The sequence below is a fragment of the Gorilla gorilla genome, chromosome 11 (genome assembly GCF_029281585.2).
Source record: "Gorilla gorilla gorilla isolate KB3781 chromosome 11, NHGRI_mGorGor1-v2.1_pri, whole genome shotgun sequence".
NCBI classification, from domain to species: domain Eukaryota; kingdom Metazoa; phylum Chordata; class Mammalia; order Primates; family Hominidae; genus Gorilla; species Gorilla gorilla.
In genome coordinates this window covers 83,792,902-83,864,990 of record NC_073235.2, presented here as the reverse complement: position 1 = coordinate 83,864,990, position 72,089 = coordinate 83,792,902, and the positions used below count along the sequence as shown (strand labels likewise).

Genomic DNA, 72,089 nt, shown 5'->3' with positions numbered 1-72,089 from the left:
AATCTAGTATATTTCAAGAGCAGTTTGGTCCTATAGATGAGTCTGGAGTCCTGAATTCCAAATGTTAAATGACTTGCTATTTCTCTTGTTCCCTTTCTGTTTTTTTTTTTTTTTTCAATCCCAAAGCAGATGTCGTCTCTCAGCTCTGCCCTGATGTGCAATTTTATAGTTTTCCTGGGTCTCTAACTGGTGCTATAATAAATTCAGAGTAATTGTTACACACCTTTAACAGCTTCAAAACACATTTAAGGTATTTTCTTATTAATTAACTTTCTCCTCATATCAGCAAAAGCAGTTTGCTTTAGAAAGTTCCTTGGTAACAGTAGTCTAGTTTCTTGCCGTCACTCAGAAACTTGAGAAGATTCTTTTGATGTTGGTCTCTCAGTTTAGGATGAAACTAGTGGAAAGAAGATAGTGAAAGAGTAAGCGGAATTGAGTCCATTTTCTCTATTTACTCACCTACTCTAACTCACCATTTTATTGTTACTTCTGATTTATCTTCTTGTCATCAATGGAATTTTCTTATTATGTCTTGGCTATACATGTTGAGAATTAATTTGGCCTTGAGTGTGTTTTGCTGTGTCAGCATTTCCATAATTATCTCTGCCATTAGCCATCTCCCAGATGATCACTAAAATTATATATCATGGGATTTAACTACAGACCAGACCATGATGTTTTTTAATCTTCTCTAGAATTCCTTCCAAATAATTAAGAAACTAATCATCTTAGCTCCATTTTTCCTTTGTTTCTAGTTGGGCCTGTTCTCAAGTGCCTCTCTTTGAACAGAATAGAAGATTGTTTATCTTAAACATTTCAGGCTGCTTTGCTTCCTAGAGAAGAGGAGCACAGCTTGCATTTCTCCATAGCCCCATTCGAAGAGGCAACTTGTGCCAGTCTCATTAGTAATTTTCAGGTGTTCTGACATACTGACACACTGATCTATTATCTGCCACATAGTACATTTAGTGGATATCTAATTTTGTGGGTACTGTAAACCCCATGGTATCATTCCTTGATTCTTGCTCAGTAATCATATTTATTAGTGCCCACATTGCAGGTAACTCAGATGAAGGCAATTCTTGGTAGATATGTAAATGAAATACACCAGGAAGTCTAACTTCCAGCTCTGGTTCAAAATCTCTAAATATGAATTGGGTGAGTCTTGTCATTCTTTAGATGCCATCTGTAAAGAAGAGGGCTTGAGGTACGTGACTTTAGCTTGATAGGCTTAGAGCCTCTGTGGCGGCACTGGCCACTCAGTATGCCCACATATTCCCGTGGGCACATGTTCATCTGGCCACGTTTGTCTCTGTATTCCTTCTTGTTGGCTCTTTTACTTATTGTCTTCAGTCATGCCTGTTCCTCTTTCTCCCTCTAAAGTTCCAGCAGGCAAAAGGAGGCATGATAGGGATTTGCCGCTTCTTGATGAGAATTATGCTCTTCTAGCTTCCTCAGAGAGTAGACTTGTAAAAGATCTTCCAGGAAAGTAGTTGCCCAGCCAACTCTTATTTCCATATCATGTCTTTCTGGAATATTTTTTTCTTAATTGTTTGGTTATTTATTGCTCCTAGGTCTTCCCCGCCATAATGTACTCCCCATGAAAAGAGTCATCTGTGTGCCTTGCTCACTGTTTCAGCCCGAGAACCTAGACTTTGTCAGACAAAATAATATTTGTTGTTGTTTATATCAAGTTATACACTCAATGTACTAAATTAATTGAACCAAAGTCTTAAGAAAATCTGGCTTTTGAGGAAAGTATGCCCCAGAGACATCAGAACTATTTAGAAATAGCAGCAGTTCAGAAAACACTTACTGTAGTCACATTAAATTGTCCCCGGTGTGATATAAGGCAGAAAATCAGAAAGAAAGAAACAATTCCTAGACAGGAGTGTCTAGTAAACCTCTAAATAGTTCACAGCTGTGTGGCATGTGGTGCAACTGGATAAACAAACTTAACAAGCACATTTGGATTGGAGAATTCTTCTGGCTATAATTGTACTTTACATCACTTTCTGTGGTCAGGCACAAGGTAAAAATTTTAGGGGTTTTATTCTTAATGACCATGCCATGTTAGGTTATGGAAATTCCTCATTAATTTGGGTTCTGTAAATATAGCCTTCATATCTAAAACTGTTTTGTTTTTAAAGTAGAAGCTGTTTTTGAGAAGAATATTAAATGAAAGAGAGGGAATATAAATGAAATTTTAAAAAATCAGAATTCATGACTTAAGGACTATTTCTACATTGTAATTAGTAATTTAACAGACTTTTTCAATTTCAGTAATTAATTCTGCCTCTGAATTCAACTGGTATTTTGAAACCACAATTGCTTATTTATTAACTAAAAAGTCGTTTGAGGCCATTACGCAAGGGAATACAAATTTAAAAGATGAAAAGGATTGACAAAAGCTTAATTATTATACCCCTTTTACATAAACCTAAAATTTAAGGTATGACTCACCAAAAGACTACGTTTCAGTGAAGCTTTGCTTTTCTATATGAAAAATTATCCTGAAATACTTATAAAATGAATGTTAAAGTGAAATTGTTTTGAGGCTTGCTAGTTGATCTAAAATATGTCACAAATTATGACTTTGCTATTGTATACGCTTAGCAAATTCTCTTGATACAAGCTGAGAAGACATGCAAACCACAATTTTATAAAAGAGGAAACTGAGACAACAAAGATTAAGTAATTTTCTTAAGATCACGTGACCAGTAGCTGGAGGAGCTGGAAATTAGATACAGATCCAGCGACCTCAGAGCCTGGGTTATTGCTTGCCCCATGGAGTCTTTTTGGGTCACTTTTGGCAAATCCAAAAGTGATCATCTAGAACTTCTCTGGACTCCTTCTCATGCAAATCTTCCTGACACCTGACACAGTGTGGCACAATGTGCATCAGATGGATAAGCAAAGGAATTGTTACGCTTCTCAAAGCCTATCCTGACTCAGGGTAGGTCAGGCAAGAAAAACAATTTATCTGTCATGTGTAGACACTATTTCAAGTGGCCCGTAAATGGCTCTAGGGCATTGAAAGAGGGATCTAAATGAAAAAAAACATTACTCTTTGTGTGACAAAAAAGATAAGAAATACTCAATGGTGGAATCACACTGAAGAATCTCTATCCCCCAAGATCCAATTAAAGTCCCACCTCCTCAACAAAGCCTTTCCTGTTAGACTATGTCATTGTTTTCTTCTCTAGTTTCAAATTATATTTATGGTCTGTTAGTGTTCCTTTGTAACGTTTTGTCATACATAAGCTTGTTTAACTTTTTCAAGTGTTTATGAATTGTCTGCTGAAAAAACCAAGCTTCTTGAGGAACGTACTCTGTCTTATCTTCATCTGTATCATCCTAGTATTTGCTTAGTTGTTGGTTTATTGAAAACCACCCAAAGGAAGTTTGAATTGAACTGAAATTATAAAATAATATGAGTAGTAAACGATTATGAAAGGCTTTGTAGGGACCGTCATGGTAGAGTTCATGAGCTATACTGTTTCCTTTTATGAGTACAACTGAAGAAGAACCAAAGTTGGAGCCTGTATCAGTCAAGGTCAGGGCAGGAAACAGAAGGCTTTCTCACAGAAGTGATGGGAGACATTTTAATGAAGAGAACATTTACGGAGGGTGGCAGGATTGTGGAAACCAGCAAAGAATGGTGAAGCAGCTCAGGGTAGCACCTGTGAAAAGCTTTTACCCCCTCAAGACCTGCAGGAGTGAAGGTATGACAGTGTTACAGCCAGACGACAGTTAGGTAGCAGGAAATGGACCAACTAACAGAGCTAAGATTGTTCAATGTACTCAATATCAAAACTTGCCAGCAGTGGTAGTAGGGTTAGAGACACACATCTATCTGTTTGTCTCTCTGTCTGTGTGTCTCTCTCCACTTCTGCTCTCTGATATCTACCTGGTCCCTGTCATTGAATGAAACCAACTGGAAGTAAAAGTGCAAGGAAGATCAGATGGTGCGGTCTATATAAGTCCTCCTGCTGGGTATAGAGCAACGTGGAGATGCAATTACATAATTTGTTCCACATACAGCTAAGGTTTTTTACATAATTTGTTCTACATACAGCTAAGGTTTTTCTGAAAATCACCTTATATTATTCTATTGATTTTACATTTTATTAAGTTGCTATATTTTAAACCATCAGCCTAACAATAGTAAAAATTAGAAGTTAATCTTATTTTAATATATGATTATTAATATTTGCATTTACTTCTTAGAAATCACAACTACATATTTAGATTTTAAAAAAATATATGGGAAAATACATAAAATATTCTCAAGAAAAAAATGCTGTTTATGAGACATGTAGAAGTGTAATAGTACACTCATGGGCAGACTTATTAGCATTGTTAACACCCCCAAACTAGCAGGAAACCACAATAACTTTGAGAAAGAGGCTGAAGACACATACCCCCTGCTATAAATAAAAAATAAATTTTTGAAATGCTCCGCAGGATCAATGGTCCTTAACTTTTTTTTATTTTATTTTATTTTTTTTAGCACTCCTTGTTCACATGCTAAACCAGGTACCGATTTTGACATCATAGATGCAGTGCAGATGTAACCACACTGTGCCTCCCCAAAAGCCAAATTTCCCACTTTAATTTTTTTTTGTTTTTTTTTTGAGACAGAGCCTCGCTCTGTTGCCCAGGCTGGAGTGCAGTGGCGTGATCTCGGCTCACTGCAAGCTCTGCCGCCCAGGTTCACGCCATTCTCCTGCCTCAGCCGCCCGAGTAGCTGGGACTGCAGGCGTCTGCCACAATACCTGGCTAATTTTTTGTATTTTTAGTAGAGACGGGGTTTCATCCTGTTAGCCAGGATGGTCTCGATCTCCTGACCTCGTGATCCGCCTGCCTCGGCCTCCCAAAGTGCTGGGATTACAGGTGTGAGCCACCGTGCCCAGCCCCATTTTAATTTTCTATTACAAGAATTCAACCATTTTTACTCTCATGTAAAGATTGGCTACAATGATGTTAACTTTCACTTTCATTTTGGTATCTGATTAGCTGGTATAATGCCCTTTATTTGAATAAAGAAGACTGGAGGAGGAGGAGACTTGGGAAAAATATTCAAGGGCTCAGTTTTGACCAGTTGAAACAGAGACATGTTCAACCTTCCAGTGGGTAATAGAGTTTAAGGCTCACAGGAGAGATGTGGCCTGGAGATATAAATAGGAAGTTGTTGCTATGGACATGAGCCTGGATGAGATCATCAGGGAGGAAGTAGGTTGGGCACTGATTATTGAAAAGCTCTTCATGAATTACAAACCAGGTTCAGATGGGGGCTTTTAAGATATTAAAATGTAATTTTATACTGTAATGATTTAAAAAAGTGATAGTGAATTACAGGAGAGATCCATGATAAAGCATCCAGAAAGAGACTCAAGTATATATATGAATCAATATATAATTTTAATATTTCTAACTGGTAGAGGAGGTATAAGCTTATTCAACAGATAATGTCTGTTTTCTTTGGATACTACTATTTTTAAAACTAGTTGTTATTTTGACTATTTCAACAAATGAAGCTGAACAGTTAAAAGCCTGAAAAATGTTAGATCTTATATTTATATAGAATTTATTTTGATATAATTTATAAAGAGCAAAGTTAGCATACAAGTAAAAATTATTTTTATAATCCTGGGATGAGGAACACATTACAAGCATGGTATATAATATAGGAACCATATTAAAAAGTTTATAAACAATAAATAATGCAATAAAACAAAGTGAAAATAAAATGGCACACCCGGGGAAATATTTTCAACAAAACTGAGAAACTGTTGTTTCCTTAGTGTAATATTTGAAGATGTTTTATAAACTGTTATTAAGCAGGTGAATACCCACAGGAGCATACTGATTATGTCAAATAATTTTTTTTAATCATGAAAAAATATAAGTGGCAAATAACTTGCGAAACAATGTTTGGTATATTTAATTATAAAAAGAAACAACAGTGAAATACAATTTTTCCTATCATTAGACAGGGAAAGGTATAGATCAAATCTTATACTATTACTGAAGTTCACTTTGGTGATATAAATCAAAAGCCCTTATACTGGCTTGAGCAGATATTGTTTTGCGAAGATGGTAGCAATATATAACCCATGCCACATGTTTTTCTTACAACGTGACATCAACACTCCTCCATTGAGAGATGGGATCCATGTCCCCTCCCTTTGAACCTAGGTGACCTTTATAACTGCTTCTACTCATAGAATGTAGCAGAAGTCTAAGTAATAAAATGCAATATAGCTTAATCTACGGTGCACATACATAGCCCCCCTCTCTGTATCTATTTGCTCTTGATGCCCAGCCATCTTGTGAAGAAGTTGGCCTCCAATTGATGGCTAGGATTAACCTCTAGACATACGAGAGTGACCCTTCAGATAATTCTAGCTCCTTGACTTCTAGTCCTCTCGTTGCAATCCAGATATCACGAAACAGTGTCCCTGCTGAAAAATTGCAAAATGGTGTTTTGTTCTTCCACTCTTCCTACATTCCCCTTCCTATTACTGAACAAATTAGCAAATGCCCTTCTTGTTCTTAAGGGATGAATATAGACATAGGAATAGTAATTTACTTGAATGAATGTGCATAGACACATACTATCCTGAAAATGAATGAGTCATATTATTACACATTGAAAAGGTCATGGATAATATTATTATGCCTGTTTTTACACATGGGGAAAAGCATCCTAGAAAGTCTAAATGGATTACCCAGTAACCATCGGAAATTATCTGAGAACAAAACTAGATATACCCCAAAATTTATGATCTTTGCACTGTGCAGAGTAGCATCAGGAAACATTTCAAATTTCTATTGCACTATAGTAGGTACTAGGTAAAGAGGATTGTATAGTCATATTTCCCTAGACATTTTAGTCTTTGTAAATTAATACTCAGTTACTTATGAAGGGCAAAAAATTTGATATGAAGATAACACTGAATTTCACAAGTAGATTATTAGTGAAATGATATGACAAATAAATGAAGCTAAAAGGATTTACTTTAAATCTGAATGTTTTATTTATGTACCAAGATAATTCATTTATTTAGATAACTATATATTTTTAATACATTGTACTTATTTTCAACAGTCTAAAATATAACCAGAAGGGGTTTATATTTTACACCTTAATTGTGTAGGACCTGTCCAAGGTATAATTGCGAATTCAGTAAAACTTATTTTCAGAACTCACTCATATTACCTGGCCTTCAAATTTCATTACCTGGACACGTGGACATGTGTCTCTTTTCCTTATAGAAAGGTTAATTCTGGCCACAAAGCTATGTTAGTTAAAGTAAATTGCCTAGCAATTCTATCTCATTGGCCCAGAAGTAATTAACATTTTTGACAATCACAATTTTAAATGAGCTACCCTGTCTTACAGTGATTGACTGATTTTTCATCTTGTTGTTTCAGAATGCTGCATAAAAATAAGTTACTAAGACTTTTTATAAACATTTTGGTACAATTTGCAAAATATCTTAAACCTTTAATTTAGGTTACATAGAAATGGGCCATTGATTAGGCAAATGTCTAAGAAACTATCAGCTGTAGCACACATTCTATGAAGGGAAGAATACTGAAGGTCAGAGAATATCATTACCTGAGGGTCAAAACCTAAAAAGCAATAGAGCCAGAATTAGGAATCAGGTTTCCTAAACCTTAGTTGACTTCTTTTTTCCCACTGCTATATTCCACTGTATGGTGATGCTGCAGCTGCCTAGACAGGCCAAAGAAAATGAGCATCTACTTTCAGTCCTCTAGGACAGGTTACCTGCTGTCTGTGAAATACTCAGAACCTAGTGGTTGCTGGATTCTATATAATTAACAAGACAGTTCTAAATGTGGGCTAAGGATGTGTCTCATGCTATATAGATTGCATCCAAAGCTGTTGTTTAAGTAATCGAGTGGTTATGGCAATCTTCCCAAATCATTGCAAATTATTAAGCAGTATGTGGCACAATTGGGACCAGGAAGGCTCAGGTGTAACAAATGATTGTCCTTTGAGAGAGACATTTCTTCACAATAGAAAAGTAATTCACTAGAGAAATACAAGAATCTCCAACTGGAGCAATTAAGCATATTGAAAAATGTTATATAAATATAGTCATTTGCTTCTTGTAAGAATTAAAGCTGAAACCAAAGATCAGTTTCCCAATATCCAAAGGATGCAAATTAACTTAAAATAGAATTTTTCCTTGACACATTATTTATATTTTTATCAAAACAGCATTTTTTTCTGTAGGGAATTTTAAGTTTCCATTTTAAATGTATTTATTTAATTCAGAGTTTTATTCTTACATAAAATATATAAGAAAAGCAGCAGAACTCAAAGAAAAACTTAGGAGGCAGGATATTATTGGTGTTTTAGATAAATATGATAGAAAATAAGAAGTTAAAAATCCAGGTAATTCATAAAACAGAAGAATTTTAACAAATAAACATAGCACCAGGAATAAGTTTGTAGTTACTGCACCAAAGACAATAAGCCGAAGACTAGAATATCTTGAATTTGAGTCTACCTGGCCCTAGACTTACCTTGATGCCTCATACCTTAAATAAATCTGATGGCAATTTTCTTTTTCTTTCTTTTCCTTTTCTTAAAACTCACATACATTGTGTCTGTCATCTTCTTTTAGATTATAAACACATTTGTGAAGCTTTTATCCCTTTTGGGCACATATTAATTTGTTTTTAATACTGTTTTTTCTGAGTAATCATTATAAATGAATATAGTAAAACTTCAAGCTACTTTTTTTGGTTTATTGTTTTGTGGGGTTTTTTTATATTAGTGAGTAGATTTCATTCAAAAACATTTTTGTTAACATTTGTTGGGCAAGGTTTGAGGAAACAGTACAATTGAAGTGGATCGCAAAATGAATATTAATTTAAGTCTCCAAAAGAAGCTGGACTAGACAAAAAGTTTGCATATTTTATGCCCCTGTTAAAAAAAAAAAACCTAACTCTAACATCTGTGAGTCATGATTGGGCATTCAATTAAGGCAAATAAATAAGTCAAACTTTTGCATGGATTCCATTAATCACATTTGCTATTACATCAGTTAAATTGAGGTTATTTATTTCACCATTTCATAAATAATATCTCATCATGGACTTGTTTGTGGGTAAAAATAGGACATTGCATTTACATCTTTCTGAAGAAACAGATGCAGGAAGGGGTACATGCCTAGGAGGCTCTCTGCTCATCACTTACACTTAATGCATTGGGCCAGGAGAAAGCAGTTGTTTTGAAATGTACGAACCTTCTTTTTAATTTCAGTATAGCTTTTTTGTGGAAAATACTATAGAGTTGAGAAAAATTAATTATGGTACAACTCTTAGGAAGATTTTTGAAAACTGGGCAACTTAATTTAGTACATAATGTAAAATTGCCATAAAATGAAATGACATAACTCATATATGAATACAGAATAAGAACAAATCAAAGATTTATTCAACTCACTAATGAGGGAACAACCAAGATGATAAAATTGCTTCAAAGAGTATTTGGGGAACTGAATGCTTATAGAAAATGATGAAAGAAAGTCAGAATAAAATTGCTGGATTAAATACACAACAGCATAATAATCTATAGTCAATAAAACAATAATATTTGGTTTTAATTTTTTTTTAGCCAAGAAGTGTTCATTTGCATCTCTTCAAAATAAAAATCTACAAAGTAAGATGAAACTTCACAGTCTAGGCTTTAATTAGGAGTTAATAATCAAACAACCAAAGTTCCATTCCCCTAGATGATTAATCCTTGAGTCATCTCCTGGACGATATTCCAGTATGACATTGAAAGGACATGCAGACTTCTTTTTGCCTTAGTCCTAAGTTTTTGATAATTTTTCCTAACACAATATACAGAATGATGACATTATATGTCTGAAATAGTCTATAAAGATGATGTTTATCAAAAGAACCAGACATACAAATTCATTGGTTGAGTTATATGTAGTAGCCACTGAGCCATTAATTTCTGTTTTTCAAAAAGATAAACCTATATAAAATTATTCTAAGGAAATTCAAGCAAAGAATCTTACTTTCTGGTTGGAGGTAAAAGTGTATTTAAAGGTTTTGAATCATAAAAAAAAATCTTAGTATGTTCAGAAAATACAGAGATTTAATGTGAGTAGGGTTTAAAGAGTGCATGTATGATTCTAGGAAATTAGGCTAGAAATGTAAAGTTTTGCAGGTCCTAAAAAGAAATGTGGGCTGTTTTGTAAAGGTAATGGGAGCCCATGGAGGTTCTCAAAGCGGGAAGGACATCATCAGCCTTGTTTTCAGGAAGATTCAAGTTCTTTTCACACACAACATCATGTCTTGCCTTTTTAAAATTTATTTTCTCTTCTAGCTTATCTGTGGTATTAATAACTTGATTTTATTTGTATAAAATGTTGGTGTGTTGAGAGCTGGGAGAAGGTGCAGTAAGATTTTCCTCTGTACATAGGCTACTTAAAGGCTTAATATGGTTGAAAAAGAAGTTGAAAACATCTCTTCTTTGACAGTGTAACACCATCCCTTATCAATAACTATAACTATGACCATTAGGGTGGGGTGGGTGGATGGAGATAATGAGAGAATTTTTAAAATTAATATATAATTCACACGATACAATTCACTATTTTAAAGTGCACAATTCAGTTATTATTCATATATTCACAAGACTGTGCACCTATTATCATTATCTATTTCTAAAATATTTTCATCAGCTCAGTAAGAAATCCCAAACCTATCAGCAGTCCCTTCCCACTTCCCCCCTCCAGTGCCTGGCAACCATTGATTAATTTTCTGTCTCTATATAGATTTGCGATTTTGAGATGTGTTATACACATGGAATAATATGTGGCCTTTTGCATCTGGTTTCTTTCACTTAGCACAATGTTTTGAAGGTTCACCTACACTATAACATAAGTCAGTACTTTCTTCATTCTTATGGGTGAATAATATTTCATTGTGTGAATATGTCACATTTTGCATAAGAATTCATTAGGTTATGAACATTTAGGTTGCTTCCATCATTTGACTATTATAAACAGAGTTGCTATAAACATTTGTGTACATGTTTTTATAAGGATATATGTTTTCAATTTTCTTAGAATGGAATTCCTGGGTCAATTGATAATTTCATGTTTAACTTAACAATCAAACTGTTTTCCAAAGTGGCTGAATAATTTTACATTCCCACCAGCTAAAGTATGAGGGTTCTAGTTTATCCACATCTTTGACATTACTTGTTATTGCCCTACTTCCTGATGACCACCCTGCCAGTGGATGTGAAATGTTATCTCATAGTTTTGATTTGTTTTTCCCTGAAAGCTAATGATGTTGAGCTTCTTTTACTGTGCTTCTTAGCCATTTGAAGATCTTCTTTGGAGAAATGTCTATTCAAATCTTTTCCCTTTTTTTATTAGTGTGGTTTTGTTTCTTTTATTTAAATAGTTGCATGTAATAGTTTTATATATTGGATGCTAGAATATATCTGGTAGATGATTTGCAAATATTTCTCCCATTCTGTGAATTGCCTTTTCATTTTTTTGACGGTGTATGTAAAACACGAATATTTTCATTGTTGATGAAGTCCAATTTATCTATTTATTCTTTATAAAGTTGCTTGTGCTTTACTTGTCATTCATAAGAAAACATTGCCTAATTCAAGGTCATGAAGATATACACATATGTTTAATTCCAAGGGTCATAGTTTTAGCTCTTATAGTTAGCCATTAATATGATTCATTTTGAGTTAATTTTTTTTTAACTAGGAAATGAAGAAAGGGTCCAATTTCTATCATTTGCAACTGGATATTCAGTTGTCGCAGCCAAATTTCTTGAAAGACTATCCTTTCTGCATTAAGTTGTCATGGCATCCATGTAAAAAATCAACTGACTATACATATCTGGCTTTTATTTTGATTCTACTGATGTATGTATGTATATCTTCATACCAGTCCCATATAATCTTGATTAATGTAGTTTTAGGATAAACTTTGCAACTGGGACATGTGTGACCTCTAGCTTAGTTCTTTTTTCAAAATTGTTTTAGCTATTCTGCTTCCTTTATATTTTCATTGGAATTTTAGCGTCAGCCTGTCAAGTTCTGGAAAAAAGGCAGCAGGGATTTTGATGGGTTATATTGAATCTGTAGATCACTTTGAAGAGTAGTGTCATCTTAACAATATTAGGTCTTCCAATCCATAAATATGAAAAATCTATTTTATTTAAGTCTTTTAAAATTTCATTCAGTGATGTTTTATAGTTTTCAGTGTGTAAGCCTTGTTTTTTAAGTATTAAATATTTTATTTTTTGACGCTATTGTAAATGGAATTGGTTTTTGGGTTTCATTTTTCATATTGTTTATTGCTAGCGTATAGATATATAACTGATTATTATGTATTAATCTCGTATTTTGTCATCTTGCCAACTTGTTTATTATCTTTAATGGTTTTCTCAGTGGATGAATTTTGGTTTTATATGCACAAGATCATGTCATCTGCAAATAAGAGGGTTTTGCTTCCTTTCCAATATGGATGCTTTTTATTTCTTATTCTTACCTAATTGCCCTGGCTATAACGTCTCAGTACAATATTGAATAGAAGTGGTAAGAACAGATATTCTTATCTTGTTTCTGATTTTAGGAGGAAACCTTTCTGTCTTTTATTATTAAGTATAATGTTAGCTGCGGGGTTTTAAATAAATAGATATACTTCATCAGATTGAGGAAGTTCTCCTTTACTTTTTAGTTGGTTCAGTGTTTTATCAGAAAAGAATGTTGGATTTTGTCAAAATGCTTTTTCTGTGTCTATTGAGGTAATCATGAGGTTTTGCCTTTTATTCTATTAATACAGTATATTATACTGATTGATTTTCAGGTGCTAAATTGACCTTACATTCTGGGACAAATTACACATTGCTATAGTGTAAAATATTTTTTCTATGTTGCTGAATTTGGTTTGATAGTATTTTGTTGAGGATTTTTTTTTGATAAATATTTGTGAAGAATATTAGTTTGTAGTTGTTTTTTTGTGTGTGTTGTCCTTGCCTGGTTTTGGTATCAGGGCAAAACTGATCTCCTACAATGAGTTTGGTTGCATTCCTTCTTTTACATTTTTTGAAAGAATTTGCAAAGGATTGGTGTTTTTTAATGGTTTGGTAGATTTCGTCAGCAAAGTAATCTGATCCTAGGTGTTTTTGTGGGAGGTTTTTAATTACCGATTCAATCTCTTTACTTGTTATAGATGTATTCATATTGTCTACTTCTTTTTTACAAATAGAGAATACCAATAGATAGATATTATTTTTTAAATGAACTGAATAGATACTCTGGAATTGAAAAGTATAATAATTGAAATGAAAAATCTACCGGAAGGGGTCAACACCAGATTTGAGTAGGCAGAAGAAAGAATCAGTGAACTTAAAGACAGGCCAACTGAGATTATTCTGTCTGAAGGATAGAATAAAAAACAATGAATAAAAATTAATATAACCCCAGAAACCTGTGAAATATCATCAAGTATACCAACATATGCATAAAGATAGTCCCAGCCAGAAAGGCAAAAAAAAAAAAAAAAAAAAGAGAAGAAAAAAAAGGCTGAAATTTATCCAAATCTAATAAAAGACATTAATCTACACATCCAAGGAGCTCATTAAACTCTAAAGAGATACATACCTCGACACATTATAATCAAACTTTCAAAAGAAAAAGACGAAGAGGGATTCTTCAAAGAAGCAAGAAGGCCATGACTCATCTCATACAAGGAATCCTCTACAAGATTAACAGATGATTTCTCATAAGAAATCATGGAGGTCAGAAGGCAGAGAGATGATATATTCAAAATGCTGAAAGAAAAGACTGCTAACCAAGTATTCTACATCCAGTAAAATGTTCCTTCAAGATGAGGCATTCTCATATTTTCCTGTATTACTTTAAACATTTTTTAAAATTCTGTGAACATATTTAAAATAGCATAAAATTTTTGTCTAATTATTCCAATATTTAGGGTTCCTAAGGGGCATTTGTTATTGAAGGCTCTATAAAAAATATGCATAGGCCAAATTTCTTGTTTCTTCAAGTGTCTCATAAGTTTTTGTTAAAATTTGGCATTTTCAATAATGTGAGAACTCTGGAAATCAGAATCTTCCTCTTCTCCAGCAAATTCCCCAGGGTTTATTGCTGTTGTTTTTGTTTATTTAATAAATTCTGTAAGTCTGTGTTCCTTTTCATGTGTGGTCACTGAAATCTGTATTCAGTTAGGATAATGATTAGCCAGTAATTGAACAGAGATTTTCTTCAATGCCTAGAACCAATGAGTCTCCTTATCTCTGGCAAGGGGCTCTGTGTGAATGTTGGAATATGCCATCATCATTCAGCCAGGCAATTGAGAACACTGACTGGGCCTTCACTTCCTGCTTGTGTGAGCCCCAAGGTGAGAGCTTAGGGCCTTTCTGAGTTTTTTTCTGAGAATGTATGACCATGGTTTTATGGATTAGAAGGACTTATCAAAGCCCCTATGGACTTCTGATTCTCTCACTTCCCCATTTTTTTAAAGCATTTTGGTTAGCTTGTTGTTCATTCCAACTGTTATTCATGACTATGCATCCACGGTGTTAACAATTCCTGTGTTTTCTACAGAATCTCCAGAGAAAAGACTATTCTCTGTACAAGAGAAGAGCCTGGTGGAGCTATGAATCAGGTGAAATAAAGATAATCTTGCAAATAGTCATCCCTAGAGAATTACCTGACAAGTCAAATAATGACAGATCTTTGAGAATGGGATTTTGAAGGTGCTCCAATTGTCTTTTTCCCCCTCCAGTGGCTGCCATGCTGTTGGTTTTCACTCTGAATATGGATGGCTAGTTTTCAAGGTTACCATTGAGATCAGCAGTGGGGATGGGAATAGAACAAGTTTAAAATGCCACAAAGCTCACTGTTGCTACCATGATTCTGCTGTTTTGCTCCAATAAATACTTCCCAAGTTTCTGAAAGGGCTTCATTAATTTCCAGAGTTTGGAAAACATAAATTTGGACCATTTTTGCCAGTTTTCTCATTGCTTTTACGGAAGAGAGAATTTTCAGAGGTCCTGAATCTGCCGTTTCGCTAGTGTCACCTTATGAGAGCTTTTTAAGAGAAAAAAAAAAGGTAAGGAGTAAGGAAGAGTATGGGAATAAATACACGAGTAAGAAAAACTGGAATCTACCAAAAAACTTGTAGTTGTATAAATGTCACTTCTCTGTACAAAAAGCTATAATTGCTTTTTAATCCCAACTCTACTAGCACATCAAGACCTGAATGTTGCTTGCAACTTTATTGTTCTGTGTTCCCTGTTTCTTTTTTTAATTTTTTATTTTAGAGATGAGGCCTCACTCTGTTGCCCAGGCTGGAGTGCAGTGGCGTAATCACAGTTCACTACAGCCTCAAACTTCTGGGCTCAAGTGATCCTCCCACCCTAGCCTCCTGAGTAGCTGGGACTACAGGTACATCCAATTCCACCCAGCTAATTTAAAAACTTTTTTTTCTTTTTTTTTTTTGTAGAGATGAGGTCTTGCTTTGTTGCCCAGGCTGGTCTCAAACTCCTGGCTTCAAGAGATCCTCCTGCCTTGGCCTCCCAAAATACTGGGATTACAGGCATAAGCCACAATGCCTGTCGTATTTTTTCCTATTTCTTATAGTGCAGCCACCCTTCCAATTGTGCCAGCCTCTTACCATGTCTCTACTTCCCTGTCCTACCTTCCCTCCATACCCATGCTGCAGTTTATTGCTACAGCCTAAGACAGTAGCTGGAGACTGTCACACTGGTGACACTACCACACGCCCAAGTAGGAGGAATGTATGGGCCTGAAGGAACATCAGTGACAGGGCCAAAGCTCTGATGGATTATTATCCTGCCACCACTTTGGGTTGCTGATTTCCTGCTCAAAGATATATCATTTTTTCCTATAACGACAGGGTAAAAAGTTGTTCCCCGTTTGTTTAGACCACATAGAAACCAGGGTGGTCAGTAGAATTGAATAAAAGGATAGGTTTGAAGAGAAGGGGGCAAAGTTAAATGTGGTTTAATAGTTTCTGCATTGTTGCTGAATCTGAGCCTGGTGACAAATGCAAACTAGAAATTCCCCCTCTTAGTTGCCAGACTTACAAGCTGATTACATATAATTCTGTTCCAGTTGATAGTTTTACAAAACAGGATATAGTAACCCACATAATTTTGACTAATTTGATTGTTTCCAGAGTCCTGAGTTTAAAAAGAAATTATTGCCTTTTTAATAAAAAAGCAATATCAAAACCATTTGCAATAATTTTATTTCATATTATTTATTTTTGAGACGGAATCTCACTGTCGCCTGGGCTGGAATGCAGTGAGGCGATTTCAGCTCACTGCAACCTCTGCCTCCCCAGTTCAAGTGATTCTCCTGCCTCAGCCTCCTGAGTAGCTGAGACTACAGGCAAGTGCCACCACATCCAGCTAGACGGGGTTTCGCCATGTTGGCCAGGCTGGTCTCCAGCTCCTGACCTCAGGTGATCCGCCCACCTCAGCCTCCCAAAGTGCTGGGATTACAGGCGTGAGCCACTGTGCCTGGCCCATTTGCTATAATTTTAGCACCCAATCAATGATTCCCATTGCATTGGGTTTAGTTGAGGACTATCATACTGACCTTCAATCTTAATCATTTAGATATCATATGGTAGCCATGTTTTACTAAGTTGTCCTTGTGGCAGGGATTTTTAAAAATTTCTTTTGAAAGGTGAGTAAATATTCAGTTAATATCTAATAGGAAGACCCTCTGATTTCACTGCAGAAATAAGACATTTACATGTAAACAATTTGAGTCTTGTAGAAAATTCTAACCACTCATTCAATGTTTTAATTCAAAGATTATATAAATAATGTTTTCTTTAACAACAATACTAAAAAATTAAATACTCAAAATAAATGAAAACAAATTTTTGCTTTTAAAATGCAAAAATATAAGGAAGTGTGAAATTGTGACTTCATTAATAATGAAAATGAACTACATAGAAATGTCATGATAAACAGAATTTAATAAGAAATGCAAATTTGGCAATTTCTAAAAATGATAACATAAAGAAGTATAAACAGACATAAAGCAAAGAAGCATAAAGAAGAAGATACCATAAAGAAATACATATCTGAAGAATTCCATGCGTTTTGATGTGTTATTAGATCTTATTTTCCACATAGTATGCGAAATATTCATAAATACTTTTTTTTCTTTTCCCTTAAGAAATAGAAAATTGTTGGACGCAATTTGTTAATTTAGTTGCATTTTTTCCTTGTGCCTGATTAATCTTGCATACCCCAAAAGGGGAACATTTGGGTTTAATTTTTATGCTAAATTGATAATAACTTTAAAAAATTACTGGTATTATTTGAACATAGGTTTTAATCTCTTGATTAAAAAAGACATTAAAAGAGATCTATAGCAGTCTAAAGACTTAGGTAAACAAATATTCTACTGGGTCACAGCATTGTATATGCTTAGGAAATGTCCTTGATCCAGTAAATCGAGAAGGTTATTTTTGAGGAAGTGTCTTGGAGTTATTAATACTTTCTCCCCCAATTATCATCAATATTTTAAGCCACCCTGAATGCAAGTGTGGCCATCTTTTATGAATGTGATGTAGCTGTACAAAATTTAAACTGAACTGAACTAGTCAGTGTCTCTCCTGATTCCTGAAAAAAGTAATGAACAGCTGGAAACCAAGCTGCAATGCAACTCTACCAATTAAAGAATTAAGATTTTAAAACAAATGATTTTTTTGTAGAAAACATTTTTCCACATAATAGCTCTAATTTTATCTGCTACCTACTCAAACTGAGCAGAAAGACAAATGTTTCCTCAGAGAGCATGCTAGCCGAAATATCAGTAGGTCATTTGACCATGTGACATCCCCAGAGGCAGTTCCGAGCTGAGTGCACAACTGCCTGTGGAGCTCACCAAAAGGCCAGATGTTGCTACTAGAATGTTCCAAAGCTTGGCATCTGGGGTCTTGGCAAGCCCCAGAGATAGCCTTGGGTCCTGTGCCTATTGCTAAAATAGGAAATGAAAGAAAGTTCCACAGCAGAAGGTCTAACTAATTCTGAAGCGATATACAGTAATGAAAGTAATTCAAAGTAACACTAGCTTATGGTAAATAATTGGCTTGTCTATATTGATTAAATATATAGTTAATGTTAAAATAGTTTCAACGCTTGGGAGAATAATTTTTCATTGACTTTAAGCATGCTCTAAGCTAATTGTATCAATCAATCAAATTATTTGCCAGTAACTGAGAATGCATAGCACATCCTTCAGTAATGAAAAACAACAGAAGAAAGGCAGCCACATTCCTACTGCCCTCAGATCTCACAGTTTTAGAGTGTTTTCCCTATTCTTTATCCTATTTCCATAAAATTAAGGTTCGAAAGGTAGACGTCATGATATGGCTGTTAGAATATGAAAATGGAATTTTATAGATCTGATTTTGTAAAGTTATTGTTTTTTGGGGGGCTACAAATTACAGGTTTAAAGATAGTTTCTGAAAAGTAACACAGTAAAAACAAGAACTTTGAAAATTCATACCTTTAACTCAGTAGTGCCACTTCTTAGGAGTCTGTCCAAACAAATTAATCAAATATGGACAAATGTTTATTTATAAGAATGTTCATCGTGAAGGTAATAGCTAAATACTGATACAAATTTCCAATAATAGGGGATCTTATACACAATATTCTGTATCATTAAAATAATTTTAAGACTTTTTAACGGCATAGAATGTTATATTTAAAGCAGAAGTCAAACTTTATAAAAAATAGTACCTCAATTTGGGAAAAAATATTCACATACTCAACACTGGAAAAAATATAAAAGTAATAGCAGTTGTTATGTCTGGATGGGGGTTTATGGGTAATTTTTATTTTCCTCTATATTTGTTAGCATTTGAAATATATTTTATAAGGATTATAAAATAAACATTGTAAAACATTATTCAAATTGGCATTAAAACAAAGTGCTTTATTACAGTAGAATGTATATGGTTTGAAAAGGTTGAAAATCAACTACAACTTCCTTAAACATGAAACTGAGAATTCTGGTTATTCTTAAAAATTGCACCCATGCATTGGGAATCCTTCTTTGTCTTTACTAAGGATACACCAACAAATTCAAAGAAGAATCCTGATACCATTGCTCTGGTTAAAAAAAAAAAAAAAAAGTATGTGAAAATTCTGTTTTTAAACATTTCAGGAGTATTTTTAAGTGCTGCATTAAGAAACCATTTCAAAACAGGCAACAATTTCATGATAATAAGTGACTTATCGTGTCATAAAATTGGTTTATTCCAATTTATTCCAAACATTAGACTGTAAGTTACATCATTTATCATTTCCTTCCCAAGATCTTTACTCTATACCATTTTCCTCTGTTTAACACTAAAAATTATTCACAACATTCTTATTGGGTTTCTGTTTTATAGTAAGAGGTTTTCAGGATTCTTTGTTTTATATTAGCTATTTATTTTTCTGTATTGATCCTAAAGAATATTTGTCATATCAACGTATTAGATTATATGTTTCTAAACATACCTGGAATTCGAATGCTTTAAGTATTTAATATCAATATCTGTAAATTTTCATACAAACATTATGCTTAGTTACAAACATAAACCTCTTTTGCTTGTAATGCCCGTTGGCAGCTAGCTTGGTATTTCAGTGACTTGGGGTTTAATTTTCACTAAGCAGATTTTTAAAAATTCCAAACAAATGCATCGTAATCTATGTTAGATGCTCATTTAGCAATATCTCTGAGAGGTGGGACTAACTTTCCACTGTGGCATCAAGAGAACAATCCGTTAAATCTGGTTCTCTCTCTTTCTAAGGATGGCGGCATGAACTCAGCTGGGCCCCATGGTCCTCAGCCCAGCCCTCGGCAGAAGCAGTGAATTCAGCCATAACTACAGCAGAGTCTGATCATTCTCCTGATGAAATTACACTGATCTAATTTGCACGCTGTGAAGACATTTGGCACTGGCTGGATCTGAGCCTTGACATCTTCATTGGAACTAAAAGTACACTAAGAACTGACATTATGTTTCACATTCTTTTCTGCCAGGCTGTGGCATTTCGTCCTCTTTAAAGGCATTATTTCAAGAACATTTAATTTGGCTTTGATATGCCTGCCATTTTGCTGGGTGGAACATACTGTGCCAGAAAAGCTCAGCTGTAATAAAGTTTGGCACCAACAGCTCACCATATACCTGCACCATCCTGTGCAATTTAATTGGCATTCAGTGGGTTGATAAATGGATTGGCTTAATGAGACAATATACTTGACATATGCAGGACTCTCCTGAGGAATAGGATTCATTTTTTCACTTCACACATCAACATGTTACAGATACCAACACAGTCACCTCCAGCAGTTGCACTGTAGCCAATGGGCGCCTTCCATTGTGTTGACCAATAATATTACCTTCCAGCTATCTCACTCCTTCCTCTTTTAGCACCAAAGTATGTCTTAAATTTCATTGTCTTTTATATTTTCTCAGATATAAGGCATAAGATAGGTTCCATGTTTAATTTACATAAATCTGTATTATCTCAGCAGATTATACAGCTTTTTTTGGTGTCTAAACAGATTAGTTTTACCTACTGTAAAATGACATAACTATAAAATACATGTAATAATGAATTCTAGGTATAACTACTGGCATATGCAATCATGTAATTGAGAAGGTGGGTGACATTCTATCTTCAGAAATGTTGGCTTCAAGAATAAATTAATTAAAACAAAAAAGAAACACCATTTTCACTCCTCAGATTAGCTAAGATGAAAAAGAACCATAATGCTGGGTGTTGGCAGGGGATCCAGGAAATAAATGCCTCATGCTCTGCTGGTGGGATTCTAAATTAATACAACTTTTTTGCAAGGCCATTGGCAATATGTATCAAAAACCTTAAGAATGGGTATAGCCTTTCACTAAGCACTTTCACTTCTCAAAATATACCCCAAGCAAATAAAGACATGCCAAAGATTAATATTTGACAATGATCATCACATTAAGTATAATAGAAAAAATTAAAACAATCTAGATATCTTAAAAAAGAGATTGAATAAAATGTGGAATACCTATAGTCTAGAATACTATACTGCTATTAAAATGATGTAGTAGAAATATTTATAATGAAAAAATGTTCTTGATGACTTTTATGCTGAAAAAGTATTATAAAACACTAGGTTCATTATTGGTCATTAAAAAAATTACATATAAAACACATTTATACCCATACTAAAAAAAAGTCAAAGGACAAATACCAACATAGTAATAAATGCATGCCTCTGGAGATAGGGATTATTATCTGTTTTTTTTTTCTTTATGCTTATCTGTATTTTTTAATCAAATAAGTTATTTAAAAGACTTAGATAAGATGGCATTTTAAACTTATCAAGAAATTTCTTTCTGACCAAAATTTGATTTGGGAAAATTCTTTACTGTGTCATAAGTCAAATTATGCCTGTATAATTCAATTCTTTTTATGGTTCCAGGTCATTTAAGTATTCAGTAGAGTAGCTGTCCAGATAGATAAACCATCTTAGACAAATGAAGTCTCTTTTAGCCTTCAGCTCCTGGAATTTGTCAGTTCTCCAGTAATAGTTTAGTAGTAGCAAGCAGCAGATTTTTAGAATACTATTGACATTCAAAAGACTTCTAGTTTTTGCCTCCTAGTCACGATTCTTATGCAACGAAAACTGCCTTGCCTATTCTATTTTTTTTAACAAGGGTGAAGATTTCTAGAAATAGAAAAATCTTATATGAAGATCCAGACATGTAAAGGTTATTAATTTAGGTTTGTGAAGGACCCATGGGAACCACTGTGTGCCTGGCAATAGGGATAACAGGGTCCCTGACTTCAAGTCTGACCATGCAAATAGTAAAGGAAAGATAATTGGGCTGGAATGAAAGTGCTTTAAAAGGGAGATCAGCTCAGGGTAGCCAAAGTGCTCCATAATGACCAATTGGAGGGCAAGCAGGCAGGATGCAGCACCACGTTAGCAGCATCCAGGACAGCTGTCTGCTCGCTGCCTCCTGTGCAATGCGCCTCAACAGTACCTGCCTCTGGCTTCCTTCCTGTCCCTGAGGTGGGGAGGGTGTCCACAAGCCACCGCTCCTCATTTCAACTGGATGCCAGTTTGATACTCTCCATCCTGTTCCAAAGGAAGTTCCAACATGCAAATAAGCCCAAGGAAATGAAAAAATGAAACGGTGTGTGACAGTTTCTAATTACTGCATAAAAGCAACATATGGAAACTTCATTGTCCATTTCATCCATCCACATGTACCATCAAGTCAGACTTCTTTTACTCAATCACTCTCTTGAGCATTTGGACCTAATTGACTTCAATGAGAAGTTTAAAAAAAAGTTTTGGATAGAATAATAATATTTTTAATTTTTTTCATCTTAATCATTGGGAGATTTTCATAACCTTGCTCTATTTTCTGTGTGAGTTTTTCATTGTATTCTCATTAAGTGTATTCCCTAGGGTTGTTCACAACCTGAATTGAAATTGTCCATTCTTCAAAAGTTTAAATTAACTATCCCTAAGTACCTCTTAGAAATGCTCGAGTGGGTCCCTAATCACATATTAGGGGAGGCAGGAGGACCGGTTCGGCACTGTCATCTGCTCAGATGTTCAGGTGGCATATGTACAGGAGGCAGAAAAAGAAAACTCAGACAGACACTGTTTGCTGACCAAAAAAACCCAGCAAAATACATTTCAAAAATCCAAAAGTTAGTTAAGCAATGCGTTAAGGTAGAAAAGAAAACTGGATTGAGGGTCAAGAGACCTGGAGTTGGCTCCCTCCTTTGCCACCACTATACTGCGTCACCTTAAGCATGTTCTTCGCTCCCTTCGTTCTCTGCTTTAAAATAGGATGTAGTCTATAAGCCCTAAGGTTCCTTTTCTCTTACCTACATTCTTGTACTATATAGAATAATTTAAGTACTGTTTGTTTTCTATACAGGACTAGACACTGCTTGCCAAAGGATACTTGCATTTATATACTAACCTTGGAGTAAAGTTTAAAAGTTGAGGCTAGACCAAAGAAGCAAGACATACATCAAGTGCCCGTTTGCTAAAAGAAAAACCTTCCAATTTCTCTTCTCATCCCCCCCGGCCACAGAAGCAGAGTCAGTTAATGAATCAGAAAAAAGCTGGTTACCAGATGTCCTGGCTTATTAACACGCACATTGCATTCTGTAATGGCATTCACTGAGCAAGCTGTGTGGAACCGAGAGATGGCAAAGGAAAAGTTCTCCTCTCAGATGAGCTTCAAAATATGTGTGTGCTTTGGTAAATTTCACGAGTGGTTGCTGCAGAGTTTCGTTTAAGCCTCTGTCAGGCATTGCATCTAGAGGGAGCTTGCGTGGGTTACAGAGTCCCTCTCCAAGGCCATGGGATGTCACACCCTCTCAGCCCTTTCTCATTTCTCTATTCTGTGCAGAACTGTCGACATGAACTCTTATATGTGGAAGAGAAAGACAACAATAATAAATTTAGGAGCAATGCAAAGGAAAAGCCAATTCTGTTTGATTGGTTTTCACCACGACTAATTTTAAAGCCACCCATTGTTCAGCTCTGCAGTCTAATTTTATGTTAATATCCTGAAAGTTGTCAAATCTTGGCAAAACCCATGCATAAATTACACAGAAAGTAGCTCACAGGAGGGGGAAAAGAAATGACTGTCATGGTTAGGCAAACCCATTAATAGTCTGACAAGCAATAACCCAGGAGCTCTGGTCAACTGCTGCAGACATCTGTGAAACTTTCACAATTAATATCATTTTCCCCCTTTTTTTCCTTTTTGTGGGAAGAGGTATCAGCTGTGAAATAGCATGCAACTGACTGTTCATTATCAGCTTTGCCGGTAAAGGTTGGGTTTATCGTCTCCCTTGGTTGACCACTGCCCTGCTTTTCAAAAACAGCCACTGTTTTTGAAGGAATGCCATGTTTTTAGTGTACAGGGATTGATAGTCTTTAGAAAATGGGTACCAATTTTGTGTGGCTACTTACACGATAAAAAATATATATATATATAACTTTTTTTTTTTTTTTTTTTTGAGACAGAGTCTCACTCAGTCACCCAGTCACCCAGGCTGGAGTGCAGTGCTGTGATCATGGCTCACTGCAACCTCCACCTCCCAGGCTCCAGCCATTCTCCTGTCTCAACCTCCTGAATAGCTGAGATTACAGGCACTTGCCATCACACCCAGCTAATTTTTGTATTTTTAGAAAAGACAGGGTTTCACCATGTTGGCCAGGCTGGTCTTGAACTCCTGACCTCAGGTGATCTGCCCACCTTGGCCTCCCAAAGTGCTGGGATTATAGGCATGAGCCACCATGCCTGGCAAAATAATATGTTTTGGTCTCTGTTTCATTTCTGATATTTCTTTCTCTGAGGCTGGGAAGAAACAAAAATGGAGAAACCTAAAACATCTCTTCAAACCTGCAGTCTAGGCTCCAGGCTTGCTGGTAGGTCATCTCATTATGCCTTTTCCTACCTTTTTCTGTGTCAGTTAAGTACACTTTATTTTTTCTGTGGGCAAGGTTCAGGGCAAAATATATGTACCAATCTGAGTAGTCAGTGTCTATGCCCTACTGGTGGTTAAAATATTTTGAGTATCAGTCTTGTTTATATGTATTATATATTTACAGTGTACACACATACATAATCTATTGCTTATTTTCCCAGGGAATATTTCTGGTAGAATTATCTGAGTTTCCAGATAAGCTTAGAAAGGCAACTCCATCTTTTCCTACAGCTGTTACAGCTGAGGCATTCAGCATAGTGCCAGACACTCAGTGGATACTCAAAAAAAATTTGTTCAATGAATGAATGGGTAGATAAATAAATGAATGTCAGTAGGGCATACTCCTAATTTTGGCCTTGCTATTGTAGCTCCATTTATTGGTTTTATGCAGAACTTCTTTGCCACTAAAAATCATGGCCTGTGTGTAGGGCTTTCTCAGAGAGTGCTGTAGAAGACTTGCTGTTTTTAAGCCATAAGCAATCGGAAATGCCTTACAGAATCATTTAGTAAACATTTTTCTGAGCTCCTGCCTTTTGCCAGGCCTGGTGCTTGGAGGAGAAGACAAGAAGATGAGTGAAGTATGGTTTTTGCTATCACAGAGCTCATGGAATGTTTAGAGAGGTTTCTGTGTGGGAAGGTGAGTCCAAAAAAACAAGACACGTGCTATAATACGGGTATCAATAGACTTCAGGGAGCAGCACACTGTACAGTATTGCAGGGAAAGATGTCATGGTAAAGAGACATTGGGCTGCGTCTTGATTAAAAAAACAAAAACAAAACAAAGCCTGGCACAGAGAGTGAATTAAAGCTTTCAAAGCTCAGGATCTGCATGTGTAGAGAAATAGAGTAATAAAAAGGTATAAAATTTTAGGGAATAATGAGATGGTCAGTGGCTGGAAGCAGAGGGCCTGGGAGGGTGTGGCAGGAGATGAGGCTGGAGAGGTGAGCTAGGGTATGATAAGAAGTGGCTTTGGTGCCTAGGTGACTATGGAGTTTATCCTCCAGGAAACTAGGGACAAGTTGAAGCCTTTAAGGAGAGAAATAACTGTTGGTATTGCCTAGGATGGCCATTTGTAGGGTAGGGGCAGGAGTGGGGAGGGAAGGGGTGCTCAATCATTATAGGAAGGCCAGTGGGAATGTTATTTCAATAGCCTCATAAAGAGGCGACGAGAAAGGACAAGAAGCAACAGTCTAAAGATAGATGTCTCGGAAGCAGGTCTGTCAAGATTTGGTGACTGATTGCATGTGGGGGTAAAACAGATATGATACAGGATGACTTCTAGCTTTGTGTAAGTGGTGAAGCCTTTAATCAAGACAAAAACACAGAGAAGCAGCTGGCTAGGGTAGGAGTAGGAGTGAAGAGACTGCAAGGACATAGGAGGCAGCAACATAGACATTTTCTAGAAATCAGTCTTTGGAGAATAAGCAGTAGCTCTTCACCAGATCACTCCCAACAATCATCAATAATGCCAATAAATCAAACCAGAGCAAAACAAACCAACTCTAACAGATGCTTATCAAGGGGAAATGCAGTTGGAAAGACTTCTTTGTGAGGAATAATCATGAGGAAAAACAATGAAAATGTACAAATGATAAATTTGTCATATGAACTCAAATAAAAAGACCTCATTAACAGGAAGCTCTTTAAAGCCTCAAGGTTCTGAAGTTTCTCAAATGCCTGCTGAATGAAATGCTCAAGCTGACCTATTTCTTCTTCCTTCACTAAATATTATAGTAGCATTTACCAAATGAAAATTATATTCATAATATTCAAAAACCCTCAAACAATCATAGTCTTCAATTTGGCAACACATGTGGATTACTTTCCAGCCCTGTCAGGACAGAACAGATTCTGGACAAATCAAGAAAGAAGGAAGTGCTGGTACAATCACACAGACGAATGCCAGTTGTCTGAAAAAACAAGTTTGCTGTCATCTTGGGACATATCATTTTTAGAAACAATGACCCATTTGGCAGCCTCACACACATTCCCATCTCTGAAAGCTTTCCAGCATTCCAGGCCTTACTTTATTTAGGTTTGGGATTTTTTGGGAATAAATCTTTGGTGAAGCAAGTGCAGAATCTTAATTCCATTCAGTATTACTCATTCCATTCACACCACTTTTTTTTCCTCATTGTGTCTTCTGTTACCGACCCTTGTTTCCCTGCCTCAAAGACCTTGTCTGGACACCTCATATCAAATGGCAGCAGTGTGGAATGTCTAATTATTTCACTGTTGAACTTGAACAGCTGTCTGAGATGGTCTATTTAACCATGCTGGTCCTCTGGTTTTTGAAAACAGCCTTTGTTATATGAAGGATGTGGTTTTCCTCATTAGAAAATGTTTGCTTTTGGCCCAGTCAACATCTGAAAGGCCCTGAGTTAGATTTATTCAAAATTTCACGTTCTACTTTTTCAGTTTCAATTAAATTTTTATTGACTAGATGAGGTTTCTAAAGGGTAGAGAATTAGGTGTCCCAGGACCCAGAAAATTTTCCGCCTATTTCCAAGCATCTGACAGTATCAGTCTTCATCGAATTTTGAGACTTCAAATAGTTTTCCTAGCATAGAATGGGCTTTTCTAAAATATGTGAATTCTCTGAGCCAAAACATAAGTTCCTAGAGAATTTCTAGTCTGCACACCTAGGTTGAGAAAGATTCTGGGAAGCAAAACATTTTCCCTTTGAAAAGGGAGTTCAGACTAAGTTTCAGGGAGGAAGTGGGGTCACAAAAGAGTGGTAGGCAAGTGTAAGAACAGCCCTTTGTCAGGGAGCTGGAGGGAGGGTGGTGGAGCCCTGGGAAGCAAAGGGACCCTGTTTTTAGTGAAGGCCTCTGACTTCTGAACTCATGATCTCTTCATTCTTTATGGGGTTTGCTTCGCTGTCAATTGCCCTTTGTTCATATGTGCCTGTTAACCTGACTTCCATTGTAGGGTGATGGTCTTTTTCCCTCCCCATCTTTGGATCTTCATATACAAACAGTTTTAATGATTCCATCATGTCCTTTGTGGAAACAGCCTAATAGGCTGTTATATTTTTTCATTTCACTCATGTTCACAGCTTCTGTTCTCATTAGGTTAATATGAAATGAACGTAGTAATTTCCAACATGATTATAACAAGAACTAAGAATATGTATATTGTTCTTCATCTTATAAATCATTTTCACAATGTATCTCATTTATTAAGCTATAGTCCTTGAGTAATTGTTAATTTGAGATCATTAGGCCTAACAAACTTTTTAAATGCATCAATTCTTCCTCAAAAGGTAGTTTGCAGATATTTACATAGGCTAAACAAAAATAGTAAAATGTTAAAAGTTTTTCCCAATAATTAAAAAAGATAAGTGTTTATGACTTCTTCCTAATCTCAAATATCCTTTAGGAGCAAGTTAGAATCAAATTTTCTGCTTTCAGATTATATGTTTGACTCAAAATGAAGCAACAATTTGCTTATGTTTATTCAGTTAAGAAGAATTAAGTTCAATTTCTAGTACTCATAAAAATTTAGAAAAAATTTTCATGGAAGATATTTTACAACCACATTGGCTAATATGTATTCTTAAGTTTATGGATACTTTCAATAAGCTGACAACATAATTGTATGAGAAAATACATTCTTTTGAAAAGTTATAACATTTAAAATAAAGAAATATAAAAGGTACTATATGAGAATGGGTATCGCTTTTTCTCTTTAGGATGAATGGGCTAATTTATAACTTGTCAAGGGTCAGTAAGGCCAAATGCTCTAAGCAATATAGAGAAAAAGCCACATCATGGAATTGCTAAAGGGTACAAAGCGGTCATTGATTTATAAAGCAGACAATCTTCTGGTTTCCTCTTTATATTATGAACATTCCTCTATAACCCTTTTATTCCTGGGTCAATTAAACCAGTAAAAGTGGTTGGCTTGTAGGGCCAGCCTGTGGCCCACATTTGGGCCCACGATCAGCATTTTAGCAGTTCAAGGATATATGTCTGTGCTCACATATAACTCCTTGCCTTCCCCACCAAGAGGGAAGAAGGGCCTGAAACTGCTAGGTGCCTTCTAGTATCCATTCTTCTCTTCTTCCTCAGGAACAAATTTTCATTTGGCATAGGAATGCAAACAACCTAAGGATTACATTTTTCTTCCTTCCTTACAGTTAGGTGTGTCCAAATTACTAACTCCTGGTCCATGAGAAGAAACAGTCTTTTGGTAGCCTGCTTAAAGTCAGCTGACTCAGCAGGGATACTTAACTTTTGTCCCTTCTTCCTGATGTTTGGACTGCAGATGTGATGAATGGGGCTCTGGTTGCCATCTGGAATTATGAGGTAAACTTGAGAATGGAATGAGAGACAAAAAATGAGAAGGATGGTGCGGATTTCTGATGCCTTTGTTTTTGTCATTCCAGCCTGGACCACCTAACTCCAGATGACTTGTATGCGAGAGACAGAGAAACTTTTATCTTTTTAAAGTCACTATTAGTATGGGTTTTCTATTACATGAATCTAATTCAAGGTGATAGAAGAGGGAATTTTATTTCAGTTTTTCAGGTTTGCTATTCGTGGGAAGAGCTGTATGACCTTCAGGGCTTCTCTTTAGAAACTGTAAGAGTGGTAGACCTTAGTGGGCCTGGACCACATGTGACAGGGCATAATGATAATAATGGTACTATTACCATTTAGTGAAAGCTTTATGCCAGTCACTGTTCAAGGTTCTTTTTTTACAGGCTTTTAACTTAATTACCATACCTACACCACACTTCAGTGTGTGTGTGTGTGTGTGTGTATATTTTTATATATATGCACATACAGCCACATGCCACTTAACAATGGGGCTCTGTTCTGAGAAATGTGTTGTTAGGGTGATCTTGTCATTGTGTGAACATCACAGAGTGTACTCACACAAACCCAGGTGTGATAGCCTACTATACACATAAGTTATATGGTATAGTCTATTGCTCCTAGGTTACAAACCTATACAGCATGTTACTATACTGAATACTGTAGGCAGCTGTAACACAATGGTAAGTATTTGTGTATCTAAACATACCTAAACATAGAAAAGGTACAGTAAAAACATGGTATAAAAGATTAAAAATAGTACATCTACATAGGACACACCATGAATGGAGCTTGCAGAACCATAAGTTGCTCTGGGGTTAGTGAGTAATGAGTGAATATGAAGGCCTAGGATATTATTGTACATTACTGTAGAATTTATAAACACTCTACACTTAGACTATAATACATTAACAATTTTTTCTTTCTTCAATGATAAATTAGCCTTAGCTTACTCTTTTTTACTCTATACGTTTTTAATTTTTAAAAAACTCTTTGACTCTTTTGTAATAACACTTAGCTTAAAGCACAAACACATTGTATGAGTATACAAAAATATATTCTTTCTTTATGTCTTTATTCTATAAGCTTTTTTCTATTTTTGGAAATTTTTAATTTTTAAAAATTTTTTGAACTTTTTTGTTAAAAATGAAGATACAAACACACATATTAGCCTAGGCCTACACACGGTCAGGATCATCAATATCACTGTATATATATCAGAAATATATCACTGTATCTTCCATGTCCACATCTTGTCCCATTAGTAGGTCTTCAGGGGCAATAACAGGCATGGAGCTGTCATCTTCTATGATGACAATGCCTTCTTCTGTAATACTTCCTGAGGGAACTGCCTGAGGCTGTTTTATAGTAGACTTTTTTTATAGGTAGAAGGAATACACTCCAAAATCATGGTAAAAGTATAGTAAATACGTAAACCAGTCACATAGTCATTTATTATCATTACCAAGCATTATGTACTGTGCATACTTGTATATGCTATACTTTTACATGACTGGCAGCACAGTAGGTTTGTTTACACCAGCATCACTGCAAACATGAGTAATGTGTTACACTATATTAGAATGACTACAACATCACCAAGCAGAAGGAATTTTTCAGCTTTATTATAATCTTATGGGACCACTGCCATATATGCAGTCTGTCGTTAACTGAAATGTCATGATGTGACACATGACTCTGTGTGTGTGTGTCTGTGTTTGTGTCTGTGTGTGTGTGTATAAAAACAACCCTGCAAAGTAGGTAGTGTTATTATCCCTGTTATATAAACAGGGAAACTGAGAAGCTTAGGGAGTTACTTTCAAGTGGCAGCGCTGGGAATTAAAGTTCAAAGTCTTTGGTCTTAACCATGAGGCCATGCTCTCTCCCAGTGAAGGGAGAAACGAGCCATCTCCTAATCATTTTCTCTCCTGAGAATGCAATGTTTTCATTTTTTATTACGTTACTATCAATACCCGTTTTATATAAGAAGGACACTCCACAGAGTAGAATGTATATGTATTGATTCCTAGTCTTATCTTAATAGATTTAATCATAGAGCCTTAGAGAAGAACCAGCTTATCAAAATGGCTCCACAGACTTATCATTGCTAGCCTTAGTAGGGGCGAGGGGAGAGTATAGGCCAAATGGGCGGTGCTCAGTAACCCACCATATCATATCACTGTGGAACACCACCCAACAACAAAGCATTTGTCTCCCAGAATTCTATTCAGAATCTGCTTGAGTACAGCAGTAACAGCACATACTTATCATGAAGCAACCCTGGAAAGCTGTTTAAAAGTCCCTGAAAGATAATATTTATTCAGGTCTATTTTGTCTTCCAATTGTAAAATGTTAAGAGGTCACACACTTATTATTTTGCTTAGAAGAATTAATAATGCCATGGGAAATGAAAGCTTCACCTCAATTCCTGTTTTGCTTTTGGTGGTTGTTGCTATTATTTGTTTTGTATGGAACACCAACAAAACATACATAGAAAAATGGACCACTTAAATGTGTATCAGTCAGGATACTGTAGGTCATGTACAGAAAAAAAATATCCAAATGTCAGAGGCCCATAACACTCAATGTTTATTTTTCTACTCTTACTTCCTGTCCATTATGGATCAACCTGGGGCTTGGATTTATGTCATCTTTACTGCAGTACCTAGGAGGCTGATAAAGAAGCCTTTTCTAGGATGTTGCTACTTTCATGGCAGCGGAAAGTAAATGATGGTGAAACACTAACTGACTTAAAACTGCTGATCAAAACTGATACATGTCACTTCTATTTATCTTTCTCTAAACAAAGCCAGATGCATCGCTAAAACTAATATCAATAGGGTGGGGACATATGCTTCCACACAACGGGCAAGGAGGGACCGTGAATATTTTGACACTAAACGTAGTAATCTTCGACAGTCTTAGATGATAAAATATGTAGATTACTCTAGCCATACTGTGGTATTTGTAGTTTCTCCATTGACCATGTGTTCTCTCACATTTGCACCTGATATTTGTAATTTTTTTCTGCCTGAAGCTCTTTCTCTCCCTTCTTCACACAGCTAGTACTTATACAACTTCCAAGTCTCAGACTAGATAATAGATCTTAGAACTCTTGCTTGACTCACTAATCCTATTCTATTCCTGAGTATTTCCATAGTTAACAGTTTTCAAATAGATCTTAACATCTCCACAAATATTTCTTGTTTTATTTTTTGTTTTGTATTGTATTTTTCTTTTCCATTCCTTTTTTGCTTCACCACTCAAAGGTAAGTGCATTGAGAGCAAAGAGTGTATCTGGTTCACCTAACATAAAACCTGGCACATATTAATTAATCAACCAATTAATATTGTTAAATGAACATTATCTTGACAGCTTCATGCAATCAATTTCTGTTGTGTTGTGAGGAAATATGGCATGGAAAAATAAAGACTACTAAATATTATTTGCTAGTCAAATAAGTGAATCATCTTGGATATCCAACCAGTTGGGACCTCAGTTGACTCCAGCATCACCCGACTTCTAACTGCAGTGATATGAAAGATTCTCAAGGGAGAGTGTAGAAAAGGCAGGGACCACTGGTAGGAATTTGGACTTGCGATTGATCATTTGGGGATGGTTGGGTAATGCTTCATATAAGCAACCCGGCCTTTTTAGGTTAAAGAAAATAAGGATCCTGGGCTTATAGCTTGATAAATTATAATTACTACTTTTTCTGCTTCTCTTCTTCACTTGTTGCTAGCTCTTCATTAATATACAAGTATGTTTTGGCTAAATGATGCAATTCAGATAAAAACATTAATTTATTCGGACTAAGGTGCAGCAGTGTCACTTAAAAAACATGTATGTATGCATACACACATATTTGTGCTGGAACTGGCAGCTATCATGAACAATGCATCCTTGTGTATAATTAGCATGCTTCAAAGATCACTATAGGCAAGAAGACATCAAAGAAAATAAGAAAGAAAGGTACTAGAATCATTGTGGGCAGAATATTTCTTAACTTTTTAACAGATAGCTAGAACAAAAAGTTTCTGGTGAGATAGAAAAGTCTATGTCGTTAGCAGTATTTCGACATACTCCTTATCACCTGATCCACCTGATCTGTGTTTTTGTACCCTGGTTTCGCATCAGAATCACTTGGTAAGCAGGCGTTTAAAAAGTGCTAATGACAGGGTCGGGCGCGGTGGCTCACGCCTGTAATCCCAGCATCTCGGGAGGCCAAGGCAGGCGGATCACGAGGTCAGGAGATCGAGACCATCCTGGCTAAAATGGTGAAACCCCGTCTCTACTAAAAATACAAAAAATTAGCCGGGTGTGGTGGCACGTGCCTGTAGTCCCAGCTACTTGGGAGGCTGAGGCAGGAGAATCGCTTGAACCCAGGAGGCGGAGGTTGCAGTGAGCCGAGATCGCGCCACTGCACTCCAGCCTGGGTGACAGAGCAAGATTCTGTCTCAAAAAAAAAAAAAAAAAAAAAAAAAAAAAGTACTAATCACCACACTCTATTAGGCTGGGACAATGGTATTTATAAAAAATTCCTTGGGTGTGTATAATGTTTAGCCAGGCAGGAGAATAGCTAGTCTAAAAATCAGGCACTGTAGCTCAATCATTTTTTTTTTAAGTGAACTTGTATCAGGTAACAAGAGGATCTAAACTTTATTTTGCCCCAGATGCATATAAAGTAAAACCAGACAAAATGCTTATGTTCCATGAAGTTTTCAGATATCCACCTTAAAATGTCTGCTGACGGCAACCGGGTTTAATTCCAAGAGACTAACCACTTCTGGCAACTGGATTGCAAAAGGGAGAAGGGATATAAGAAGGCAGTCTTTTGAAATAGATCAAGGCTGATATCTTTGCCTGGAAAAAGGATGATCCCTGCCTCATCGTCATGGGCGCATAGTGAGAACAGCATTGACAACATCCCGAGTATGTAGGGAATGCTTTATGTGGATTTGGAAAACATAAATCGTGAAAAAAGAATTTTAAAGCCTTTGCTACAGCTTTATTGGCATTATTAGACAGGGGTATGTGTTGTAAAGTATTTCCTTCCAATTTCCACGTATATTATGTAATATAAACTGCATGGAGATAAGTATTTGCCCTGATATTTTTCTTTGCTCAACAATGTAACTCTTCTCTTTTTCAACAATTCTCTGTATGATATTTCATCACAATGCCTAGTATCCATATATTTCAAAAATCCAAGTGTTTGATGGAACTTTTCATTCTGTAATCTATTTAGTCAGATAATACCTGCCAGGGTCAAAAATGTAAGTGCTACTTTAATCACTATAGCAATTACTATGGCAATTTTTACTATATAATAATTACACAGTAATAATTAATAATTAATATTAAAAATATCAGGGCAAATACTTATCTCCCTGCAGTTTATATTACATAATATATTAATATATTAATAATTACTGTGGCAATTACTACATTGCCACAATTTAAAAAAATTATTTTTGTTCTTTCAGTTTTGAATCTGGTGGATTTCAGACACAGTTGGAAGCTATTTTTGGCGAGCAAGTTTTCCTGGGAAGATATAATAACCCTGATGTTGAAGTCTTGTGGCTGATATGGGGGCATATCTATTTCAACATTAGCAGCATTACTGTCTGTCCAAGTTACCCATTTCCACTTTTAAGATACTGCAATAAATAGGCTTGTTTGCCTACTCCTCTTGAAGGCAGCAGGTTGAGTTAGATTGGGAAGATGGCATGAAGGTGGAAGGGGCAGACACTGTTGAATTCTTTGTATCTCTGTAAATTTCTATAGGGATTTCAAATTCTGCTTCCAGTTCCCAAAGTTTAGAGATCAATGCCATTATTAAAAACTACCATTAACAGCACTTTGGGAGGCCGAGGCGGGCGGATCACGAGGTCAGGAGATCGAGACCATCCTGGGTAACACAGTGAAACCCTGTCTCTACTAAAAATACAAAAAATTAGCCAGGTGTTGTGGCAGACACCTGTAGTCCCAGCTACTGGGGAGGCTGAGGGAGGAGAATGGCGTGAACCCAGGAGGCGGAGCTTGCAGTGAGCTGAGATGGCGCCACTGCACTCCAGCCTGGGAGACAGAGCGAGACTCCATCTCAAAACAAACAAACAAACAAACAAACAAAAAACAACTACCATTAACAGCATAGAGACTTTACCTGGAGTCTTCTGTTTAGGCTTCATTTGTTCAAAGTAACACTTTCCTTAGATTGTTTTCTTATATCATTTTAGAAGTTCTAATTATTTCTTTCCAAGAAAAAGCTTGTTTTTTGGAGGGTTAACACTAGAATTTTGTGATTCTGTATTTCTTCAGTAATGACAGCAAAAAAAGAACTTTATGGAAGAATAATAGGGAAGCTTATGGGAATTGAGGGATAGCTAGTGAACCAGGTTTGGAACAAGTAGGTAATTTGTCTTCCAGTTGCCAAAAATAAGGAAATGAAACTTTACCATTTCTTCTGTCTTTGCAACACTCTGATCAAGATTCAAAACTCGGGAAGAGAGAGTAATTGACTGGATTTAGTTCTAGGCCTAATGCAATCTATAGAAAAGAATAGGAGGGAAAGCACCTAGCTTATAACCCCACCAGCACTGCACACAATGGGGAAAAGATATTTTCCCAAAGGAAATAGCATACTGATAAGAATGGAGAATGGCTGCTGGATGGCTAAGAAGCAGTAAATGCCCCCGTCTGTATTTTTGCTTTTGTGGGATAGATGACAAGACTTCTGCCTCTCAGCAGGAACATACACTGAAGAAATAGAAATAACAAATCTTATTAAACTTGCAGCTGAAGAACATGGTGTTTTTATGTTAAAAATAAAAACAAAAAACAAAACAAAACAAAATAAATCAAAACACAAAACCTACCTCTGAGTTGGAGTAATTTCCTTAATTTTAATATCACAAACATTTTCTTTCCATCATTCTTTTCATCATGTGATTCTGGAACAGAGCTTGGCAAAGCGTGAGTCTAAAGGTACTTCCAGTTTGCTTGGCCGGTTAGGCTATGGTCCTTTGCAGTATCATTCATGTCACTTATTTACAGTGGTCCCTCTTATCTGCGGTTTCACTTTCCGCAGTTTCAGTTACCTGCGGTCAACTGTGGTCCAAAAATATTAAATGAAAAATTGCAGAAATAAACAGTTTATAAAGTTTAAATTGTTCACTATTCTAAGTAGTGTGAGGAAATTTCATGCTGTTCCACTCCGTCTTGCCCAGGACATGAATTGTCCGTTTATCCAGTGTGTTTATGCTGTAGATACTTCCTACCCTTTAGTCACTTAGTAGCTGCCTTGGTTATCATATCAGCTGTCTCAGTATCACAGTGCTTGTGTTCAAGTGGCTAATTACACATAATAATGGCCCCCAACTCAAGAATCATAATGCTATCATTTTGTTATAATTGTTACATTTTATTATGGTTGTTATTCTCTACTGTGCCTAATTTATAAATTAAACTTTATCATAGATATGTATATATAGGAAAATATAAATATATAAGGTTTGGTATTATTTGTGGTTTCAGGCATCTACTATTGTGTTCTGGAACGTATCTCCTGTGGATAAAGGGGGACTATTGTACCTCTATTTTTAAGCCATGGTGATATAGTTTTGTTTGTTTTTACTCTACTTCTGTGACAGATTAATGATGATGTAGTTTTGAAGGCTGAGTAGACTTCAATTGAGTGGACAATAGACAAGACTGGGTTTGGAAAACCCCTCTAGCTCCAGAATATCAGTGCAGTTGGAGCATGGAGTGACGCTTAAGGGATCTTGGGTTTCAAACTGAGATGTGATGAAAGAGGCTAAAAGCACAAGTAAAGAGCAAATCGGAAAAACATGACAGACTCACAAGATCTTATGGTCATCATAGAATCACATTGATTTAGGATAGCAAATACTTGGCTCATAAACTCATCTGATCTCATCTTATACTCAAGATGCATCACCAATCAAGACACTGTAACTGATGAGCTGCAGAAGAAATTTACCCGTGGCTCTGTCCCTTTCAAGCCATCTATTTATAGCACTCTTCTAATCATCTTTTTAAAACTTCAAATTGGATCTCTAAAACTTCTGACAGTCTTGCTCCAAAAACATTTTTCCCCCAACCCATACCCTGAACACTCATTGTTTCATGACTTTGTGCATACAGTTTCCTTTTCTTGAATATTCTTTACCTTCTTGCTCATTGGTGAACTCCTTCCTATCCTTCAAAACATTTTGTCCCTTTCTTACACACGTTTCTGATTCCACCAGGCTAATTATTCTAGCCCTCTGTACTTCTAGAACACTGCATTTATCTCTCTTACAAGATAACTTTCCTGGAATTTTAATGTTTATATAAACCGTAATTACTTTTGCACCAACCTAATATGTCTGTGTTTTTCGTTAGACTTTATGCCACTTCAAAGTAGAAATACAGCTTCTTCTTCTTTTTATTTGCTCTAACTTAACCCCAGTTTTGACCCCATTGTAGATGCTCAGTAAATCATTATTGGTTGAGTAAATGAATGTCAACCAAGTTTTGTGGTCATCCTGTCATAACACTGAGAAATAAAGGGACTTTTGACTCAATGTTGTATTTTCTGTATTAATTAAAAGTTTATGTTTTGGGACTTGGATGTAGTGTATGATCTACCTTCACTTGAAATATTAAATTGAAGTTTATAGTTTTGCTTGTTTCGTCTTACTTTAGCCTAATTTGTGCATTGCTCCTTATAAATGTAAATTAATTAAAGTCTTACGCTATTTAGGGGAGCTGAGATTAATCAAAACCCCTGTACTCTAAAAAGAATATCCATATTTATTATTTGAATTATATTTAATTCTGTTTATTTTAACATTTTTCTGCATACACTTTTGAATCTCTTTGACTAGATGTCCATTTTCAACCTCATCTCATCATGCAATATTCACAGGAGTGTTTGGTTTAAAAATGCACAAAGGTATCTTATTAAATAATGTCACAAACATGAAGTTCATTATTATGCAAATGCCATCCTTGGAACAGATTTGTTAATTGCAACTCATTTGCATAATTAATGAACTCCCAAATGAATTATGCCTTTGCAGATTTGTGCAGCATTGTTTTAAAATAAATTATAAAATACATGTCAAAGGAAGAGTGCTTTCTGGGTTCCCACAGCATTGTTTGAAAATTAATTACCAAATGCTTGTCAAATTAAAATGAGTTTGTAGTTTTTACAATGTTATTTTAAAATTAATCACAAAATAAAATGTCACTGCATTAAAGTAAACAACTTGTTATTTTTCTCTAAAAAGAACCACAGAAAACAGCATTTTAACTTCAATTACATTGTTTGGTATAGTGATTCTAGTGTTTTATTCATTTCATCTTTACACTGTGACTTAACAAAGTTGCTAGTTGTTAGCATTTTAATGTTTGATAAATTGAGATTTAATTTAATTTTATTATGTAGCTTATTTTATACGGTTGATGATTAATACATTGCATATGAACTCAGTATGGGTTTGTTCATGATAAATTAGAATTTAAAAAAAACTTCAAGGTCATTTAAATCTGTTGTTATAGCAGTATTCTTAAGGTTTATTTTATTTGAAGTTTTGACTGCTGCCAGTTAAAATGATTAAAAGCATATAGTTTGAATCATTCTGCCTCTTCTGACTAATATAGTAGCATAATTCCTTTCTTTGATACAGAAAAGGCTTTTGCCCCTCACACTACTTTCTTCACACCATGGAAATTCTCTGTTCTTGCACAGAAGCCACAGCTACTCCCCAGTCCTAGACTCCCCCGCCCACAGGGACTGTCTATCCCCCAGGAAATCAGATGGAAAACCATTAGACCTAAAAAGTGATTTGGCCAAAATAACTTCCAAAACAATAGACTCGGTAGAGAAATTTCAGGAATTAAGGTTGCTTACCAAATACCTTTTCAAAATATCAAAATATAATAATAATAATAATAATGAATCATTATCCCCACCTAGTAGTATGAGAACATCTAATAGTGAGACACCCACTCCCATAAGAAAAGAAGTCCATTTTTTTTTTTTAACAATAGTATCCCTTCTGCTCACCTCTCCCTCTCCCCATCCTCCAAACCAAACCAATTGTCTGTGGTTTATATTCCATTTTGTCAGTTCTTGACCATGGAATGCAAATCCATGGGGGAAGGTCTTTGTTTGACATGATTGCAACTATGCAAACTGACCCCAACTAGACAATAATTCTTAAGTAAAATGATAAAACATTTTGCCTCTTAAAAAAACCCTGTATATAGCTGCCTTTCTAAACCCCTATGAGCAATTTCATGTTGCCCTTTCTATAAACTGATATGCATAGCAGCCCTTTTTGAAGAGGCAATATTTCTTCCACTTCATACCTTGTGTGTGAATAAATCCAAGTGGTTCATGCAGATACATGGATTTGACGTTGTGCCATTTTCTATTTCAGTCTGGCACAGATATTACTCAAAGACTTAAAACATCTTTTACAATCAAATTAAAAAAAAAACCCTACTATTGTTTAAGCTTTGATGCCACCCTGTACTTATTCCTTTGTTTAAATTCTTTAGGATATTCCAACTTGACATTCTCTTCTGAAATTCTAAATCATTATGCTCATAAGTATAGGAGAATAAAACATCCAACACAGACAAACTGCCCTCATGACAAAAAAATTTTTAGTGGGCCAATAACTACATATGAAAGTCTAAGTTATTTTGTACAGATGCACCATCTTTCATTAGGAACACCATTTACTTTGAGAGGGCTCCCATTGAATTAAAACAGAAGTGTTCTAAATGAGAGAATTTGATCCACAACTTATTTTCTCTAACAAGCTACAGCCTGCGAAGCATTCCAGTCTTTGGAAAAATTTCACATTAGTGAGAACAAGAGTGAATAAAGCCACAGTTTTTGTTGATTGAACATAAACCTTTTGTGAATCCTTGTAAGGGTCACTGGTCTACTCTTGATATAGTCTTCATGGCTACTTTCATTCCAAACTGTTTTCATTTCTGTGTTTTACTATACAAATTTCAGAAACATGGGTACAATGGACAACCTATAAAATAGATCAGCATCCAAATTTTCTTTAATAAAATCATGGCTTTGTTTTTCCTTCCAAAGGGATTCTCTTTCCTTCTTTTCTGCTTATTTTAAAATATTTAACTAAAAAATAAAAATTCTATCTATTCAAGGTATAAAATATAATGATAGATGTATATGGTATAACAATAACCACAATAAAATTAATCAACACATTCATTACCACCCGTAGTTACCATTTGTGTATGGTGGGAGATGAGGACACTTAAAATCTGCTCTCTTATCAAATTTCAAGTAAACAACATAGTATTATTAATTATAGTCACCATGGATAAAAAATGTGGTATATATAATGGAATATTATTTGGCCATAAAAATAAGAAAATTCTCCCATTAGTAACCACATAGGTGAAACTGGAGGACATTATGCTAAGTGAAATAAGCCAGAAACAGAGAGACAAATACTGCATCATTTCACTCATATTTTGAATTTAAACACATCAAACTCTTTAAACCAGAGAATACTACTGTGGCTGCCAGGGGTCTGAGGGTGGGGGAAATGGGGAAATGTTGGTCAAGGGAACAAAGTTTCAGTTATAAGATGAGTAAGTCTGAGGATCTGATGTGCAAAATCTTGGTATTTTAACTGAGTTTCAATGTCAGTTTGCATAGAATGTCATATAAACTGGATTTAAGAATATAGTTTGCTTTCAACTTCCTTTGGAGATCTTTTCAGTTCCTTCCAAAAAATATGCTATTGTTTTTTCTGGAGCTTTTTCCAAGTAGCTTTGTTGTCTAGATCAAGATCAAAGACCATAAAACCCAAATCTACCCATCCTTTATTTAGAAAAATCTATCAAAGAGAAGTAAGTTTAATGGTACTTTGTAAACCAAAGCAACCCTTGAGGTTGCAATATCTAAAATGTCGATCTCCTATGATTTCTCTTTCATTTATTGAAAATCCATTGTTATCTTATTTTTAATGATGGTATTCTAGGCATTTCATATACTATTCCAAATTTGTAAGTTAAATATATATTTTAAGCTACAAGCAGAAAAACTTTTATTTCTCCCAAAACAAGTGCTAAAAGCTGTTTTTGTATTATCACTGGGCATAAATAATCACTTTCTTCAGAAATAGTTTTGGAAAAAAAAAATCCTTCCTGGAAAAGATTCTCCTACACTGAGTCTTTATACAATATTGAATGTGTTTAAGTTACTAGAAACTTTTGTCTCTACAGTAAAGGGAAATTTCTAAAATTGTTCATTTCTAAAATTGCTCAGTATTATATGGCAAAACAATTAAACTGCATTCTTTAACTTTTTTAGTTAGATATATAGGTAATGTAGATACATAGCCAGAAACAATAACGCATTTTGTGGCTTTGACAGTAACACAGAATTTCATTTTATTTGCTAATTTTTTGATTTGTGAATACCTATTCTCCTTTCTGAACATTAACTGTGACTGAAAGATTCATAGGCTTATTGAATATTCATGCAAATAATTTGAGATCTTTCTTCCCTAGAGTTCAAGTTGAAATACATTGTTGATGTATGTCCACTGTGACATACTGTGACATTGTTTTGCAATTATTTTTAATTAGAAATAAAATATTAATCTATTTGAGTTTGTGTATAGAATGTATTTGGAGGGAGGAGAGAACTCAGAGAGGTATACAGTGATAGAATTTTAATTAATTTATTTTAAAGAGAAGTCACTTTAACTTGAAGGTCAGCCCCGTTTGTGATTTACAGAAGGGAATTCACAATGACTACAACTTACAGAGAAAACTGAAATCACTTATGGTTAGGTTCCTCTTATTAATCCAAAATGAATAAAGGGCTTGTTTTCCTCAAGGCTCAAGAAGTGAGAAGCTGAAATAGTGAACTGTTCTTTGGATCTCAGATTTCTGCTATTAGAGCTATTACTTTGTGCTAAGTTTCAGTGAAAAGCTTCTAAATCTTCTGAAGAAATAATTGTGGTGGCTGGGTTCATGTCATGCAATTTCAGGTTCCCTTCTGAGCAGAGGTCCAATTCTTGAAATTTAAAGAATTTGTCAAGACTTCTCTGCCAAAACTATTAGATGACTAATATTAAGGAAAAAGAATCACTTCTATCTTAATGCCATTTTAGATATGTGATTATTTGGAACCCCGTCTTGTCAAAGTTTTGCCCTCTTAAATCATTGAACAGCCTCAAGAACATCACTAATTTAGGCTACGTGTACACTATATTCTCTATCCACGAATTTGACAGTAACAGTTGATTTATATATTCTGATTCTTAAAAGTTTGTTAGTTTTTTCAATTTGGTGCTCTCTACTAAAACGGTGTGGGTTCAGGGATGGGGGAAGAAAATGTCAAATCACTTCTCCCTAGAGAAACCAATAACCCAAACTGCTCCAAACTCTAAACTTGTATTTGATCCTTTTTTGATTGCTGGTGTTAGGATTTCCTACCTTGTGGTTGTAATGGTTCACTGTCAAGTTCTGACTTTCTTGGAGACCACTTGGATATTACCCTAGTAGCTCATACTTTATTAATCTTAAAAAGTGAAAAAATATTCAGTTGAGTTCAACTGAAGTTCAGTTCAACAATAGAACCCCTATTCTGGTCCAGCTACTGTACCAAGCACTGACACTACCCAGATGAATAACACATAGTTGACGTCCTCAAGGACCTGACAATCTGTGGGGGAGACAAACAACTGAAATGGGCAATTGTCATCTGAAGCAGGAGGTTTAATAATGATGATGTGTGGAAAGAAAGCCTCCTAGCACAACTTGTAGAAAAATGAGTTGGAGATGCCCAGAAAGTGTTCCCAATTGTTCCAGCATCCTTGAAATTTACCCTGCAAAATACGTGGAAGTCATCCGACCCATCTGACTATCTGATGCCATACAAAAGGATCATAGCAGAAAGCTAATGTAAGACTGGTGATTGTCTTGTGCCAAAACCCAACACCCTGCTCCATAGGTAAATGTGGAAACAAATGTTACTCTAGTTCAGTAAAGACAAACATAGCCAAACTTTTCCACTGATCAAACTCGTTTACATGATCCTATGTGTTTTATACTTAGAGATCCCCAAATAATTCCAAGTAGCAGTTTTATGGAGATTTACTATAGATTTCATCACTGAAGTGGTTTTCACCCTGTTTGCTCATCATTTCCATTTCTACTCTGATTAAATATTGAAATTCATTATCCTTTTATAAAATCAAGTCAAAGCAGACATATACACTATTAGTTTTTGACTGAATCTCCATGAGAAGGACACTATAATGGTCACATCATAAAACAATGAATAGCTAAAATATATCACGATTGCTTCTTAGGAATAAGTGCCTAAGAGCTTTGTGTACTTAATTTCAATTGTAATAATTCTAATTGATCATTACTATTCTGCCCATTTTACCAGGAAAATAATCTGGTCTCAGAAAGCTAAGAACCTTAGCCAAAGTCATCAGCAAGTAAGTTATGCAAGCAGTATTGTGTCCTTGGATCTATACTTGTAACCACTGTGCTGTTGATTAGACAAAATAGCCATACCAAGCTGCTAAAGAAACTATTATGTTGTGTTTGCTTCCCAGAGCTCTTCTTAGCTTTAGTATTTTTTAATGATTTAAGTAGTAGAATGACATATCTAAATATAAAAGAAATTAAAATCCCTGTATTAACATAATGTGACTAGACATATTGTATGTCATATGCCTCTGATATTCATAACTTCACAAAAGGGGCTAGGTATCTATTGTCATTCAGTTCCAGTCTTGGCATATTTTTCCAGTGAAGGGGCAGAGATCTCTCCACTCTAGTGTTCTATGCTAAACTTTCATTTTTTTTTTTTTTTTGTGAGCCCAGACCAGAGTCCCACAGACAGCATGAATGATGATTCATTCATGTACTCAGCAGATACCTATTAAGCAACTATTTGGCATGGAGACTGTACCAGTGAACAGATCATTCTTACCCTCCTGAGTTTATAGTCCAGTAGAGAAGACAGATACAAACATGTACGTGGACATCAGTGTTTTAATGGCAAAGTACATACAACCATGGCTGGGTTGGCTTTCCTGGAATGGTGACGTAAAAGCTGAGCTCTCCAGTCTCAGTAGGAGTTAGCTAGATGAAGGTGAGAAAGATGTAGGAAAAGGGTAGAAACTATATTGAGAAAACTGAACATTTGAAGCTTCAAGGATGGAAAACCGTGATGTTACTACGGTCTGAAGTAGTCTGGTATGGTTGGCACTAGGACATCCAACCAAGAGAAGAAACCGGAGAGGTAATCATAATCCTAATAGCTGATATTCTTCTGGAATCTATCTATTTTAAAATGTACTACCTCATAAAATATTCATAACCACCCTAAGAGGGAGATATTATTATTACCTCAATTTTTCAGATGAAATAACTTGATCATGGTCTTATCCAGTGAGTAAGCGGCAGAGCTTTGAATCAAAGAGATCCAGTTCCAAAGCTCACATCCTCCATCAGCAACCACCGCTGCCTTCAGATCATGATGGGCCTTGTAAGACATAATAAGAACTCTAGTGTTTATCCCATAGGTCAGAATTCTCAAAGTATGTTCCCCACCCAAGACCTACTGAATTAGAAACTCTGGGGCAATGCCGAATAATTCATGAGTTCAAAAACCCTTCAAGTAATTCTGATGTTCAATCAAGTTTGAGAAACTGTGATCAGGGCAATGAGAAATCCTGTAACATTTTAAAGCAGAGAGAAATATGACTTAACCAGATGAGGTTTTCTGAAAGCTGATCATTCTTTCCACAGGTGATCCCTTCAGAATGAAGACTCAAGCATCTTCATTGCTGCTCTGCACCCACAGTTACACACTGACTCCCCTTGAGTTATGGAGAATGAAGTTAAGAGTAAAGGCCATCCAAAGTGGTAGGACTAATGAGCAACGCAGCCTTCTATTAGGGAGCCCTAACCTGACTGCTAAATTGAAAGAGATAAAAATATCCTTTGTAATCTGATTGCAAGAAAGTGCCCCTAATTGGATGGTTGTGACTTAGATAAATTTTAATTTATTAGGCTTGCTTAGTTTTATGGGCAAAAAGTGTGCATTTATAACAGTTGTTGAAATTTATCTTTCTCTTTGAATGAGGTATATTTTTCACTAGGAATAGTTGCAGTAATAATAATGACTAATATATGTACATATACTTCTTAATTTCAAAATATATTCCATGTATCAGAGTCACATAAAATTTTCACTTTTCTAGAAAGGGGCCAAATCATAAAATGAATAAAAATATAGTAACTCTACCTTATTCACTGTCAACTAAAGAAAGATTGCCACAGAATAGTAATCTTTAATTTGTAATCATTTTGTTTCTTTTCAACTAAATTACCCTCATTTCATTAACTTGTAGTAAAGTCTTCTTGCCCTACCAGTTTTTTAAAAATATTTTAATGACCTTTAATAATACTTTTAAGTATCATATTTATACTACTATAATTATATACTGAAATTTCAATTACCCTAGAAACCAGAAATTGTGAAAAACTTTTCTAAAAAGTAATGGTTTAAAAGTTGATTAAAATCACCAATATGAAAATGATTAATAGTGTACATTTTATTGAGGATACATTTGAAAATCTAACAGAGCCAATGACTAGTTTTTCATTTAACTTGACCTTGAAATACTCTTAAGGATACAAAATAAAAAGGACTTTGTCTGATGCCTGCCTCTGCCCCAAGGTGTAAGCAAAGAGAGACTTCCAATTTAGTCATATGGCCAGGGTTCAACATTTCAACATGCTGTACTTTATTTTTAATTCCAGGGAGAAAATATAGGCTTTAAAAAATGTATACAATTTTATATTAATGTCTTCTTGTGTTTTGTATTTAATGAGTCAATATCTCTTTAAGCTAACCTAACAATTTGAAAAAAAGGAATTTTCATTCTCATTAGCCGATAGATATATACGATAAGCCAAAGAGAAGTGACCACTCAAGGCCACACATTTGCTTTCTTCTACCTGGAGTACTCCCCACTCTCTCTCTCCTTCCCCCCACCCTCCCTTCCTACTAGCTCTTCATGACTCAGTCTTAACACCATTTTTTCAGGTGACCCTTTCCAGACTACTGAAACCTATCATCCCTTTCCCACCAAACCAGGATAGATTCCTTTAAGCTCCCATAGTTATCTGTCCCTCTTTATCTGTCCAACTTTTGTAATCGTTGGAATTAAAATAGTAAAAAATAGTAATTGAATGTCTGCATCTCTTCTAAGAGTGTAAATTCTAATAGAATAGGAAGAGACACTTCTGACTTGTTCCTCATTATATCTTCAGCAAGTAGTATTGTGCTTTGCATAGAAGGGTTTCAGTAGATACTAGTGGAGGGAGGGTGAGAAGCGGGGAGGAAAGAGGGTAGGAGGGAAGGAAAGAAGAAAAGAAGGAAGGATGTTGCAAGATAAGAGCTCCATCAGAAAAAAAAAAGCACATATTTGTGTTCTAAGCTAAACTTTCATGTGACTAAATACCACTGTATTTGGCTACATGAACTCAAAATATGCTGGCTTAACCAACATCTCCATAATTAGGTGAATTATTATATGTTTATTAATGATAAGTGAATGGAGCCATAGTTATTCACTTAAACACAAAGTGAAGTGACTAAAATATATTTTGGAAATCATCACATGAATAAGGATATTTCTGAAGGAGGAGACACATGGCATATACCTCAGAATGGCCAGTGAAAAACCACTTAGTTGTGGGAGAAATGGTCTAATCCATCCACACCACTGAGAGGGATCATTTCCAAGTGGAGGCCTCTCTGATCTGGCTGTGGCTCCTGAAGGAGACATGCCTAAGATAAAGTGAAATGGGGATTGTGGAGAAGACACCTGTGTCTACTTAATCTGCCTGTTTTTACCTAGCTCTACCAAGAGTGGACATTGCTTTCTACTTTTTCTTAGCTCTAAAATCAACTCCTGGAAGTTTCTGCCAAAGACTCAACTTTTCACTCAAAATTTTGAGAAGTTTTACTAATCATCTATCAACCTCATTCAACAAATACTTACTGACCACCTACTATGTGCCAGATAGTGTTCTAGATATTTAGGATATCTCGGGAACAAAATAGAATCAATAGACGTGGAGCACTGTTCTGAGACTGACAATAACTACTAAATATATAAATAGTACTAAATGACAGTAAATACTAAAATATATAAAATGTGATTTCTGCTCTCAAAAAGTTTACAATCTTGAATGGGGGGCAGGTAATAGTTGATAAACATAAAAATGGTGACCTACCACAAGGTAGCACATGAAGACTCAAACCTTTTAGATATTGAATAGATGAGTTTTTGTCAGGGAAGAGACAACTTTGAACGTGGGGGTCAGGGGAAGCTCCACTAAGGAGCTAAGTCTTGAATGGGGACTTGGAGCCAAGTTTAGAACAGCAGGGAAGGAAACTTGGGGAGAAAAGAGAAGGGTGGAGGCTCTCTGGAATCTCATGTATAAGAACTTTTCTTGAAAATTGTGTACTGTCTACATTTACCAGTTGAGCACCTGCTGTGTACTGAATAGTATAATAAACTGTGTGGTGTATGCCATCAAAGAGAAATTGCACTCTCCAAAGTTTATGAACGAATAAGGAACTTAAAAAAATGTACATTAGTCACTAAACTACAAAGTAGAAAGTTCAAAGAGTCATAAATAAGAGAGGTGCTGAAAAAGTTCTATGGCAGTTTGGTGGAGGGAGACATTACTAATAGCTAGTGATCAGAGAAGACCTCACGGAAAATAGTTAGCATTCAACTGGGCCTTAAAAATCATGAACATGTGAAAAGGAGAAAATGACTTAAACACAGAGTCAAGAAAGGAGCCTGATGGACTAGCAAAGAAATCAGAAATGGAAAAGTCATTTAAAAGATTATTGCAGGAGTTGATATAGATGAAAAAGACCAAAATATTTTTTGACTGATTGACTTTAACTGGCAACACATACTTTCTTATTCTTCTACTATCTCTTATAAATTATTTCATTATAATATTTGAATCACCAAGTCATAATATGCAATTTTCTTTATTATTTAACATTTAGCATTTCCATCCCATTAGGAGTTTTCTTGCTTGATTTTATTTATCTATTTATTTATTTGGACAGGGTCCTGCTCTGTTGCCCAGGCTTGAGTGCAGTGGCTCCATCTCGGCTCACGGCTCACTGCAACCTCCGCCTTCCAGCCTCAAGCGATTCGCCCACCTCAGCCTCCTGAGTAGCTGGGATGACAGGCACATGCCACCATCCCTGGTTAATTTTTGTTGTTTGTGTAGAGGTGGAGTTTCGCCATGTTGCCCAGGCTGGTCTTGAGCTCCACAGCCTCCCAAAGTACTGGGATTACAGGCATGAGCCACCATGCCTGGCCTGAATTTTTTAATCTTTAGGTATTTTTGAGTCCACATTCCATCATCAGATTTGATTACTGTCATCATGACTATTTAATATTATTTTTATTATTACAACCTGATTTTTGACATACATTTCCTTAAATAGTGGTTAATGCTCATTTTAATCTATTTTCACCTTGTTTGTTGAAGCCCCTGTATCTGCTTCATCACTGGGCCCACCTAGACTTAGTATGTTACATATATAGTTCTAATGATTTATTTTAAGCTGTACTGTATGTGGTGAGTTATTTATGTTAAATAATCAGAATAAAACAGTAAAATATGAAACACTGCTAGAATTGTATTCCAGCTATCTTATGTTCTATTTCTGATAGTTACACTAAAGAGAATTGTGTAAATTATCCTCCTGGCTCTCCTCCCTGAGGTCAACTTCAAAAGGTTAAGGATATACTCATAGTAGTATAGTTGTCCACAATAAATTTTGTCTACAAAAGGGGCTGAGTGTGTGCTACCTAAATGTTGGTGTGTGGTGTGAGAGTGACCTTGACCATGTGTGTAAGCAATTATTATTATTATTATTATTTTTGTCAGCGCACTAAAACTTTTGCTAGTCTCACAGTAATCATCTTCTCATCTGTTTATGTCCACAATGGCAGGATATTTGACACCCAGAGCCAAAGTGGGAGGGACTGAGCACAGATTGAGCAGAGGTTTTGGTGGGAGAGGAGCTTGCTGCCTGGGTCCCCTCTGCCTCCTTTTAGCCCCAACTACTCACAGCAGTCCTAGAAAAGCTAAGGTAAAGAGTAGAGGAAGATATAGGATTCCCCACTCTCTTCTGTCTATCCATTCCTTAATTTAAAAAAATATTCATTGATTATCTACTTTGGGCTGAGGCCATAGCATGAGTTAAAAAACTTCTGCCATGAACCTTGACTGCATATCGTTTATAATTGAGTGGTGGTGACAAATATAAAATGAATCATTATAGGAGTCATTATACCAGGTATAATGACACCTTGTGTCAAGTGCTACAAGGGGAAAGTGCAGAGTGCTATAGGAAAGTAAGGATAGGGTGCTATGCTTAAGCAGCAACCTGTTCCCCAGAACAGAAGAAAATAGAGGCAGTTTTGTTTAAGCATAATGATTGTCAGAATAAGTGATAAAATTTTATTTTCTTAGAATAAGTGTGATATAGGTAAAATTATAACAATGGCAAAAAATTTAGAAAACTGGTGGCTATTTAATAAACTATGCACAAAATCTTGTTATTCTAAAGGATGACAAGGAATCCATGGAATTTCCCCCTATAATCTTTTAATAGTACATATTCCACACAAAAGAAGGAATTTTCATCTGAAATCTTATGCACCTGTGTGGCTACTCAATTATTCACAAAACATCATGGATCTGATATATATTTTCCCTACTTAATTTTGTTAGACAATTTGTAATGCTAAATAAAATATGCACAAGAACCTTAAATTTAGCATGGCAGATATTTTCTGAACATTCACTTATTCACTTACTGTGGGCTATTTAGAAAAATCAGATGTGCACACTGATCATCTTAGCACATGTCCATCTGTCATCTAGAATTGCCAATAAAAATATTGTTTAAATAGTTGTGGTTAAGAATAGAGACCCTGAGAATGAGAGAAGCTGGGAGTAGATTATATAAATAATCACAGAGCTACACCAAGATAACTTCCAGGTCAGCCACAAAATTATAATGACAGGAGTAGCCCTTGATTATTTGTTCATTTGCTCCATTTCTAAGGATTCTTGAGGTACATCTTATTGTATATTATTTATAAATAAATGAGAAAAGGGGAAGTTAGTAAATGCACATCACTGGAACCAACTTAATCTCAGAAAAAAAAAACTCTGAGTATAAAAAAAAAGTCTTTTTTTTTTTTTGTAGGGCAGTTTTAGGTTGAAAGCAAAACTGAGAGGAAGGTACAGAAATTTGTCACATAGTCCCTGTCCCCACCCATGCATAGCCTCCCCCATTATCAACATCCCCCACCAGAGTGGTATGTTTGTTACAATAGATGAAAATGCACTGACACATCATTATCACCTAAAGTCCATATTTTAAATGTGCACAGTCACACAGAATGCATGTTTAGACAAATGTATAAGAATGACATGTATCCATCATTATACTTCATACAGAGTATGGCCATGGTCTGATAAATCCTCTATGCTCATCCTATTCCTTCCCCGACCCCCAAGTTTTGGTAACCACTGATCTTTTTTATCATCTCCATAGATTTGCTTTTTCCAGAATGTCAGACTGCTGGAGTCATTCACGTATTCATTACTGGCAGATATGTAGCCTTTTCAGATTTCCTTCTTTCAGTTAATAAAAATTGTGTGACTCTTCCATGTCTTTTCGTGGTTTGGTAGCTCATTTCTTTTTAGTGCTGAGTATTCTTTAATTATCTTTTTTTGTTTTTTATAAATTTTATTTTCCAGTATTCTTTCTACTTTAGTTTTTTTTTTAATACTTTAAGTTTTAGGGTACATGTGCACAATGTGCAGGTTAGTTACACATGTATACATGTGCCATGCTGGTGTGCTGCACCCATTAACTCATCATCTAGCATTAGGTATATCTCCCAGTGCTATCCCTCCCCCCTCCCCCCACCCCACAACAGGCCCCAGAGTGTGATGTTCCCCTTCCTGTGTCCATGTGTTCTCATTGTTCAATTCCCACCTATGAGCGAGAATATGCAGTGTTTGGTTTTTTGTTCTTGTGATAGTTTACTGAGAATGATGATTTCCAATTTCATCCATGTCCCTACAAAGGACACGAACTCATCATTTTTTACGGCTGCATAGTATTCCATGGTGTATATGTGCCACATTTTCTTAATCCAGTCTATCACTGTTGGACATTTGGGTTGGTTCCAAGTCTTTGCTATTGTGAATAATGCCGCAATAAACATACGTGTGCATGTGTCTTTATAGCAGCATGATTTATAGTCCTTTGGGTATATACCCAGTAATGGGATGGCTGGGTCAAATGGTATTTCTAGTTCTAGATCCCTGAGGAATCGCCACACTGACTTCCACAATGGTTGAACTAGTTGACAGTCCCACCAACAGTGTAAAAGTGTTCCTATTTCTCCACATCCTCTCCAGCACCTGTTGTTTCCTGCCTCTTTAATGATTGCCATTCTAACTGGTGTGAGATGGTATCTCATTGTGGTTTTGATTTGCATTTCTCTGATGGCCAGTGATGGTGAGCATTTTTTCATGTGTTTTTTGGCTGCATAAATGTCTTCTTTTGAGAAGTGTCTGTTCATGTCCTTCGCCCACTTTTTGATGGGGTTGTTTTTTTCTTGTAAATTTGTTTGAGTTCATTGTAGATTCTGGATATTAGCCCTTTGTCAGATGAGTAGGTTGCGAACATTTTCTCCCATTGTGTAGGTTGCCTGTTCACTCTGATGGTAGTTTCTTTTGCTGTGCAGAAGCTCTTTAGTTGAATTAGATCCCATTTGTCAATTTTGGCTTTTGTTGCCATTGCTTTTGGTGTTTTAGAAATGAAGTCCTTGCCCATGCCTATGTCCTGAATGGTAAAGCCTAGGTTTTCTTCTAGGGTTTTTATGGTTTTAGGTCTAACGTTTAAGTCTTTAAACCATCTTGAATTGATTTTTGTATAAGGTGTAAGGAAGGGATCCAGTTTCAGCTTTCTACATATGGCTAGCCAGTTTTCCCAGCACCATTTATTAAATAGGGAATCCTTTCCCCATTGCTTGTTTTTCTCAGGTTTGTCAAAGATCAGATAGTTGTAGATATGCGGCGTTATTTCTGAGGGCTCTGTTCTGTTCCGTTGATCTATATCTCTGTTTTGGTACCAGTACCATGCTGTTTTGGTTACTGTAGCCTTGTAGTATAGTTTGAAGTCAGGTAGTGTGATGCCTCCAGCTTTGTTCTTTTGACTTAGGATTGACTCGGCGATGCGGGCTCTTTTTTGATTCCATATGAACTTTAAAGTAGTTTTTTCCAATTCTGTGAAGAAAGTCATTGGTAGCTTGATGGGGATGGCATTGAATCTGTAAATTACCTTGGGCAGTATGGCCATTTTCACGATATTGATTCTTTCATTATCTGGAGGTATTACAGTCTATTTATGCATTCACTTATGAAAGGACATCTTGGCAACTATGAAAAAAGCTGCTATAAACATCTGTGTGCAGATTTTTGTGTGGGCATAAGTTTGAGTAAATAGTAAGGAGCCTGACTGCTGGACTGTATGAGAAGAAGATTCTTAATTTTGTAAGAAACCACCAAACTGTCTTCCAAAGTGGCTGTACCATTTTGCATTCTCAGCAGCAATGAACAGAAGTTCTTCTTCCTCCACATCCTCACAGCATTTGTTGTTAGTATTCTGGATTTGGGTCACTGTAGTAGGTACATAGTGGTACCTTACTTTAATGAAACTCAGATTTTATGAGCTCCTCTTGGTCACCGACTGGAAGTGGAGGCTACTTTTTCTCAATATGTTCTTTAGTTACATTTGTTGAAAAGCTGAAACTAGACATATTATTATTGCTGGCTGCTATCAGCCTCTTATGTGCAACCTTCCAGTGAGGAACCAGGAAGTCTTGCTCCGCAAGAGGGTGTTCCTAAATTCCAAGCACCCCTGGCTGATAATCCTTTCTTGGCTATAAAAGTTGGCTAGTGAGAGAGGCCTGGTTGAGTCAGAAAGGAAACTCTTCTTGTCTTAGTTAGGGTCTCCAAGATAATGAGTGTAGAGGGAGCAGAAGTGTTTGGAAGTTTCCTGTTCTTGCTACACCTGCCATTATGATCAGAGAGAGTAAAAAATAAAACACGAGGCTGGGCGCTGTGGCTCACGCCTGTAATCCCAGCACTTTGGGAGGCTGAGGCGGGCGGATCACGAGGTCAGGAGATCGAGACCATCCTGGCTAACACGATGAAACTCCATCTCTACTAAAAATACAAAAATTAGCCGGGCGTGGTGGTGGGCGCCTGTAGTCCCAGCTACTCAGGAGGCTGAGGCAGGAGAATGGCATGAACCCGGGAGGCAGAGCTTGCTGTGAGCAGAGATCCCGCCACTGCACTCCAGCCTGGGCGACAGAGCGAGACTCCGTCTCAAAAATAAATAAATAAATAAATAAATAAATAAATAAATAAATAAAACATGAAGCCCCTCTGAAAAAGGGGTTAATCTCAGAAAAAAAACTCTGAGTATAAAAAAAAGTCTTTTCGTTTGTAGAGCAGTTTTAGGTTGAAAGCAAAACTGAGAGGAAGGTTGCTTTAAGCAGAAATAAATGTGCTTCTGTCTTTGTTCTGTAGAAGAAATAAATCAAAGGAGCAAATAATACATCCTTCCAGAAGAGAAAATGATTCCAGATTCCTGTTTTGTAACACTCTTTCTGTTGTCTCCAAAAATTACAAAAATATTTTGTGTATATATATATATAACTTTCATTACCATATACAATCTCAGTCATATTCTAACAGGGCTAGAGGTAGTGATGTACCCACTCTACACTTGGGTAGTAACAACTTTCCTATATGTTAGAGCACGAATGCTCACATTCTTTATAGAGTAAAAGACTTCTTATAAGATTGGTACCAACAATTACTTGTTTAATCAAAGAAGTAGGTTAAAATTGAAATAATAAAAAGATACACACATATCATATTAGTTTAACTTAAGATATATATCTATTCATTTGCCAAACTTCAAATGTAGGGCCAACGCCATTTCTTTGGTATGGGGCCAGCGGCTGGAGATCAGCATTGACATTTGACACAAACAAATCCATAATGTATCCTCAATAAATGCCAGTTGTTTTATTTTATTTATGTGAATTAAGAACTTAAAGCCATAAATAAAGCAATCCAAAGCAGAATCCATTTAGGTTTTCCTGATTTTTCCCAATATTTTCTGTTTCCTTACCTATAGTTTATCTGAAAGCGATTTTAAAGTAACTTTCAGTACTTTCCAAAATATTAAATTTGATTTTCATGTAGATCATAGCTTTTAAACAGTTACATTTAACTTATTTATGTGATAATTAAATTTTTTAAATTACAAAATTAGAAATAAGTGGCATAAATAAGTTTGAGAATAAACACAACTGATTCATGTTAACAACAAAACTGAGTAAGTGGCAGCAGAGGTGTGCGTTTATCCTTAAGAATAGCCCATTTCCACAAGCATCTGGGTGCTACAGGGCAGGGAGACTTGACAGAGTTGACAAGTTTAGCAATTTGGTCAAGGGGGTGGTCTATTAAGAAAACATTCATGGTAATTTTATTCCAGCATCTTCCCAAGAATTACTGTGATACATGAGTTAGAGCTAAAGTTGTTTAAAAATTATTTGATATTTTCATATTAAGTATATTGCCTTAAAACAGAATATTTTAGGATTATTAGGCTTGCTTAGTATGACCCAGTGCTTTTCTTCATACAAGGAGAATCAATGATGGCTTGCCAAAAAATAGTAGACTCTGGCCTATTTATTATTATTAGTAGTAGTAGTAGTAGTAATAGTTTGTTACTTTATTTATTTTTGATTCAGGAGGTACATACGCTGGTTTGTTACATATATGTATAATGGTGATGTTTCTACTGAAACCATCACCCAAATAGGATATAAAAACACAAATTATCTATTGGGTAAAATATTGGGTACAAACACAAAAGTCTGAACTGAATTCAAAATATCATCATCAAGGCTTATTCTCTTCCTTTCAGCCAGGCTGAATTCCTTGGTTCCTGGAACAAACCATGATCTGCCCCTCCTCAGGACCTTTCTATGCACAGTTCATCTTTCAGGAATGATTTTCCCATGTGTTTTTTTTGACTAAAGTCAACTCCTTCTTCAAGTGTAAACAGCATTTCCCCAGGGGAATTCCCTGCCATGTAGACTAGATTAGCAACTCTTGCCATACACTCCACCATTCTCTTTAGCTTTCCTTTCCAACAGGTAGTACTCTTGTTCAGTGTCTGTTTTCCAACCTGCCCCGATCTCCAAATCATGAGCTCTATGAAAGAACATACTATGTATCTATCACCACTGCATCCCCATTACTCCCCATGGTGCTGGGCAGAGTGGCCACTCAGCATTATGGAATGGATGAATAAATGAAGGAATCTTAACATCCAAGTTTCCAATGAGAGGCAATACTACTGGTAATTACTTATTTAGCTGTCTTTCAGAACTATTTTATAAGAATAGGATTTGATAGGGAAGAGGATAAGGGTATATATTTTAAGGGTATTTATTTTGGGAGAAGGACAGGAGGGGGTGAGCTCAAAAGGAAACACAAATGGCTCACTCTTCCATTTACCCTAGAGCTTGACTTGAGACAAAACACTACTACCTGTATTTAGCTAGGTTGTAAAAAGTTTTTTTAGTCAGTGCTCATTCATGGTCTGCAGATCATTCTTTGATGGCTACTTATCTTTATCAGAAGAAGTTCTTACTATTAAGAATGGTTAAACACTAACCAAGTCAGGGGATCAGGAGAGGCTGTGGAAATTATTTCAAGAGAGCTTTGGACAAAAAGATAGGCCACCATCTCTATGATGATTAATTACAGATTAGTTCATTGAATGGCCCTTTTTATTACATATAGAAGCTCTCAGTTTAAGGCTATTAGCAAGGTATCTAAGTATGACAAAAAAAGAGAGAAAATATTTTCAATTACTTCTTTATTCATGAAACTATCCAATAAAGATTAAATAAGCCTCTACTGAGTGCTAGACACCAGAGATTTAATAAATGAGTGAAGCAAAAGCCTTGCTCCCAAAAAGTTTTTAATTTGGTTGGTGATTGTGTAACAATAACCCTCACACCTCAGTGATACACAATTATCTTTCATGTGTTTGTAAGGTTCAGCTTATCTACACTGGGTTCATTCATCTGTTTGAATGTTATCTGCGGGCAAAATAATCTGAGCTGGTCTTGACTGGGTAATTGTAGGTCTAGTTCAAGTGTCTCACCCTCATCCTGGGGCCAGCAGGCTAGGCTGGGACTGCAACTTCATGGCAATTGCTGCAGCAGAAAAGAATAAATCTAGTCTCTGCAGTGCATCTTCAAGTCTCTGCTGCATCACATTTTCTGATATCCCATTGGCCAAAGCCAATGACACACCTGAATTCAGAATCAAGAAGCAAGGAAAACACTTCACATCTTGATAGGGAAACTGCAAAATCGCATAGCAAAGGATGTGGGCATGAGGAGGGGAAGAGCCGGGGCCATCAATGCCATCTGCTATGGTAACATCAACAAAGAAACAAAAGATTAGGATCCAGTAAATGCTGATGGGTGTCAGGATCAAGAAAATGAAGCTTATTCCTTAATTTCTATACTCTGTTTTTAGCATAACTCTAGAGACTTATTTTAAAACATTAGTGGCAGACCAATATGTTTCCTTAAACATTCCTAGTTGGTCAAAGATAAAATCTATGTGAGAGATCAAGAACTCTCCATAAAGCCCTTCAATCTAAAGCTTGTTCAACATTAGAAAAATAAAAAGGAGTAAGAGTTTTAACAGCACTAGATAATAGCTATAAAAGAAAGTTCCTTAGTGCTATTTTAAAACTATTAGGCATTAGAAGCCACAAGGAGGATGCTCTGAATTGCATTTCCATTCTTTATTAAGATGCTTTGTGTAATTAGTAGTGTTTCTATCTGAATAAATAGTAATTTGGAATTCATCCAAATTAAAAGCCTAAATAGAAAAGGAACATTAGTGGTGACTAGAATGTTAAAAGACTCAAACATCTCTAGGGCAGATATGTCTTTGTAAGTTGGTGCAATTTAAATGAAATCTATAGAATCCATGTGGAGTAAAGGCAGCATGAATAGGAAGATGGCAGAAGGAGAAACCCAAACAGACTTCTTCTAGCCAGAAGGGCAATTCACTTCTAGTTTTCTGAAAACTCTAAAAATCAGACTACATTCTTTATATGCCATTGTGAAATCTGCATTGACATCTTAAAAAATGAAACAGCAAATATATGTAAAATAAGCCATGCATTTTTGTGAGTTCGTATCTTATAGTTCTGATAAAAGTGGATGTTACAAAATGAAGAGAAGCTTTTTCATAGAACAATACTAGGACTATGGATGCTGCCTTCTACTGGGGAAGTTGTGAAGGTATTGCCAATATCACTCACCATGAGTATGCAAGAGGAGAGACTAGACCACATCATCTAGATCTAATTTCCTACGATGTTACCAGCACCATCTTGTTTCAGGGTCTGTTGGTCATAGAACAGTGATATGGCATATTGCATCCAGGTAATGATGACGAGTCTGTGATATATAAAATTAGGGCTACTCATAATGTCTAGAAGGAAGTCAGTATGATAGTCCTGGCCTATGCCTACCATAAAAGCAAATAATTTGGGGGCCAGGACAATATAAACAAATGTGGATATTAAAAAATCTATCAGCTCTTACAAATCAGATTCTTGTATAGTGGAAAGAGGTATAGCCTAGGAATACATTCTTATGCAAAAAAAATGAACCTCTAGCATTATATCATACCATATACAGAAGACCTAAAACTATAAAACTTCTAAGAGAAAACACATGAGAATATATTTGTGACCTTAGGTTAGTGAAAGATTTCTTAGGGCAAGAACAACAACAAAAAGTATGAGTCATAAAAAAATTGATGCATTGAACTTTACCAAAATTAAAAACTACTCTTTGAAATATAGGAAAAAAAGATAAGCCATAGACTGTTAGCAACCACCTCTTAAAGGAATTCATCAGAATATATAAAGAACAATTACAACTCAATGAGAAGACAAACAACACAATTTTTTTTAATTTACAAAAGATTTGAACAGATACTTCACAAGAGAAGAAATACTGGTAGCAAAATAAGGACACAAAAAATTTCTCAACATTATTATCTCTAGTTAAAAGCATAATGAGCTAGTCTTACATTTCTACTATGTTAACTAACATTTTAAGAACTGAAAATGCCTTTCAGATAAATGTTTTTCTACACCCTGAAAATACCAAGTGTTGACAAAAATGCAGAGCAACTAAAACATGCATATATTCCTGGAGGAAATAAAAAATGGTTCAGAGGCTTCGGAAAACAGTTAAGTGATTTCTTGTAGAGTTCAATAAACATCTACCATATGTTCCCATGTCTAGATATTTATTGAGAAAAAACATTTGTCCATACAAAGATCTGTATGAGAATGTTTATAGAACTTTTTTGCATAATACCCCCAAACTAAAAACAATTCAAATATCTATTAATTGGTAAAGAAATAAACAAATTATGGTTTATCCATAATACATAATATTATTCAGCAATAGCAAGGAAAAAAACTGCTGCTACATGCACCAACATAGATGAATGTCATGATTTTTATGCTCAGTGACAAGCCAGTCACAAAAGGATACATGCTTCAAAATTCCATTGATATGAGATTCTTGAAATGGCACTGCTACAGGACCAGAGAACAGACCAGATATAGCCACTGGCTGAAATGAGATGAGGGAAATGGCTACAAAGTGGCATGAGGAAGCTTTCTGAAATGATGGCAATGTTCTGAATCTCCATTGTGATGATGGTTATGCAGCAGTTCACATTTATCAAAAGTCATCAAACTGTAGAATTAAACATACAAATTTTTACTGTATGTAAACTATGTCTTCATAAACCTGACCTAATAAAAGAAACGATGGTAGTTTATACCAGGGTCATAAGAGAAGAAATGGAAAGAAGTGAAGGAGTGGATGAATTCTGAATATATTTTGAAGGAGAGTTGACAGTACTTGCTAGAAGCAGAGTGAAGGAAAGAGAAAAATTAAGAATGACTGCCATTCTTTTGGATTGAGTAAATGAGATTAAGATCGTATTTGTAAATAATTTAACATGGTGCTTGACCAACATTATGGATTCAATAAATGTTAGCTATCATCACTTGTAGTTAGCCTAAAGTGTGTTTAGTAGAGTGTCCAGTATGAACAGTACCAAAGTACTGTACAAATGGTATTAAGGAGGTTTAATGTGGCTTGTGGCTGATTTGTCTAGTGACACTAGTTCAGTTTTTGCTTTCCTTTTAACAAAACTTTGTAGAGGAACATATAAAATGTCTATTATTAATTAATTCCTCCAATAGATATTCATTGAGTGCCAGGTATCATGCTACATGATGGGGATATATCTAATGATAAACAAGATACCATTTTTATTCTCAATGAATTTGCAACATGTGAGTGAGATGTACAAGTAAACATGCAACAACAATAGAAGGAACACTTACTACCACAGTAACTGACCCCTCACCAAAGACTTCAGGATGAGTCAAGGACGTCTTTATTGTGGAAATCCCAAGTAAATTGAGGACCTGGTGAATACTCTGTGAGTAAATTGGAAAGGCAGGTGATAGTAGTTGTGGAAGAGAAAAGCAATATTTTGTGTAAGGACATAGCTTGTTTGAAAGCCCAGAAACAAAGGGTGCCCAGCTACATTCCTAGAATTACTGCAGCTGACATTGAGGAAGGAGTGGGGCATAGAGTCACAAGGGGAGAGGCAAATGAAGTCCAGGTCAAGTTGGGCTTGGGAAACATTCTAAGGGTTTTGGACTTTATCCTCAGGATAATGAAGAGCCATTAAAAGGTTTTAAACTAGGAGTGATCCATTCTGATCTGTGCTTCAGGAAAATTACCTTGGCTTCTTTATGGAGGATTAGAGAAGGAGAAGACCAAATTGATGGAAGGACCAATGGAAGTAGAGTAACAGGAATAAAGAAAAGAGAAAGGATCCATACATTCTTATAAAAGTATAAAATTCAGGAACTGATTGGGCATCAAGGCTGAAGGAGAGGAAAGAATCAAGAATGGTGCCTACCTTTCTGACCTGCACAACTTAGAGGATGGTGATGACAATGATTGGAGTTAAGAAATGTGGGAAACAGAGCATGTTGGAAGGGAAGATGATTAAACTTACTTTTGTCGTATTGTAAAAATGCTAGACATATGATATATTCCACCTTTTATAAAACAAATGCTTCTTATAGCTTGAAATGTAATTTCTATAATTTTAAAAATCTTTGAGGTTCTTCTTTTACAAATTATTTTCTTCTTAAGTGTATTGTCACACTTTTGTTATCAGCAATGGATACAAATGATATGGGCAGCAACAATGGTGGTTCATGGATCACGTTCTTCCTCTTCCTTTTTGTGCTCATGAAAGAAATCAGTCATATATCTGAGTTTTAGGTAGAATCAAGTTTTATCTTCTAGTAAATTACCCTCTCCTTTCTCCAATTTTATCTATGACTGTTTTCTTTCTACACAGCTTTGCAAATATTGTAATTACCTGCTTATACTCATATCAATTGTTTTTTGTTATTCAGTACTACTATGTCCTTCTATCATGAGATCAAAGATCATGTTCAGTTATTTCAAAGTACCCAAGTACCTTGGAAAATGCTTTGAATTACTTGAGTACGTAATCAGTTTTTGCTACATGACTGAAGAGTTCTTATCCTGCTTCGTCATGTAATATTTGGCTCCAAAGTCATTGCATTTCCTTATACTTTTTATCAAATCCTGTGGTACCAACCTATATTATTAGAACCGATGAAGCCTTTAAAAATAAATCTTTGCCGTGTATGGTGGCTCATGCCTGTAATCCCAGCACTTTGGGAGACAGAGGCAGGCAGATCACGAGGTCAGGAGTTTGGGACCAGCCTGAGCAACATGGTGAAACATCGTCTTTACTAAAAATACAAAAATTAGCCGGGCATGGTGGCACACACCTGTAATCCCAGCTACTCAGGAGGCTGTGGCAGGAGAATCACTTGAACCCGGGAGGCGGAGGTTGCAGTGAGCCGAGATCATGCCACTGCACTCCAGCCTGGGTGACAGAGCGAGACTCCATCTTAAAATAAACAAATAAAAATAAATAAATAAATAAATATTTTATCTGTTTGATCTTATTTTCTTTCTATCCATTTAACTATAGTCCTTTTAAAAAATACAACTTACGAGAAAAGACAGTTTATCCTCCAAAATGCCTACTTGCCCACATGTTAAAAAACTTAAGCTGTAGTTGTCTAAGATGTGAGTGAATGGGTGCCCTTTTGAGTGCTGATGCCACAATATATTTTTCCAGTTGCAAAAGCACTATGAAGCACATAAACCATGAAAACCAAAATGTATGACTTTCCTCAACCATCACACATCAGTTTTAAGCAGTCAATGTGCTCAGGCGAAGCCACAGTATGACATTACCAGAACTGGACGAAAATGCTGTCATCTGGATTTGAATTGTGTTTGAACACTGGCTATAAATGTGAATTGTGGTACAGATCAAATAGATTCATTTCACATTTGCTGTATTTGCATACTTACATGATACCTGATTCTTTGTTTTTAATTTATTCTATCTGATTAAGAAAAAATGCTGTATGATTTGGGTTCTAGTAAATGATTTAGTTTGTTAATATACATGCTATATGAAAAAAATATACTGATATCTTCTATCCTAAGTGAAAGATATAAAAAGCAAAAGGACACTGAAACCCAGTGTAAACCTTGAGTCCCTACTGAATCGGATACAGCAATGGGAATGGCTGCAGCGGCATCAAGAACATGAATATTATTTGAGTAAGGCTTTACCTGGAAATAATGCAGAATGTTTGACTCACGGAGGAATTCATTTTGGCATTAAAAAAAAGAAAATATATGATAGAACTTCTACCTATTAATATTTGTTTTAGAGTGATAAAATAGCCCACAAATTAAGAACATATGGGCAGCCAGGCATGGTTGCTCACACCTGTATTCCCAGCATTTTGGGAGGCCAAGGCAGGAGGATCACTTGAGCCCAGGAGTTTGAGACCAGCCTGAGCAACATGGCAAGACTCCATCTCTACAAAAAATTTAAAAATTATCTGGGCATGGTGGCATGCGCCTTTCGTCCTAGCTAATTGAGAGGCTGAGGCAGGAGGATTGCTTGAGCCCGGCAGTTTGAGACTAGCCTGGCCACGATGGTGAGAACCTGTCTCTAATAAACAATTTAGTGATTAGCCAAAGTGGTGGTGCATGCCTGTAGTCCCAGCTACTTGGGAGGCTGAGGCAAGAGGATCCCTGGAGCTCAGGAGTTTAAGGTGGCAGTGAGCCATGATCATGTCACTCCACTTTAGCCTGGGTGAGAGAGCAAGACTCTGTCTCAAAAAAAAAAAAAAAAAAAAAAAAGAACCTATGGGCAAAATTTGTTGTAAAATATCAATGAACACCCTTCTTATTTGGAAGCATCTTTTTTCAATATTATACAATTTTTTTATAACTCGTATGCCTTTGAATAAGAAAACATCAAGCATTATTTGACAATAGTATAGCAATTATGAACAATTGGTATGTGTGCTTCTTTCCTAGAGTACATAAATGCATAAAGATGACCCCAGAGAATTCATGCTTCAAATCTTTAATAATTTAAAATTTGGTCTTATTCCAAGGCTTACAGGTCTTTTTTTTGTAAAAACCCAATGGCCTCCAAATATGTAATATTTGGGCTCTTTATAAAATGGAATGTCTAGCAATAATTTTTCTATATTTGAGAAATTATATATTATAAAAATATGATTTAAGAGTTGGTGAACGATTGAGTCAGGAATAAGTTGCTTGCCTCCAAATTTCATAGATGCAGTTGGATTCTGAAGTTATACCAGCCAGGAATGGAGAAAAAACTAGCTCATAAATGGGAACTGCTTATCTTCTACTCATGGGCAACACTTACAACAAAAGTAAGAAGGACATGAGAATTTGCTTCTTTGTGAAATAAATTAGGTGTTTACCTACCTCTAGCTTGGTTCTATATGAAATGAAGAACCTATATCAATTATTTTCCCATATTGTCAGTTATTTTCTGTTAAGAGAAACAATCCTGGTTTCCGAAAATATATCAAGTTTTTAAACGGCTCTGTGCCCAGAAAAATAAACTGTTTGGTATTTAAGTGAGCACTAAATATGTGGAAACAATTACCTGATGATTTCCGGGAAACATGGAATAATTGACAGTTTATAAATGGAATGAATGAATGATGTGATTGTGATATCTGAATATGCTAGAGAGTTAATGCAAAAAGAAGGCACGTCTGGATAAGCTATTACAAGAGTAAGGAAGATGAGAGAAGACAGGAGTAAAAAGAAGAAAATGAGAGAGACCTTATCTCTACGAAAAACTGAAAAATTAGCCGCGTGTAGCGGCACACAACTGTGATCCTAGCTATGTGGGAAGCTGAGGCTGGAGGATTACTTGAGCCCAGGAATTTGAGGCTGCAGTGAGCTATGATGGCCCCATTGTACTCTAGCTTGGGTGATAGTGGAAGACTCTGTCTAGTTTTTTCTCTCTCTCTAAAAAAACAAACAAACAAAAATAATACAATTATAAAATAGAGCAACTACGCAGTCAGCCTGAGGAAATTTGCCACTACTTTGTGTCCCAGTTTAGCATCTCTTAAAGGTACAAAAACATCTACTTTGAATGCAACTATGCAGTTGAGGCAAGAGAATAGGGTCTGGAGGCAGGGAACCCACAGCCAGTTCATGCTGACTTCCTAGAACTGAATCAAACGGCAACACTTCAGCTATGACAGGAAATATCTTTTTCATTTACACAGGGCGTACACCAAGTAAATGACTTCATAACTTTACTTCATCCTGTTCATTTGCATAGGGTGTACACCAAGTAATCAGTGGAAACCTCTGGAGGGTATTTAAACCTCGAAAACTTCTGTAACAGGGCTCTTCAGCCCCTATGATTGGGCCCTCTTCTGCCATGTGGCATGTACTTTTATTTTCAATAAACCTCTGCTTTTGTTGCTTCATTCTTTCTTTTGTTTGTGCGTTTTGTCCAATTCTTTGTTTAAGAAGCCAAGAACCTGGGCACCCTCCACCAGTAACACACTGATATAGGAGCCTGCCTAATCTAGAGTCTACATATTAGTAATAGCAAAGAAAAAGCAATTAAAATGAGCAATTCTGCACGGAAAGTGTCATCAGATGACACGTTCTCATAAAACTCAGCCACTCATTCTCGAGAGATCTAGATAGTCTACATTTAACTTATTTAGTATTAATATTGAATATTTATTAAGTTTTGACATAAATTGGGTTGAAACATTTTGTATCTCTGAAACTTTTTCTTAAATTAAACTGTTATATAAAATATAATATCTATCTAAAACAGGTAAAAATGGAGTTTCTTAGATTTAGGGTAGGAGGAGAGGTTGGTGGCCTAATGACCCACCCACTAGCAGCCTTTTTACATCCTTTCCTATGTGGTAGTTCCCCAGGGAAGTGCTGTGGAATCTCTATAACTCTGAGGAGCAGGGATTAAAAATTACTGAAACATTTATAAATAAATTGGAGAGTTTCTGTTATATAAATTGGAAATATTTTCTATTCCCAGTAGACCTACTGTTTGTTGACTGCCCAAATGCCTGACTAAAAGACAAAGCTTCAAAATAATCAACATCTAGTTAACATAGCAGACAAATTTGTTTATCACTGCTTCATTCCTTACCACTACTAAAGTGATCAATAAAATCACTGTCATCATGATGCACAAGGACAAAAAGAAAGAAGAGGAGCCAATGTAAACAAATGGGAAAATGGAAAAAAAAAAAAAAAGTTGAAATCTCTAAGTCCCAGGAACATGAATTGATTCATGACACAGAGACCCAGAAAAGCTCAGAAATTAGAAGCACTGGATACTGAAAGTGGCAGTCAAAGGTAGAGTTAAAAACAAGAGGATTATTTGAGTTGATTATTAAGCAACTACCTCTTCATTATCCTTCCAGGAATTAGAAGCTTTAATCTCTAGAGAGGGCTCAGACTCAAGGACATCTTCCTATAAAGAAGATGAAAAGAAAATCTATATGATTTCCTCTAACCTTCTTTTTCTCTTTAGCTTCCAGAACACTGGAAATGGGTGATTCAATACAGGGCAGAGGCCAAAGGAAATCCTAAAAAGGCGGATCCGTACCACTCCTAGAGAGCAGCCAGTCGAGACTGCAACAGAGAACAGAGGGCTGCCAGAAGGGCTTCTCCAGGAATGCTCTTTATTAACTTTACTCTATTTTTTTAAGTATGCATATTTGCTAGTATGATAAAAGTATATTCCATTAAAAATAAAGAATACTCAATGTTTGAGTGTCATTCAAGTGGAGAGAAACAGACCTAGCTTTTAAAAAACAAAAGCTTATTTCTTCTTGTCCTTTGAAAAATAGTTACCTTACAAATCATGTTTTGCCTAGATTACTAAAAAAATTGTGTGTTTTCTATGAATACTTTGGAAAGAGAGAAGTAATAGGAAAGTTTATAGGAAAGCAAAGACTAGCCAGTGTGTAGTAAAAAAATTGTCATGGATGACTGATCCACAGATAATTCCAGATCCTCTTTTACCATTCAAGTAGAATCCCTTCAATTGATCATGTATTGCCTGAACTAAATTTTTGGACACACGATATTATTTTAGAGTACTAATGTAAAACCAAATAAGAAAATATATAACTGAAACTTGCTCTTTTTAAAGTCTAGAAAGGCTACCTAATTTCTGGCAAAACCATCTGCAAAGATTTCCAACTGGAAATGTATTTTGCATGATAACAGGTTGAAGTCATGAATCACTTGGTAACTCATTAGAGTGACTAGCATCAAAAGATCCCTTAGGAATTTAGGGAAAAGGTAGTTAAGCAATTAATGAAGTTATTTAAAATCCTGATATGGTTCAGCCTGCTTTGAAGACTGCTAGGGTTTAATATTTATTTAATAGATTGTCAGTTTCATGCCAAAAAAAGAAACGTGACAGAAGTCACCCTAGTCTAAATGTAAAAAAGGTAGCCCATTTGAAGCATATTTTATTGCGGTAGTTGACATTATTATAGTCTGTACCATTATATCACCATACAAAAGCCATCATTCTCAAGCTGAAATTAACATTGCTGTTATTTTCGATTAGAAGAATTGGCTCTAAATCCAGTAATTCTCTACAGTGATTTATATTTTAGTAGCTGCCATCTTGCACCAAGAGGGAATGTGTCAGAGTATAACCACTCTCTGATGAGACATAAGGTATTAAAATTGATATGAGATGACAAAATGAGAGAATGGCATTTTAGGGGTATTGTTTTCACTTGTCATGGGCAGTTTCTGTTATGGCTTCATTCCTGAGACTATCTGCTAATCTTTATGTTTGATTCAGAATCTAATACTTCAGATGGAAAGGTACGGGATGTAATGAGCTCTTATCTCTTACAGAAAGTACTGAAAATGTATTAAGTGCTAGAAATATTTGATTTGTAAGAATATATGATGGCTAAGTTGATGACAGAATGAAGTCACCTAAAGACAGTTTAGTAGTTTCCTTAATTTCATCAAGTTTTATTTTCATACGTTGTAGCCCCACCTACTTTTATATGTTTTAAAGAGCAATATAATTTGTGAGTTTTACTCTGAAGTTCAGGACTCCCATCTCAGAAAATTTCATGACATATAAGAAAATATTATTTAGTTTTTAAAACTATTTTTATCCCTGAAAATACTCAGAGGCCTCTAAAATCCCTATTTTGGATTTCTCTTGCTCACCTATAAAGCACTCTGAAATAAGACCTCCACGAAACGATAATATATATGATTTTAAGCTTTGGAGGGCAAAAAACATATCTTCTCCTTAGTACAGTATCAGATATACGAATTAATGAATAAAGTATCACAGTCTTTAAAATGTATAACATTATTTTACATAAATGTGAAATACCAAGAAAAACATGTTGGATGTGATTCCTACCTGCAGGTCATGAAGAGAATGTATTTTGGGACTAGGGTGTTCCCCATACCCTATTGCTATGGTTTGAATGAGCCCCACAAAGTTCATGTGTTGGAAATTTAATCCCCAATGCAACAGTGTTGAGAAGCGAGGCTCTAAGAGGTGATTGGGTCGTGAGGGTTCTGTCCTCATGAATGGATTAATGCTGTTATCATGACAGTAGGTTAGTTATCATGGGAGTGGGCTCCTGATAAAAAGATGAGTTCAGCTTTCTTCCACTTACTCTCTCTCATGCTTCTCTTGTCAAAGGCATTAGTCAAGTTGCTGAGAAGGGTATGAAAGGTAGAAACAAAATGTTTGGCAACAGCAACCAGTCATCAGTAAACCACCTGTAATGCCTACATCACAATAAGGTCAGGATCCTGAAGTGTGTGTTCAGTGCTCTGTGAAATGCCTTACACACATAAGACAAGTCAGACAAGTCAAACAAACAAGTAGTGTAAACAAGAGGTCTTAGTTATTATGACTTATACAAAAGACACATTTCATGCCATAGCATTGGGTTATGGCTCGCCATCCTGGAATAATCTTATGTGCAAATGCCAAAATAATGTTACCTATTAATAAGTTAGAGAATCTATTAGGTTCATATCCCATGGTAATCATTTTTCTCACATGTAACACTACAAATATTGTGAAAATATGGGATAGCTATGTATATGCTATCCTCTTTACCCTACTTCTCACCATCTCCTTTCCAAATTCTCATTTAACAATAGATAAGCCAAGAGTCTAGGGTTATTTTCTACGAAAGATAAAGTTATTTTGTGCCTGGGGAAAGGTCATTGTGTAAAAGGATTATCTTATTAATATATTCAAGAGGAAAGTTCTGAGGATGATTTTCACCAAGTTTGTTGGGAGGCTTTGTAACATTCACCAGTGACTACTAAGTAAACTTAGAAGACATTTCAACCTTTCTGCTCAACCTTTGACAGTCCATGTCTCTCACAGGTGTAGTTTCCTCTTCTCTATGGTGGTATCCCTCTTGATGATCAAGCAGCTGCCAGCTCTAACCTAGTCTAATAGCACTTGACGTGTTTTTCTCATTCTCACCCTCCAAACCCAGTCTTTCTCAGACATTGCTAATATTTCTCTGTAGAACCACTATTTTTTTTTTACTTTTATTTTTAGTTTTGGGGTACATGTGAAGGTTTGTCACAAGGGTTTGTTGTACAAATTATTTAATCACCTAGGAATTAAGTCCAATGCCCAATAGTTATCTTTCCTGCTCCACTCCCTCCTCCCACCCTTCACCCTCAAGTAGATCCCAGTGTCTGTTGTTTTTTCCTTTGTGTTCATAAAAAGTTCTCACTATTTAGCTCCCACTTATGAGTGAGAACATGCAGTATTTGGTTTTCTGATCCTTAATTAGTTTGCTAAGGATGATAGCCTCCAGCTCCATCCATGTTCCCACAAAGACATGATCTCATTCTTTTACATGGCTGCATAGTATTCCGTGGTATATGTACCACATTTTCTTTATCCAATCGTCACTGATTGGCATTTAGGTTGATTCCATGTCTTAGCTACTGTAAATAGTGCTGCAATGAACATTTGCAGGCAAATATCTTTATGGTAGAATGATTTATATTCCTCTGGGTATATACACAGTAATGGGATTGCTAGGTCAAATGGTAGTTCTGCTTTTAGCTCTTTGAGGAATTGCCAAGTATGATTGCCAAGTTCCATAATCATTGAAAAAATTTACACTTGCACCAACAGTGTATGTTTTCTCTTTTCTCCACAACCTCCCCAACATCTCTTATTTTTTGACTTTTTAATTATAGCTATTCTGAATGGTGTGAGATGGTATCTTATTGTGGTTTTGATTTACATTTCTCTAATGATCAGTGATATTGAGTTTTTCATATGCTTGTTGGCCTCATGTTTGTCTTCTTTTGAAAAGTGTCTGTTCATGTCCTTTGCCCACTTTTTAATGGGGTTTGTTTTTCTCTTATAAATTTATTTAAGGTCCTTATAGATGTTGAATATTAGATCTTTATGTTAGTTTGCAAATATTTTCTCCCATTCTGTAAGTTGTCTGTTTACTCTGTTGATTGTTTCTTTTGCTGTGCAGAAGCTCTTAAGTTTAATTAGATCTCACTTGTCAATTTCTGCTTTTGTTGCAATTGCTTTTGGTACATTTGTCATGCAATCTTTGCCCATTCCTGTGTCCAGGCGGGCATTACGTAGCTTGTCTTCCAGGGGTTTTTTTTTTGTAGTTTGGGGTGTTACATTTAAGTCTTGAATCTATCTTCAGTTGATTTTTGTATATGGTGTAAGGAAGGCCTCCAGCTTCAGTTTTCTGCATATGGCTAGCCAGTTATTCCAGCACCATTTATTGAATAGGAAGTCCTTTTTCCATTGCTTATTTTTGTCAGCTTTGTTGAAGATCAGGTGATTATACGTGTGCCTTATTTTTGGGCTCTCTGTTCTGTTCCATTGGTCTATGTGCCTGTTTTTGTACAGGACCATGCTGTTTTGGTTACTGTAGCCTGGTAGTATAGTTTGAAGTTGAGTAATGTGATGCCTTCAGCTTTGTCCTTTTTGCTTAGGATTGCCTTGGCTATTTGGGCTCTTTTTTGGTTCTGTATGAATTTTAACATATTCTTTTCTAGTTCTGTGAAGAATGTCATTGGTAGTTAGATAGGAATAGAATTGAATCGGTAAATGACTTTGGTCAGTATGGCTATTTTAATGATATTGATTCTTCGTGTCCATTAGCATGGGATGTTTTTCCATTAGTGTGTTTTCTCTGATTTCTTTGTGCAGCATTTTGCAGTTCTTTGTAGAGACCTTTTACCTCCCTGGTTAGTTGTATTCCTTGGTATTAGATTCTTTTTGCAGCAGTATGAAGGAGATTGCCTTTCTGATTTGACTCTTGGTTTGGCTGTTGTTGGTGTATTGCAATTTTATCTTTTCTACTCCTTTCTCTTGATGGATGTTTTTAATCAATGTCTAAACTATTTTCAGGCTTCCATTATCCCTTTTCTTTGGTGATTCTCCTCTGAAGGGCATTCATATTCCTCTAAAGTAAAAACTTGTTACTTCAGATATTTAAGGTTCTTCATGATCGGCTCCTATCTAAGCAAGCACTGATTAGGTGCCAAACCCCGGGTTTAGCACTTTACATATAATATTTCATATAGCTCATTGCTTTTTATGACAACCTAATGAGGAAAACTGTGGCTCCAAGAGGTTAAATAATTTACACTAGCTCACACACCAACAAAATGGCTAGAACTAATTTCAAAGCCCACACTCTTTCAACTACACCTGATATTTCTATCCTTTTGTGAGTTTTTCTTCCTGGAGATGTTTAAAAAACATGTTCTGTATTCTATTAAGCTTGAGATTATTGAATGCTATGCCTTTCTTCATCTTTGGGTTTAGTTGGAAATAGGGCCTTGGGTGCCCGGGAAAGATTAAAAGTGCTGAGAAAGGCATTTCAAATTAGAGAGGCAGCCTATTTAGTCACACTCATTAAAAAAAAAAAAAAAAAAAGAAAAAAAGATCATTATGGAGAAGGAAGGCAGGTGAATGTATCTATGCTATGCCGGACATGGGGTTTTGTGCCAAAGGAGTTTCTGAGGCTACAGCAAGTCTGTCGGCAAGGAATTGTACTTCTCTGTTAAAGGACAAGGTGAGCCAGCACATGTGAAGGTGTCACAGAGGGAAAAATATTTATTTCTCCCTACTTGTGGGCAGTAGTGTCACTCAGTCACTGAGGTAACAAATATTAGGACACTTCTGTCCTGACTTTCACACTCATCTCATGATGTTTCCATTAATAGATGGCAAAGTTCCACAGGAGCTATAATAACCCCAGGGGCCTGTGCAAGCCGTTCTAAAGAATGCGCGTTGGTAAATGGCAGAAACAAAGTAGAAGCAAAAGCTCATCAACAGTCCTGGGCATATCCAGCTTCTAGGGCAGAAAGAGGCTTTGTGTTCAAAGACTCCTAATAGATTAAAACATCCTATTTGGTTTGTTTAAACAGAAAGTCTCTGTTGGTAGCTATACAACTTTGACGAGACGTAAGATTTCCTGTGTGTTACTTGGCATAAGGACATGCAAAAGTTTCCTAACATGATATTCTTGTAACTTGGAGAAATTAGTAACTCCCACCATGCCACCCTTGTAGGATCATGTGCTAATGAAGAAGATGCTCTAATAATTAGGCCTAGAGCCCACTGAATGTAACACCTTCCAATTAGCACTCCCCAGCATGAATACTGCCATTATCATTAAACAACAAAGACAAAAATGGGTATCAATCCACATAATAGAAAATAATTGATGAAGTTGGAGGGCGTGATTATTTGTGATTACTTTACAGTCATGCACAGAAAGTAGGAGAACCACAGCTAGTGGTTAATCTCTGGCTACCTCTTTGAAGATAATGAAATTGGCTTCCTACTGATGATTATTCATTAACAATTAATTCTTTCTCAGTGATCTGCCTCATTTTCAGCTTCTCACTACAAACATGAAATGGAATAATTACAAGTGGAAATGAAAAAGCAATTAGTGGCAGATAATGCCAACATCTGATTAAAAAACGGTAGAACAGATTAGCAGTTCCGTAACTACAAGTCTGCTGCTTTCAGCAGGGAGGTGTAAGTCACCCAGTTATACTGCACTTCAAGCTGTGCTTTCTCTTTTATTGCCTCCCCTCCATCATGGTCTGCCACATTAAATGCTCTCTTTTATTCTAGGGGGCATTGGATTGTTGTAAGTACTTTCTCAAGATTAACTAACATTTCAGATGATTTGTGGTCCCACACGCTGAAATTCTAAAAGGCACTATCTTATAACATAATGGCTAAAACATATGTCTGTATACTTTTCTTTGGG

The 72,089-nt window shown here is 35.9% G+C and overlaps 1 long non-coding RNA gene across 2 annotated transcripts; it reads right to left on the bottom strand.

The window, feature by feature from the left end:
• Positions 1–35,820: 35,820 nt before the first annotated feature.
• Positions 35,821–67,269, bottom strand: LOC134756622 (uncharacterized). Of its 2 annotated transcripts, none has more exons than XR_010129509.1 (3): positions 67,196–67,269; positions 44,378–44,513; positions 35,821–36,046 (listed from the first exon to the last, which is right to left on the bottom strand). It is a non-coding gene; the product is annotated as an uncharacterized lncRNA (long non-coding RNA). The 2 variants fall into 2 exon arrangements; XR_010129510.1 differs by lacking the exon at positions 35,821–36,046 and adding an exon at positions 43,919–44,110.
• Between the last annotated feature and the right edge of the window lie 4,820 nt (positions 67,270–72,089).